Raw genomic sequence first — 72,089 nt, 5'->3', positions numbered from 1 at the left:
TCCACCCAGCCACGTACAACACCAAGGGTCCCCAAAAGGTGAATTGAATTGATTTTTCGAACGGGGAGATGGTTAAAAAAACGCTGGCTCCCTCCCCTTTGTTTGAATCCACGCCACTGTCACTGCGTCTGCGCCGTGCAATTTACTGTCACACCCATGAGTGACACCCTGTAACGGTATGAGTGGAGGCCTAGCCAGTGGCCCCAATACAGTCTGTGTGGGCCTGACACACACTGGCTTGCAACTGTGATTATATCACAGAAAAATATTAAATAGATTTTTTTTTTATCTGCAAGGTATTTGTGAGTGAGTGACACCCTGTAACGGTATGAGTGGAGGCCTAGCCATTAGCCAGTGGCCACAATACAGTCTGTGTGGGCCTGACACACACTGGCTTGCAAATGTGATTATATCACAGAAAAAGATTAAATAGATTTTTTTTTTATCTGCAAGGTATTTTCTGTCACACCCTGTATGAATGGTGTGCACACAGTACTGTCTGTGACTGTGCCTGCAGCCTCTCACACACGGGCAGGCAACTGCAATATATATATATATATATATATATATATAAAAAAAAAAAAAAGCAGACTGATGTACCAGCCCTGAAAAGGGCTTTTTGGGGTGCTGTCAGGACGCTGTCCTTACAGCAGATGAGTCTGTGGACACAGAACACTGCCCTAGCTAACGCTTTCCCTATTGAATCAGCAGCAGCAGCACTGTCCCTCCTGTCACTGAGAATGCAGCTTCCGAATGAATCTAAAATGGATGCTGTCCAGGAGGTGGGAGGGTCTTGGAGGGAGAGTCTGCTGCTGATTGGCTGGAATGTGTCTGATGACTGTGAGGTACAGGATCAAAGTTTACTCAATGATGATGTATAGGGGGCAGACCGAACATCGCATATGTTCGCCCGCTGCGGCGAATGCGAACAAGCTATGTTCGTAGGGAACTATTCTCCGGCGAACTATTTGGGCCACATCTAATCACAACCTCCATAATTGCTGCTATCCATATATTGCTATTGGATTGGAACAACAGTAATTTGGTACTGCTCCTACTACTCCTATCGATACCACCAGGCAGGAGCCCCAACATCAGAGTGTGCTCCGAGGAGAAGAAAAGAGTACACCTTCCTGTCATTGCACAACCTTAGGGGTATAGGTGTGAGTATTGCCACGGTGATCTCTGTGTAGAACTATCGTTGCTACTACCCCTCCAATCCTTACTAATCCTAGTGTCAGAATTTGATGTCATCTTCTAAATTACCACTAGTGGCCGCTGTTTCACCCACTCTGAACTTGTGTTGCAATTTCACTCCTCCACCACTGGAGGCTGCTATGTTATCTGAGGATTGCCCTTAACTAAGTTGGCCGTTGTCATACTGATTGGGAGCCATCTTGTTTCCTGTTTGGACCTACTTATACCCATGAGGCAATGCAAGCATTGCTCGAGTATTGTGACTTGTTCCAGTCTCCTGCTCCTCAGAACCGTCCTTTCCAGACCGTTTCGATTCTTCACTGGATTTCCCTACCTTGCGATCTACTCCTCAAGTCTGCGCCTCGCTTGTTCCTTCTGGATTCCAGCCGCGTCTACCAACAGCGTAACAGGATACTCGAGCCATGCCCATGGAATCCGCCGGGGAACTGGACTTGGAGGTTCGTGTAAATAATATGAACTGTTTACTAACCAACATCTACGCTGAAATGCAAAATTTGAAAACAAAATACTTGGCATTTGAAAAACAAACATCTCATAGTGTGCAAGTATTTGGACGAGCAGCTCAGGATTTACGAAACATGGTGGCTCAACACGCAGAGCAAATACAGGAACTTCATACCCGGGCCATGGTTCCAGCTTCTTCATCCACCTTGCCTCTTCCACCCTTCAGGTTTGGAGGGGACCGTGATAAGTACCGTGGATTCATTAATCAATGCAAGTTATATTTTGGTGCACACACTTCTCACTTCCTCACTGACAGATCTAAGGTGCTGTGTATTATTATGCTTCTAACACATAAGGCTGTAGCCTGGGCTAATCCTCTTATTGAGACCAATGATGCACGCCTAGATGATCTGGAAGCTTTCCTTGCAGCTATGAGACAAGTATTTGATGATCCTAATTGATGTGCCACAGCAGAAGCAACCCTACTGGCCTTACGTCAGGGCAGGCGCTCGGTTGACGAATATGCCACAGAATTTAGAAGGTGGGTCATTGATACAGAATGGAATAATGCTGCAAAATAAAAAAAATTCAAGAATGGACTATCTAATGCACTTAAAGATGAATTAGCACGTGCTGATGCTCCCACAAATTTTGATGATTTTGTACATCATTGTGTTCGTATTGATACTCGACTATCAGAGCGTAGGCAAGAAAAGTGGCTTTGTAATAATCGATACTTATCTGTTCCACCCTCCATCTCTAGAGACTTTGAAACCAAGAAATACACTGAATCTGATGCCGAACCTATGCAGATTGACAGCATACAAAAACGTGAAAGTGCCGATAGAAGGGAACGCAGACTTCGGGAGAATCAATGCTTTTACTGTGGTAAACCTGATCACTTTCTCATTAATTGTCCAAGTCGTCGACAGAAGTCAGTGGCGGTTATAGCGGATCCTGACCTATCTGAGGATGAATCAGTTTCTTCTGAACCAGTGCCACCAGTGAATGCAGTCATCCATTCAATCTCTTCAATAGCACCTAATATTAAGAAGGAAAACAAGAACTCTCATTGCTTCATTTCTATCAAGTTTCGCACCAGCTCACTGTGGGTATCTACCTCTGCCATGGTGGACTCTGGAGCAAATGGGAACTTTGGACATTGATTTTGCTAATAAGCATGGAGTGAAAAGCCAGGGGAGACTTTCACCAATTCTGATGGAAACTGTTGATGGGTCCCCACTGAACTCGGGCCCAATTGATCAAGAGACTGAACCTTTGGAGATAATTATGGAACCCAATCACCAAGAGGTTTTATCTTTTTTACTAATATCATCGCCCCATTTTCCAATCATCTTGGGACTACCATGGCTGCAAGCTCAGAACCCTCAGATCAACTGGGAAACTAAAGTAGTATCCTTCCCACCAGAGGTTCACTCAGAACAGACTTTATCTAATCAACCTCAAGTAGATGGTACTGAGGACCTCGAAACATTACCTAAACTGCCATCTATGTATAAAGAATTTGTGGATGTTTGTGATAAAAAGAATGCTAACAAGTTGCCCCCACATCGACTTTATGACTGTCCCATTGAACTGTTGCCTGGAGCAGCTATACCCTTTGGAAGCATATATCCATTGACAGAGCCTGAACTGAAGGCTCTCAAAGAATACATAGACGAAAATTCAGGTAAAGGATTTATTCGTCCATCCACTTCACCAGCAGGTGCACCAATATTTTTTGTTAAAAAGAAAGACGGTACCTTAAGGCCTTGTGTTGATTATAGAGAACTAAATAAAATAACAATAAAGAATCGTTACCCTCTGCCTCTTATACCTGAGTTGCTGGATAGAGTCCGTTATGCAAAAATCTTCACCAAACTAGACCTACGAGGAGCCTATAATTTAGTGCGTGTTAGACCTGGTGATGAATGGAAAACAGCATTCAGATCACGTTACGGACATTTTGAGTACTTAGTCATGTCTTTTGGACTGTGTAATGCACCTGCCACCTTTCAGCATTTCATTAATGATATTTTCAAAGATCTTCTAGATCAGTTTGTAGTCATCTATCTGGATGACATATTAATTTTCTCTAATTCTGAGGAAGAACACCAAAATCATGTAAAAATTGTGCTACAGCGTCTACAAACTCATCAACTCTATATTAAGTTTGAGAAATGTGAATTTCATCAAACAGAAATTCAGTTCCTGGGTTATGTAATTTCTACGGTAGGATTGCATATGGACTCCAGCAAGATTCAAGCAATAATTGACTGGCCAACCCCAAGGTATGTGAAAGAAGTTCAACGTTTTGTAGGATTTGCTAATTTCTACAGACGATTTATAAAAAAAATGTCTGCTATAATTACACCAATTACTCAATTAACAAAGAAGGGAATACCATTTATTTGGTCTCCCCAAGCACAGGATGCATTCCTCTGTCTAATGACAAAATTCACCACAGCCCCTATACTGATTCATCCTGACCCTGAACATGCCTTTATCGTTGAAGTTGATGCTTCGAACTGTGCATAAGGGCAGCATATGAGACTGATCCAGTTCTCCTAAATCCATCAGATAATATATCCCTTATGTTTCAAAATAAAGTTTGGACTCATAAGTATTGCATTTATGTGCCAGAGAGTGTACGACTGAGACTATTAAAATTAATTCATGACTCCAAGCTAGCAGGTCACAAGGGAATTCAGAAGACAAAAGAACTTCTGTCACGCTTCTTTTGGTGGCCTAATTATCAAGAAGATGTGAAGAAATATGTTTCTTCTTGTAACACCTGTACCATGAATAAAACTCCTCGTACTTCACCAGTGGGACTTTTGCAGCCTATGTCAATCCCGTCCCATCCTTGGGGGTCTATATCCATGGACTTTATTGTCGATTTGCCTGCTTCTAAAGGGAAAAGTGCCATCCTAGTTGTGGTTGATCGATTGACAAAAGCAGCCCACTTTATTCCATGTGCTGGTCTCCCTTCTGCCAAAGAAACTGCTGAACTTATCATCCAAGATGTCTTTCGTCTCCATGGAGTACCAGATGAAGTTGTCTCTGATCGCGGAGTACAATTTACGTTCAAATTTTGGAAGAATTTTTGTAAAACACTGGACATTGATGTTAATTTGTCATCCGCTTTTCACCCCCAATCAAATGGTCAGGCTGAACGCACAAACCAAACTTTGGAGCAGTATCTCCGATGCTACATTTGCCATTTGCAAGATGACTGGGTTGATTTGCTTCCAATGGCAGAATTTTCATACAATAATACTCAGAATGCTTTCACCAAACAAACACCATTTTTTGCTAATTTGTGTTACCATCTAAGTATCCTCCCTAATTTCCCCAGAGACACTTCTATTCCTGCTGTCAATGACAGAGTTCAATCTCTCCAACGGAATCTGGAGATGCTAAAGGACACATTAAAGATTGCCCAGGAGAGATATAAGCAAACAGCAGATAAATCCTGCAGGCCTTCTCCAACTTTCAAGGTGGGAGATGAGGTATGGCTTTCTACGAAGAATTTAAAACTTCATGTACCTTCAGCAAAACTAGGTAAAAAATGTATTGGGCCTTTCAAGATTATTGGACAAATAAATGCAGTAGCTTTTCGGTTAAAACTTCCCAGGACAATGAGAGTACATCCTGTGTTCCATGTATCACTTCTGAAACCTGTTATTCCAGATCCATTTCCAGGACGTAATCTGTCTCCGCCCGATCCGGTTGAAGTAGATGGACAAGAACATTACACTGTTGAAAAAATACTGGACTCTAGAATTTTCCGAAATCATCTACAATACCTAATTAAATGGCAGGGGTATGGTCCCGAGGACAATTCATCTGAACCTGTAAACAATATTAGTGCTCCCCGACTGCTTAAAGAATTTCACTAAAGATATCCAGAAAAACCGAGCCAAGCATCGTCCGGAGGTCGATACTGAAGGAGGGAATAATGTCAGAATTTGATGTAATCTTCTAAATTACCACTAGTGGCCGCTGTTTCACCCACTCTGAACTAAGATGGCTGTTGTGATACTGATTGGGAGCCATCTTGTTTCCTGTTTAGGCCTACTTATACTTATACCCATGAGGCAATGCAAGCATTGCTCAAGTATTGCGACTTGTTCCAGTCTCCTGCTCCTCAGAACCGTCTTTTCCAGACCGTTCCAATTTTTCGCTGGATTACCTACCTTGCGATCTACTCCTCAAGTCTGCGCCTCGCTTCTTCCTTCTGGCCACTGGATTCCAGTCGCGTCTACCAGCAGCGTAACACCTAGTATGAAGCTAAACTTAGACACTGGCTCCCTTGCAGCAGTTTCTTAAACTCACCAGCCTCTGCAACTTCAGCTTCCAGACTCATCTCACTCTCTAGCTCACACTGTCATCGTAAAGCAGTTTAACAGAATCCCCTCCTCCTCAGGCTTTAAGTCACACCATTGGATCTTCTTTTTCTCAAAGCCCACATTGGTGGCTGTCTAAATCTCTGCCCAGTCTTGCAGCTAACGGTCTGATGGTCACTCATGAGCTTACTGCACATATACTCACTTCACTCTAGAAGAGCCAAACACAAGATGAATGGATTTACTTCAACCCCATCTGAAGATATGCAGGGCTTCTGGTGCCACAATGTCCACCATCAAGTCACATGCGGGGCATCACATAATGGCTTATTATAATTTGTATTCCTCCTCCTGCAAGTCATAATACATTTGTGGGGAAACTATGTGAAGACCAAGGGGGTGACTTATCATGCTGAAATAGGCGGAGAAGTTATGAAGAGGTTGGTGCCTCTTCATAACTCCGGCGATCCACCGCCAGCTATAGGGCTTAAGACCGGAATCTAAAACACTGGTCTTAATAAATGACCCCCAAGAGTATATTCTCCTAAAGGGTTCTCAATTCCTTTCATCATCTGACCTGAATCCACAAACCACCAGAGAAGAGGCACTCTAGAAAATCCCAAAAATGTGTCAAGGTTTTATCTACTGTGGGGATTCGCTCTGGTAGTTGGGATAAGCGGGTGCAGTACAGAGGCAAAGTACAAGTTCGTAATTCAAATGTCCGTGTTTATTCACACATAAGGTCAAACAAAAACACTCTTTGCAGGGTTGGTGTTTGTTCACACCGAGTAGAAAAGTTCATGCATAACAAAAAAAGTCACCTTGTCGGCGGTTCTGCCTCCAGCAGCCCAAATGCAGGCTTTAGGTGGCCTGCTCTCCCAACACACAGTTCTCAACTTTTCAGTCCAGCACAGGGCTCAGTTCCCACACCAGAGATTGCCAGAGCTCCTTTGTCAGAGAAAGGTAATCACTTCCAGCTGACACTGCCGGCTAGGTTTTTATAGGCCAGTCAAGATCCGGCCTGGAACGTGGGGAGTAGTCACCCACCCAGCACTTTGACTACTTCCAGTAAGATCCATCCCGGTTCAGCTATACAGCTATATTAAAATAGCAAAGTGTCAATCAGCATTAGCTGCCGCTGACACCAGAAAATACCGGCTCTTACTTCACCGAAGCCAGGAACCTCGGTGACACATACTTTCCATCAACGACGGACCCTTGCGCCTTCCTACACCACCCATGGTACATAGCAACACTTCAACTTCACAAAATTTTCATTGGATTGGAGTTCAATCAATGCTGTTTACCATGAGTGAATAAAGTCCTGGCATTTTTGGATTTGCTGGAGTGCCACTTCTCTTTCTCTCCTCCTATATGATAGCACCCATTATCATAATTCCTTGTGTCATTAAAGGTTTTTTCCAAGTTCCACCTATTAATGACCTTAATCCAAGATAGGTCATCATTTTCAGATCGATGGAAGTCCAACACCCAGCACACCCATGGATCAGCTGCTCCCTGCAGCATCTGGCGCCTGAACTGGCACTTTTAATGGTTCTAGAAGCATAACTCCTTGTGTCTGGATGTAGTGGTCAAATGAGTTGGAGCTGAGCTGCAGTAATCCAGCACAATCAGTACAGTTTAAAAGGATCTGTGCTTCTGGCTCCATTTAATGTATCAGGGGCGTTGCTAGGTTAAAACATTCGGGGCCTGTGCCCCTGATGTTTTGTCCTGGGCCCGAATGTCCTGCCTGCCAGCTACAACTGTATTGCCGAGGACGGCAATACAATTGAATCTAATGCAGTGGAAGAGCTGAAGGACCTGTGGTGACATCACAGGTCATGTGACCAGTAAAACAGGCAGTGGTTGAGAAGGACCTGCGATGATGTCACTATCATGTGACCAGTGCAGGAGAGGATGGCAGTGAAGAAGAGAAGTCCTGGGGGAAGAAGCTGTGGTGATGTTTGTACAGTTGCATAACTACCGGGGAAGCGGCTGCTTCGGGGCCCGGGCTGACAAGGGGCCCGGCAGCGTAACACCAAGTTTCTTGATTATTAATACAGTTTTTTAGGCCAGGCCCCTTCACAAACAGTGCGGTGCCGGCGACATTGGGGGCCCGGCCTGTCCATCATCACCACCCCCCGTCCCCAGCCCCGTGTGTGACAGAATCTGAGCAGCGTAGTCATTTCCACACAATCTCCAGCACAGCCCGGAGCCTGATTCCGCCCACTCATGTGACTGATCACCTGCTCGTGACATCATGAAAGGTATTTTCGCTCACTAGGAACTAGCATCTCCTAAAGTAGGACATGTGAATGTAGCATTTCCAGCACTGATGTAGATACGGGGGTCGCAGAAAAACAGAGCCCCCCTCCTGTCCTGTACTGCTTCTGTGGAACTACAAGTCCCAGAATACTAGTTCTCGCGATAGGACAAAATCCATTAAAACCTGGCTACTTGTAGGCTTCCCTTATGTATGGAGACAGTGAGCTGTGGTTATCAGGGGCTCAGACCATGGGGACAGTCGGTGACAGCCCTGCAGCAATACATAGAATAGGCTCCTATCCTACAGTAGGGATCATACTGTGCAGTACATACAGCGTAGTGTGACGTCATGTTGACCTCTCTGGTTATATTACCCAGGAAAGCACAATTCTGCAGCGCCCCCCCCCCCCCCCCCCTGGCCCTTGTCTGAGTCCCCCCGGCCCTTGTCTGTGCCCCCCCGGCCCCTGCCTGTGCCCCCCTGGCCCCTGCCTGTGCCCCCCTGCTTGCTATTCTGCCAACTACTACTGCTTATTTTATTACTCTTATACACTGCCTGTACAAAAAAAAAAAATTGCCACCAAAAAAAAAAAAGTCACACACTCTAATATTTCGTTGGACCACCTTTAGCTTTGATTACTGCATGCATTCGCTGTGGCATTGTTTCGATAAGCTTCTGCAATGTCAGAAGATTTATTTCCATCCAGTGTTGCATACATTTTTCACCAAGTCTGACTGCTGCACAAAGCCTTCACCAGCACATCCCAAAGATTCTCAATGGGATTAAGGTCTGGACACTGTGGTGGCCAATCCATGTGTGAAAATTATGTCTCATGCTCCCATAACCACTTTTTCACAATTTAAGCCCGATGAATCCTGGAATATGCCATTGATGGAATAACCTGGTCATTCAGTATGTTCAGGTAGTCAGATGACCTCAGACCTGACCAATTGCAGCAACCCCAGATCATAACACTGCCCCCACAGGCTTGTACAGTAGGCACTAGGCATGATGGGTGCATCACTTCATCTGCCTCTCTTCTTACCCTGATGCGCCCATCACTCTGGAAAAGGGTAAATCTTGACTCATCATACCACATGACCTTCTTCCATTGCTCCAGAGTCCAATCTTTATGATCCCGAGCAAATTGAAGCTTTTTTTTCTTGTTTGCCTCCCTGATTAGGCTACACAGCTGTTCAGTCGCAATCCATTGAGTTCCCTTTGCATTGTGCGTGTAGAAATGCTCTTACTTTCACTATTAAACATAGCCCTGAGTTCTACTGTTGTTTTTCTTCTATTTTATTTCACCAAACGTTTAAGTGATCGCCGATCACAATTATTCAGGATTTTTTTCCCGCCACATTTCTTCCTTGAATACAATGGGTCCCCACTATCCTTCTAGTTTTTAATAATGCGTTGGACAGGTCTTAACCCAATTTTAGTAGTTTCTGCAATCTCCTTAGATGTTTTCTCTTCTTGATGCATGCCAAACAGACTAACATCTTTTCCACGACCACGAGATGTGTCTTTCGACATGGTTGTTTAAGAAATGAGAAGCAACTTATTGCACCAGTTGGGGTTAAATAACTTGTTGCCAGCTGAAAGATAATCGTCCATACAGTAATTATCCAATAGGAGGCTCATAACTATTTGCTTAGTTAAATCCAGGTGGCGACTTTTTTTTGGGACAGGCAGTGTATATGCAGAGGGTTTTCACTTATATGTGCCATAATAAGCACTAGTACATGGCGGAACAGTGGGCAGAAAAAGGAGGCTGCCATATACTACAAGCTATAGACAGTATCACCCCCCTTCCCAATGTTTTATATAAAGATAAATATACAAAAAAAAAGTCTTTACTATTAAAATATTTAAATACTAAAAACATGGTTTTGGTGACCCCCCTACAACACACACATGCACCAAACAAAAAAAACCTTGAATACAGGCCCATGCACAAGACCATATGCCCTCTGAGACATTTGGTCCTTAAGCGGACCATATATCCCGGAGCAGCATTGATCGTGTGCACGGGAGCGCACAGCTTCATAGATTACTAAAACGTATGATTATGGGACAGTAGTCTCACGCGCAGCCCAATGCGCACATAACCTATGATGCTGTGCGCTCCTATGCACACAATCAATGCCGCTCCGGAACATATTGCTTGCTTACGGACTGTATGTCTTGGAGAGCATACGGTTTTGTGCATGGGCCCTAACAATGATCAAAAAATTGCACGCACCCCAAAAATGGTACCAATAAAAGCTACAGTTCATCTACAAAAAAGCCCTCATAAATTAGCTCTGTAGACAGAAATATGAAAAAGTTATGGCTGTCAGAAAATGGTGATGCAAAGAAAAAGGCATTTTTTACCTTTTGCATTTTCGTTTTTGTGCTCTCCGCCTTCCCAGAGCCTTAACTTTTTTTTATCATTCCGTTCACATACCTGTATGAGGGCTTGTTTTTAGCAGGACAAGTTGTATTTTCCAACGCAACTATTTAATATTGCATAAAATGTAGTGGGAAGCAGGAAAAAATTCCAAAGGTGGTGGAATTGGGAAAAAAAAAAAGCAACTTTGCCACAGTTTTATATTTTGTTTGTTTTTTCACTTGTAATCTTGATTCTCCAAGTTAGAAATAATCTGGTGGATACCACATATGTATAGTTTTTGATATGTTTTTTAGCCATTTTTGGACCCCTATAAACTTTTTTTTAGTTAACTAGCATTGGAGTCTATAATGATTTTACTAGTTTCCTATCGAGCCCAGCTACAGACAGGGGCTCCGTAGGAAACACTGTGCAGCAGCCTCCTGTCATTCACAACATGCCACCAATGTCAGTTAGGTGCGGGTCCTACCTGTGGGGCCCACATTTATCTCTATAACGAAACACCAAAACTGAAAATAGCCAAGCGCACTGCTCAGATCATGTCTAGGATTCGATGACTTTCTTACCCTCACCTTACATTTTCTACCTCTTGGGCTAATAGTATATTACACCATTTTTTTTTCTACCTTCTAGATTTCATTGCTTGGAGCAGTGCGTGGGCAGAACTTGAAGAGGAGAAGAACACGTCAGTGAAGACTGCAGTCCAGTGAGAAAGATCCCAATAAGGGTGAGTACAGCTGGCTTCAGTGCTGTGGTCCCAAGTGTCTCCTTCTCAGCCTCTACATCTTAGTAAAATCAGACAAGGAGAAGGATGGACTTCCGTGACATCCGGCACTGGCCGCCAAGCTGTACCGAGTGGGACTTGGAATGTGCAGGGTGTTGGAGGAGAGCAGCAGCAGACTACTAAGGGTACTTTCACACTAGCGTTTTTCTTTTTCGTTTTTCTGTATCCCTGTATCCAGGGATACAGAAAAACGAAAAAGAAAAACGCTAGTGTGAAAGTACCCTTAGTAGTCATGGGCTTTTGAACTGCAGTTGCGCGTCTTGATGACGTCAGCGGGCGTATCACATGATCGCGTGCGCCATGATGTGATTAGAACAGCCGATTGGCTGTAGGAACTAGCGCCGTCAGCTACCATGGATACAGGGATACACCCTATTAAGTAAGTGCAGCTGTGCGCATTTGCGCACATCACATGTGACAACGCCGACATAGCTAATACCGCCACACCATGCTTGTGATCAGGTGAAAGGTAATAACCTATTAGAGCTCGTGCACACAATAGAATTTTTCCCCCATGTCCATTAGTTTTTTTTAGGCCTGTATGTATAACCATTAGTGTTGAGCGCGAATATTCAAATTATGAATATTTATTGCGAATATCGCAACTTCGAGAATTCGCGAATATTTTGAATTATAGTGCTGTATATTCGTTTTTTGAATATTCGTTATTTTTATTTTTTACTCGAAGAATCGGTAAGGTAATGATCGCGTAATATGCGAATATTACGCGATCAATACAGGCGTGGGTCGAAAACAAATATATAGCACTATAGAATATAGTGCTATATATTCGTTTTTTAGAATATTCGTCATTTTTTTCCATCTGAAGTAATGATTGCTTGACAAGCAACTTAAGCAGGGAGGAATCATAAATTCAGATGGATAAAAATGACGAATATTCTAAAAAACAAATATATAGCACTATTTTCGATATAGTACTATATATTTGCTTTTTAGAATATAATAGGACAATGGGGCACTAGCACATTGTGAGCCTCGGGTCATCAGTCCACTATGGATAATTGATTCAAGCCATTTTTTGCCATACAGTATCTTGTGATGTAGCTTAAGCATTCATGCCTTGTTGTGTGGACCTGTTACGATATATTTCTGTGCATTTTTGGCATCGGGCCATGGTTCCCGTTTCCACATGGCACTCACACACTGCATGATTGCTAGATATTTGTGTTCATACATGTAACATTGTCCTATTATGCTCAAATCTTGCACTGTATTTGGCTGCATATACATATATTGTTTGCTGGCTTCATTTATCATATTTCCCATGGGCTTTTGACCTGTAGTTGCTCCTGTGTGGTCTCTACTACCAGGGGTTTAGGGGAGAGGGGATCCCTCTCCCCTTGTTTTCACCTATGTTATATATTTTTATATCAATAAAGATATTTTTTTGCTATATTTCATATCCGACTAATTTCATATTTATTAGATGTTATTCACATGGGACTGAATGTTGGAGGGGCTGGGTGATGTTATTTACATGAAACTGTATGTGTAACAGCGTCTTCTGTGCGACGCTGTCCCCCTGCTTACCCCCGCGGTTCCGGTCACCGTGCTCATCTGTGATCGTGTTCTGTGCTTCCCTGTCTGTGCTGCAGCTTTGGGTATTGCCTGTGTGGTTAGTATTACCTTTGAAGATTCCGCTCCACAACTTCCATACAACCTGAACACTGCTTGAACTCGGCTTTGGTTGTGGAAGTATGCATCACTCCCTGGGCGGGGCTGAGTTGTGTCAGGTGATCTAGCCAGATGCCTCAGTGTCAAGGTCCTAATCTTGTGCTAAAGAGCTGGCTTACCACTCGTGTTCCTGATTCCGTGCTTCGTTCCTGGATTTCGTTTATCTCCTATCTCAGCCTCCTGTTGCTGATCCGGATTGACTGACCTTGCTCCTGTGCCGCCTGCCTTTCCCTTTGCTTGTGTAACACCCCAGAGTTGTGTTACTACACGCCTCTACCCCGCTACTATCTTCTAAGAGCTTTTATAAAGTCATCAGATATAATATATAATCTATGTAAATGCAATTTTCCATGTAATTAGCCTGGTTAACAGTAGGTGGCAGCAACTCATTGGCAAGTACAGTTTAGTGCATCTGAGCTGGAATGGATTATTCCAGCTTATATCCCTCTGTGGAGAGGCGGGCTGGTCCCACATCCTGCAGCATGGGTGGAGAAGGAAGTTAGAGGAGTGTAGCCCACCCCCTGCTAGGGGTAGGGTGTGTCTGTGGAGCACCCCTGCATAGGGAAGATAGCAAGGACCTAGTCTCGGCTGAGCACCTTCAGCTCAGCTGGATGAGGAAAGCAGAAACTACAGACAACCTCCAGAGTTCCAGGAAGAAAGCATCCCCTGAGAATCCATCTGTGAGATAAGTCCAGTGCCTAGGAGAAGCCTATTCCTCCTCAGCTAGTCTGTCCCCACAAAGCAGAAGGTACAGATAGGTGCAGAAGATAACCCTGCCACAATTACAGAGCTACCAAACAGACGTTTTTCTCCTGCAAGCTCCACATTTAAAGCAGAAGTACTCATTCCTGCCAATGATTGCCAAAACCTGCTGGGACCAAGAGAAAAAAGTTGTATACTGCTTGGATGAAAGTTATTTCAAGTAAAGCAACGTTTGAACTTCATCTAAAGGTCAGGACATCATTTGTTCTGCGTCATGACAAATACAGGATATATTATCCAACTGACCCGGCCACTGCACTAAAAGTGGCATCAGCGAACCCGTTCTTGGTCACTGCACTTGTCCTGACTACGTCTCTGCATCATCCTCCGGTTCCTGTCTTGTTGCTCCTGGCCACGACCCTGCCTGGTTAACTTCGTCTGTACTGTCGGCACCTTTCTCAGGTACCTCCTGGTCTGCCTGGACCAGCTGTCACTGACTGGTTTACACTCCAGAGTAGCCCTTGGCAATCAGCATAAGACTTGAGAAAAGAACAGTTTCGGATTCAGATGGAGATCCTCTTAAAACTTCTTCTTTATTGATACATTCATTTACAGCAGACACAGCCACTTGGTACACAAGACAGGTTGACGCGTTTCGGGTACTTGACCCTTAGTCGTAACAACATTACATAGTGAAACACAAGAATGTAAATGTATTTTGAGCCCATCCCTCCAAACTCTAGGGGAGGAGAGCACCTACTTCATTGGTTGTTTTACTACGTTTAACACCCATCATCTAGACTGCTAATCACAGAGTAGATGTCCTTCACATTGTGCTGTAGCTTTTGATCCCATTAATCCCTAAAGGGCTATTGCCCCGTCAAGTTAGACTGGAAAATGAAAGGAAGAAAGAAAAACCGCACAATGTGAGTGGTATACTAGATATAAAAACATATATAATGACATTACTATTATGACCTTACTCATGCCATTGGATTCCCAACATAAAGGGTTCCATCTTTTACCCCTAGGAGGATGACATATATAAAGCATTCTCTTCTTTTAGCAATTTACTGGTATATGTACATTAGCTCCCTTTTTAGGTTTAAACCAGCCGGGACTCTACTGTTTAATCTGAATATCCAGAACGCCTCCCGTAGGAGAAGTTTTTTTCGGTGGTCTCCACCTCTCGGGGGTACAGACACCCTCTCTATTGCAAAAGCTTTAAAGCTTTTAACACTACGGGCATGCATTTGCACAAAATGTCTTGCTGCATTGGAGATGTTTAATGCATTAGGATTACTGATATAATTCAAGTGCTCCAAGAGTCGATTTTTAAATTTACATGTAGTACTCCCAATATACATCAAGTCACATTCAGTGCAGCAAATGATGTAAACCACCCCTGTAGTGTTACAATTAATGTAACTTTTGATTGGGAAACTACAGGAGTGGTCCGAATTTTCAAAGGATTGTAAGGGAGTCACATAGTTACAGGTTTTGCATGGATTGCCCCCGCACCTTGTGAACCCCTTATAACTGAGCCAGTTCTGTTTCTTGTTAATACCTGCTCTGTTGGAAGTGAATAGAGACGGAGAAAGAGAGCAGGACAATGTAGCAGCCCTCCTGGGTACTATTCTACAGCCAGATTTTAATGCATTATATAAGATTTCGTCATCATATAAAATCGGCAAGCATCCCCTAATCACAGAACAAATTTTATAAAATTGCTTACTGTACATTAGGGATAAAATCAGAATATTATCCTGCTCTCTGTCTCCATGTGCCATCACACTCCTTCCTGAATTCTTGGATTTTCTCTTTTCTTTCCCAGACCCAAAAAGCATGTCAAATCTGTTTTTCTGCATCGCAATATTTCTACCCCTCATCAACATCCAATTAGGGTAGTTTCTCGCTTTTAACCTCTTATCCACTATACTAAATTCCTCCTCCAAGAACATTGGTGAACTGCAATTTCTCGCAGTCCGTATGTATTCCCCCACAGGGATCGCTTTTATCGTATGTAGGGGATGATGGCTTCTGGCATTTAGGATAGAATTCCCTGCCACTTTTTTCCTATATGTTCGAGTGTGCACAATCTCTCCTGGACAACCATGGAGTGTCAAGTCCAAAAAGTTGATACTGGATTTATTCGCTATGCATGTAAAGCGCAAAATATAGTCGTTGGCATTTAAGTAGGCCTGGAGGTCCGGGACGGCAGACACATCGCCCGCCCAGATCATGAGCAGGTCATCGATGTATCTGCCATACCAGACCAATCCAGACCCAAATGGGTTATTTAAACCATAAATATATTTTTCTTCCCAGTACGCCATGGTTAAATTAGCCAATGAGGGCGAGAATTTGGCCCCCATTGACACTCCACGTGTCTGCAGATAGTGTGCACCATCGAACATAAAATAATTGTGTGTTAACAAAAAGCCTGCAACCTCACATACATAATCTATATAGCTGGAATTAAATCCCGTGTATCTGTGGAGGTGATACTCCATGGCTAACAAAGCGACCCTGTGGGGGATAGAGGGATACAACACTATTACATCAGCCGCAATCCATGTGTAATTAGTTTCCCATTTGAGACTATACATGGCTCTTAACACATCGGCCGTGTCTTTTAGAAAGCCTGGTGTGCGCCTGACCAATGGCTGCAAGATGTTATCCAGCCAATTGCCCAGGCGCTCAGTCAGGGATCCCATACCTGACACTATTGGGCGCAAGGGGGATGTGGACATCCTTGTGGATCTTGGGCAGGGCATGCATTATAGGAGTCACAGGCGCATCAACGCACAAATATCTTATGTATCAATATCATATACCCATTATTATACTCATTTAGTGGGTCTTTGGCTAGTTTCTTGTACGTCGATGCGTCTGATAACATGTCCTGCATTTGATTGTTGTATACCACACTGTCCAAGACGACCACCCCCCCCCCCCCCCCCCCCCCTTGTCAGCCATTTGGATTACAATATCGTTGCACTTTTGCAATTCCGTGAGGGCCTGGATCTGAGAGCGGGTTAAATTGTCAGAACCTCTAACATCATTCCTCTCTAGTTGTAATCTTCCCAGCTCTTTTTCCAGTACCTTTTTGAATATTTTTCATGCTACCGGTGCGTGACATTACCGGATAAAATTGGGGGTTGCGAGTATGCAATTTTCTCCCCTGGCAACTATCGACGGTCAAGCCTATCCTCACTATCTGAGGCTCAAGTGAAAGCCTAGTAGTTGCTTAGTCACGCCCCTCTGTAGTATTGCTAGTCAGTGGCACAGTGGGTCCACATCCGCTGTTCCGTGATAGTATGTTGCAGGAGTCTGAGGGAGGGAGTGATGTTATTTACATGGGACTGAATGTTGAAGGTGGATGGTGGGAGGGAGTGATGTTATTTACATGGGACTGAATGTTGAGGGGGTGATGTTTACAGGGGATTGCATGTTGAAGGCGGCTGGAGAGGGGGTGATATTATTTACTTGGGACTGTATGTTGAAGGCGACTGGGGAGGAGGTGATGTTATTTTCATGGGACTGTATTTTGGAGGGGGCTGTAGATAGAGAGGGATGTTATTTACATAGGACTGTATATTGGAGGGGGCTGGAGAGATGGTGTGATGTTATTTACATGGGACTGTATGGTGAAGGGAGGAATATAACTACAGGGGGCGCTGCAAATCAAGGGGACATTAGGCGTTCATATTACTACTGGGGGCTCTATAGGAGGGACTTATAGATCGCCTTATTTCTATATTTCTACTAAGAGCACTATGGGGGGCCTTATTACTACTAATGGGTCTGTAGATAGCTTTATTACCACTAGGTGAAAAATAGGGGGGGGGGCTTATTTCTACTGGGGGCTCTGTGAGGGCATTATTAATACTGGAGGGCTCTTCTACTAATGGGGGCACTCTTGGGGAGCATTATCACAGTTGGGGACACTGTAGGGGGCAGTATTACTATGGGGGCACAAATTTTTGTTCAGGATAGTATTTGGGGTTATTGGGGAGCACAGCGAGGAGCAGGATAACACTGTGGGAACTCCAGGTATGGAGATGATGATAGAAATGTGAGGAAGCTAAGATGGCTGTGTGTCACAGTCTGCAGAGACGAGGCAGCTGAAAGAAATTGTACGGACCAAATTGAGAAGATGATGACAGAGAAGATCTACATCAGAGGAGACGTCACCTGGGAGGCCCTGGATGTGACAGGTATGTGCTGCTGTATAGCAAGTACAGAAAAAAAATGCGGGGGGTGCGACTTAGAGAACTGGACCATATTCATTGGGGCTTGGGCCTCGAATCTTTTGAGACCCTAGTAACGCCCCTGTAATGTATTATTTCTGCAGTGTGGGCTGATTGTGGGGGTGCTGGGTGTTGAACCTCTACCGATCTGATACTGGTGACTGATCTTGAGTATAAACCAATGGGAATAGTGACATTTAAATAATGGCTCACTAATAACTACTCGAGACTACAGAGGATGCCCACTCTGTGGGTACAGCATTAAACATCATCATTGCAATCACATTAACATTTGTCTCACAGCAAGTATAAGTTTTTAAGGGGGCCATTATAGCATTTACGGTTCCCTCCCTTATCCACCTTACAAATAAAGGGGTATTCTAGTTTTAACAAATAAAGGTTGCTGACTGTATAAAAGTTATACCATTTTCAAATATATTTCCTCATTCTGTTCGAGATCTTAATCGCTGTCTTAAGAACCTTTATGTGTACTTCCAGTGGATAGTGTGTCCTGGTCATGTGATGGACATTCTGTACAGGTCTAAATTATTCTGCACACCTTCATTAATCTGCGCCAATCCCAAGATTTTAATTAACATAGTAATAGCATTCTTGGATGTCTGCCCATAACCACGTTAGTATAAATTGATAAGTAGAAATGACAGTAGTTGGAGAAAGCTCTTAAGAGAAAGAAGTGAGCGTTGGTTTTCAAGGTTGTTTTCAAGATGCCAATTGAACAGATACACAATAAGGTATATTTCTTCACTTTGCATTAGAAATGTAAAGGGGCCTTCTGGTAGTTAAGTTATCCCCAATCCATAGAATAGGGGATAGCTATTAGATTGGTGGGGGTCCTGTGCATAGGGGATAACTATAAGATATAAGATGACTGAGGTCCATGTATCTTGAAGATCTCTGGCTCCAAAGTCATGATACTGGGTTCCAATTTTACCATGCTAAAGTTGTTATAATGCAGTGGAATCTAACATTTATTATATGCACATTTAGAAACAGGTATGGAACTATTGGGGCCATTTATCAAACTGGTGTAAAGTAGACACAAATCAGATTTCACCTTTCATTTTCCAAAAGAGCTGTCAAAAATGAAAGGTGGAATCTAATTGGTTGCTATGGGCAAGTAAGCCAGTTCTACTTTACACCAGTTTTATAAATGACCCCATATATTTTGTATGTATACTTTTTATAGTAATTGGTTTTACTAACTATTTGATATTTTCAGAATAATTCCATATTGCGTTATTGAATGGCAGTGTACGGAGGCCATATGTTCTCTAGTGAAGAGCCACACTGTCTCTGTGCACTGCCGTAGGTCTTTATCAGGCATCATATGCTTTTATAGGAGGATGCTATCATACCTACAGAATCTGATGGGGTGTAGCACAATTTGTTTTTTTTCTGTTGAATTTCTATGGAAACTAACACAGCAATAAAACCCACATGTTAAAGGGATTTTGAGGTAAGATAGATAAAGGGCATCTGTCAGCAGATTTGCACCTATGAAAATGACTAACCTATTGCATGTGTGCATGGCAGCTGAAGACATCTGTGTTGGTCCCATGTTCATAAGTGCCTGCATTGCTGAGAAAAATTATATTTTAATAAATGTAAATGCTGAGCCTCTAGGAGTATCGGCAACGCCCCCATTTCTCCTAGAGCAGGCATCCTCAAACTGCGGCCCTCCAGCTGTTGTAAAACTACAACTCCCACAATGCCCTGCTGTAGGCTGTTCGGGCATGCTGGGAGTTGTAGTTTTGCAACAGCTGGAGGGCCACAGTTTGAGGATGCCTGTCCTAGAGGCTCAGCTTTGTCTGCAACTGCCGCACCCTCTGCATTTTGATTGACAGGCACAGGCAGGTGTGATTACATTTTCTCTGCCTGGTCCTGTCGATCAATGTGGAGAGGGCGCAGCAGTTGAAGACATTGCTGAGCCTCTAGGTGTAACGGCAACACCCTTGTTGCTCCTACAGGTTCTTTTGCATATATTAAAAATTCACTTTTTTCAGCAATGCAAGTACATAGCAACATGGGATGAACACAGATGCCTTCAACTGCCCTGCACACATGCAACAGGTCAGCCAGTTTCATAGATACAAATCTATTGACAGGTGCCATTCTATGCCCAATCCACTTCTATGGTCACGATATTACAACTCGCAGGTCGTAAAGAGCTGTGATAGAGTCAAGTAGGATGACACTCTAATTTAAGATGTTTGTACACAAATCTTTCTAGGGTTCCTCCAGTTGTGAATTCCATTGTCTTCCTGCTCAATCCTGATGAAAGTTATGCGATAGTTTACAATGATGGCTAACCTCCAGCACTCCAGCTGTGGTGAAACCACGACTCCCAGCATGCTCCAATCATTTCTATGGAGTTCTTAAAACAGCTAAGCATCTTGGGAGTTGTAGTCAGGGCCAATTCTAGTTTTTATGCTGCCTAAGGCACAATAGGAAATGGCGCCCCCCACCCCTTCCCCCTCCCTGTGCTTTGTGACCAGGGGCAGGGGAGCACTTAGTCTTTCTGCTGCCTGAGGTAAATCATCACCCACATGCCAAATTCTCAACTTAACCTATTCCCTCCAGATTGGTCGGGGTCCGACACCTGGCACCACCGCTGATCAGCTGTTTGAAGAGAAGGCAGCGATATGAGAGCTGTTTTCTCTGCTGTGTTCAACTGCTCGCCGCAGCATTTGCAGTGATGAGCAGGTAAACAGAGCAGAGAAGGCAGCGCTCATACAAAAAAAAAAAAAAAGCAGACAACCCCTTTAAAGACTCGGAAAACTATACAAACAGTGCTACAGAACATATAGGAGAATACAGCCCCACATATGTACCTCTTATATCCAGCGACTTCTCTTCTGTTGTAGATATTCTCTTTCCTCATCTTCTCCTTTCAGAACAGACCACCATGATGATTTCTTTCAGCCATCTCTTCTCTCTGCAGTGTTTGACAAACAGACATCTTAGGTTCCTACTTTTCCATCATCCTCTCACCTTCTGAACACCCCATCCTGCCATCTCCAATACTGTGTCCGCTGCGCTCCCCAATACTATATTTCAGAAACAGTTCCACTGAAAATACTGGTACCACACAGATAGTGCACCAGTACAGAAAATACCCCCTTACCTTTCAGATCAGACCCCCATATTAAACCTCAGATTTGAACCCCCATCTCAGACCCCCATTAGACCTCCATGTCATAAACCTCCCATCTCAGACCAAACTCCCCCATGTACCAGACCTCAGACCAGACCCCCATTAGACCTCTCCGACCCCTTATATTAGACCTCAGACCAGACCTCCAGACCCCTTTATCAGACCCCTATCAGACTTCCAGACCCTCATATCAGTACTCAGACCAGACCTTCAGACCCCCATTAGACTTCCAGACCCCCATATCAGACCTCCAGACCCCCATTAGACCTCCAAAGCCACATATCAGACCCCCATTAGATCTCTAGACGCCCATATCAGACCCCCATTAGACTTACAAACCCCCATATCAGACGTCAGACCTCCTTTAGACCACCAGGCCCCCCTATCAGACCCCCAATCAGACCCCAATTTTAGACCATAGACCCCCCATATCAGACCTCCAGACCCAGAATAAATAAAAAATAAATAAAAAATAAAACTGCAGCACTCGCCGGTCTTCAATTTATGCTGGTTTATTCAGCAAAAAATTGTGACGTTTCGAACTCTCGGTCTTTTTCAAGCAAACCAGACCCCCCAATATCAGACCTCCAGACCCCCCATATCAGACCTCCAGACCCCCAATCAGACCTCCAGACCCTTAATCAGACCTCAAGAACCCCATATCAGGCCTTAGACCTCTAGACCACCCATATCCGACTTCAGACCCCCCATATCAGCATTTAGATCAGACTTAAAAATAAATAAATTAACTTACCTCTCCTGCTCTGCCGCCACTCTCCAGGTCCGGCGGTCTCCCAGCTCTCTTCTCTTCTCAGGGTCCGCACTGCAGTCACCTGACCTCCTGCAGCGACAGGTCAAAGTGCACTCTGTACGTCCTGATGCTGCAGGCAGCCAGTACAAAGCAGCGTAGGCCCTGAGAAGAGCAAGCGGGAGGAGGCGTAAGTACACCACTGTGAGCGCTTCTCTCCCCGCCTCCTGCATACTAGTGAACGCTTCCATAATGGAAGCACTCACTAGTATTCCCTTTATAAGATGCACTGCATCTTATAAAGGGAAATACACAGCTCCACTTGCAAGTGGGGCATTGGGCACAGGCTGTGCCGATGCCGCCCATTCAAAGCCAGCACAAGATGCCGCCTGAGGCGAAGTTCTCGTCTCGCCTCATGGTAAAAGCGGGCCTGGTTGTAGTTTTACCATAGCTGGAGTGCTGGAGGTTAGCCATCACAGTGATAGCATCATGCCATTGCTATAAATTAGATATTGACATTAGGGTCGCACACAAATCTCAAAGGGTTCATTGCAAAATTTTGTATGGACCTGCCTAATCTACTTTCTCAGCACACATGTAAATATCACTCCTGGGTAACACAGTGTTGAATGCCCTAGATTTCTGATGAATTTATGATTTTAAAGCATCATCATTTAAAAAAGTCACCCTCCATCTCACCCACTTTATCCGACTTCTATGCTGTAAATAGTGGAACAGGTGCTTCATAAATATGGCACTCATTCTGAACACTGTATTTCTCAATATATTTACACCAGATAACGGCAAAAAGGCATTGATACATTTGTTTCCCTTTTATCACAAATCTGACAGGCAGCAGTCACCACTAGAGGGGGCTTAGTGCCTAGGAATTTATACAGTTACCATTTACTGGAATGGAAGCTGAAATAATCTCTTTGCATTGGTGGCTTAGTGGTAGCTGCATGAAAATGCTGTGTTTTCTTGTCAGGGAAAGAAATAGTGCCAGAACTAGAGAGACAACGGGAGCTTAGGGAGTTAAATAAGTGGCTCAGAAGCTGGTGCAGGAAGGAAGGGTTTGGGTTCATGGAGAATTGGGCCGACTTCACGGTCGGTTACAGGCTCTACAGTAGGGACGGGCTGCACCTTAATGGGGAGGGTGCAACTGCCCTGGGGAAAAAAATTGTTAGACGGCTGGAGGAGCTTTTAAACTAGGATCTGGGGGGGAGGGGGAGGTGTCATACTAATAAGGGGATAGATAGTGTAGATAGAGAGTGGGTCATAGAAGGGGACAGTGGGGATTTAGTGGGGGCTGGGGTTAGCGAGGAAAATAGGGAGAAGACTAGGCATAACTATACATTTATAAAAAAAAATAGAACTACTGGTAACAAGAACCTGTTACATACAAAAATTTACCAAGGTAACAAAAAAATCCTGGATAATCACTTTACAAGTAATACTAATTTAAAATGTATTTTCACAAATGCCAGAAGTCTAGCTAGCAAAATAGGGGAGCTGGAGGCTATGGCACTAGAAGAACACATACAGTTGCAAGAAAAAGTATGTGAACCCTTCGGAATCATATGGATTTCTGCACAAATTGGTCATAAAAATTGATCTGATCTTCATCTAAGTCACAACAATAGACAATCATAGTCTGCTTAAACTAATAACACACAAAGAATTAAATGTTACCATGTTTTTATTGAACACACCATGTAAACATTCACAGTGCAGGTGGAAAAAGTATGTGAACCCTTGGATTTAATAACTGGTTGAACCTCCTTTGGCAGCAATAACTTCAACCAAACGTTTCCTGTAGTTGCAGATCAGACGTGCACAACGGTCAGGAGTAATTCTTGACCATTCCTCTTTACAGAACTGTTTCAGTTCAGCAATATTCTTGGGATGTCTGGTGTGAATCGCTTTCTTGAGGTCATGTCACAGCATCTCAATCGGGTTGAGGTCAGGACTCTGACTGGGCCACTCCAGAAGGCATATTTTCTTCTGTTTAAGACATTCTGTCGTTAATTTACTTTTATGCTTTTGATCGTTGTCCTGTTGCAACACCCATCTTCTGTTGAGCTTCAGCTGGTGGACAGATGGCCTTAAGTTCTCCTGCAAAATGTCTTGATAAACTTTGGAATTCATTTTTCCTTCGATGAAAGCAATCTGTCCAGGCCCTGACGCAGCAAAGCAGCCCCAAACTATAATGCCCCCATTACCATACTTCACAGTTGGGATGAGGTTTTGAGGTTGGTGTGCTGAGCCTCTTTTTCTCAACACATAGTGTTGTGTGTTTCTTCCAAACAACTCAACTTTGGTTTCATCTGTCCACAGAATATTTTGCCAATCAAGGTGCTCTTGTGCAAACTGTAAACGTGCAGCAATGTTTTTTTTGGACAGCAGTGGCTTCCCCTGTGGTATCCTCCCATGAAATCCATTCTTGTTTAGTGTTTTACGTATCGTAGATTCACTAACAGGGATGTTAGCATATGCCAGAGACTTTTCTGAGTCTTTAGCTGACACTCTAGGATTCTTCCTCACCTCATTGAGCAGTCTGCGCTGTGCTCTTGCAGTCATCTTTACAGGACAGCCACTCCTAGGGAGAGTAGCAGCAGTGCTGAACTTTCTCCATTTATAGACAATTTGTCTTACCGTGGACTGGTGAACAGCAAGGCTTTTGGAGATACTTTTATAACCCTTTCCAGCTTTATGCAAGTCAACAATTCTTAATCCTAGGTCTTCTGAGAGCTCTTTTGTGCGAGGCATCATTCACATCAGGCAATGCTTCTTGTAAAAAGTAAACCCAGAACTGGTGTGTGTTTTTATAGGGCAGGGCAGCTGTAACCAACACCTCCAATCTCATCTCATTGATTGGACTCCAGTTGGCTGACACCTCACTCCAATTAGCTCTTGGAGATGTCATTAGTCTAGCGGTTCACATAATTTTTCCACCTGCACTGTGAATGTTTACATGGTGTGTTCAATAAAAACATGGTAACATTTAATTTTTTGTGTGTTATTAGTTTAAGCAGCCTGTGATTGTCTATTGTTGTGACTTAGATAAAGATCAGATCACATTTTATGACCAATTTGTGCAGAAATCCATATTATTCCAAAGGGTTCACATACTTTTTCTTGCAACTGTAGATGTAGTTGATATGGCTGAGACATGGTTGGACTCTTCGCATGACTGGGCTGTAAATATTGAGGGTTTTACACTATTTAGGAAAGACCGGGTCAATAGAAAAGGTGGTGGTGTGTGCCTGTATGTGAGGAGTGATCTGAAGACAAGTGTAAAAGAGGCAATTGCAGGTGAACATGGTGAGGATGTGGAAACCTTATGGGTGGAAGTTCAAAGGGATATAAAAACTGAAAAAAACAAAAACTTGGTGTAATCTATAGACCCCCTAACATCACAGAAGAGATAGAAGCGCAACTGTATAACCAAATAGAGCGGGCGGCACAGGCTGGTACAGTGGTCATAATGGGAGATTTTAACTTCCCAGACATTGACTGGGGTCATGGTACTGCCTCAAAGGGGAGGAAATTCCTCAACTTGCTGCAGGACCCCTTTATGGGCAAGTTTGTAGAATCTCCCACTAAGGGCGATGCTCTGTTGGATCTGGTAATTTCTAATGATGCAGAGCTTGTTGGTAATGCTACTGTTCGAGAAACACTAGGCAAAAGTGACCACAATATAATTATATTCCCCCTAAACTATAAAAAGCAAATTCTGTCAGGCAGAGCAAAGACACTGAAATTCAAAAAGGCTAATTTCCCTGGGTTGAGAGCAGCATTTCAGTGCATAGGCTGGGAGCAGCTACTGTCACATAATAATACAGAGGATAAATGGGAGAGCTTCAAATCCACATTGAGTAATTGTACAAAAAAATGTATTCCTTTAGGTAACAAGTATAAATGGCTAAAATTAAACCCCCCATGGCTTACAGCTACTGTAAAAAGAGTAATAAAAGACAAAAAGAGGGCATTTAAAAAACTATAAATCTGAGGGGTCAGCAGTAGCATTTGAAGATTACAAAGGGCTTAATAAAATCTGCAGAAAGGCGATAAAATTAGCAAAGCTACAAAATGAACAGCAGGTAGCAAAAGAAAGCAAAACAAATCCCAATTTTTTTTAAAATATATAAATGCTAAAAAACCTAGGTCTGAGCAGGTAGGTTCTCTAAATAATGGTAAACATGGGGGGGGGGGGTTGTCACTGAAGATAAGGAAAAGGCAGAGTTTCTAAAGAGGTTTTTTAGGTCTGTATATACAAAAGAAAAGAAAGGAGCTGATATCTGTGGCGCCGGTGCTGTTAGTACATCCAGTGATATACTCAATTGGCTAACTGTAGATATGGTGTCACGAGTTGGAAGTCCCAGGAGAGACCACCGCGTCGTCAAGCAATAAACGCAAATCAGGTACAGACACATAAGAGTTTATTGCACAAACAGAAACATGGAAAGCAGCACAGATAAAACATGAGCTCTATGTACCGTCAGCACAGTGGGAGAAAACCCCCACTGCGCCACTGTCTAGTAATACTCCAGAGGGGCATGACTAAGCAACTCCTGGTGTTCACTAGAGCCCTAGATGGTGAGGGTTAGACTTTGCCGCAGGAAGTTGCCAGGGTCCACTCTGGAGCGTGAACAAGACAGTGACAGCAGGAGCGAATGGACAACAGGTACCAGAAGGTACCTACGGCACATAGTCAAACATAACAGACAGGTAAATACAAAACAGGGCAAATAATAACACAAGCAGGAGTTCATGCAAGGGAGCAGGAGTGGCAATGAGCAGAGAAGGACTTGCTCCACCTGTAGTAAACTGCATGGCCTTGTCATGCCACTCTGCTGCAAAGGCTTGCTGAACGCAGACTTGTGAATACAAAACAGGGGAACTAATTATACGAGCAGGAGTTCACGCAAGGGAGCAGGAGTGGCAATGAGCAGAGAAGGACTTGCTCCACCAGTAGTAAACTGCATGGCCTTGTCATGCCACTCTGCTGCAAAGGCTTGCTGAACACAGACATCAGAATAAACACAAAGTAACTAAAACATAACAGGCAGATCAGATATCAGAAAGACAGGAAAGAGGACATCAGAGAACGTAATTGAACAAGTAGGGAAACTCACAGAGCACAGACAGACAGACACAGATCCCATGGGTCAGCAGCATGGGAGAGAGAGTACAAACCAGGAGCAGGACAGACAACACACACCAGGAGAGCTGACCCAGAACTGAGGAAACCTCAGCCTTATATACAGGTTCCATGGGTGCAGCAGAGAGACCACACCCATGGAGCAGACAGAGGATTAACTCCTAAAAGGAATACAGGGGAGTTAACCCATACAGAACCACAAATAATACAGAGGAACGGAGCTGCAGCGAGAGCATAGACAGAAGGTCACAGCCAGTGGTAATGACTGTGACATATGGTCCAAGAGAAGTTAAATAGGGTAAATGTGAACAAAACTCCGGGTCCAGATGGATTACACCCAAGAGTGCTTAAAGAGCTCAGTTCAGTCATTGCTGTGCCCCTGTTTATAATTTTTAAGGATTCTCTAGGGACTGGTACAGTGCCAAGTGATTGGTGCAAGGCAAACGTGGTGCCCATATTCAAAGGATTAAGGTCCTCCACAGGTAATTATAGACCAGTTAGTTTAACTTCTGTTGTGAGAAAAATGTTTGAAGCACTCTTAATGGACTATATACAGGAGTATGTGACTATAAATAATATTGTACGTGATAACCAGCATGGGTTTACCAAGGACAGAAGTTGTCAGACTAACCTGATTTATTTTTATGAGGAGATGAGTAGTAGCCTGGACAGAGGGGTGGCTGTGGATGTAGTGTTTCTGGATTTTGCAAAGGCTTTTGATACTGTCCCTAATAGACGCTTAAGTCTACTTTCACACTCACGTTTTGGCTTTCCGTTTGTGAGATCCGCTCAGGGCTCTCAAAAGCGGTCCAAAACCGATCAGTTTTGCACTAATGCATTCTGAATGGAAAAGGATCTGCTCAGAATGCATCAGTTTGCCTCCAATCAGTCTCCATTCCGCTCTGGAAGCGGACACCAAAACGCTGCTTGCAGCATTTTGCTGTCCGCTTGACGAAACTGAGCCAAACGGATCCATCCTGGCACACAATGCAAGTCAATAGGGACAGTTCCGTTTTCACTGACACAATCTGGCACAATAGAAAACGTATCCGTCTCCCATTGACTTTCAATGGAGTTCATGATGGATCCGTCTTGGCTATGTTACAGATAATACAAATGGATCCGTTCATGACGGATGCATGCGGTTGTATTATTGTAACAGATCCTTTTTTGCAGATCCATGACAGATCTGCCCAAAACGCAAGTGTGAAAGTGGCCTAATAAGTAAAGTAAGGTCTATTGGCTTGGAAAGTATAGTTTGTAATTGGATTGAAAACTGGCTGAAGGACCGTGTCCAGAGAGTTGTGGTCAATGATTCCTATTCAGAATGGTCCCAGGTTATAAGTGGTGAAACCCCAAGGTTCAGTGCTGGGCCCTTTATTATTTAATTTATTTATTAATGATATTGAGGACGGGATTAATAGCACCATATCTATTTTTGCAGATGACACTAAAATGTGTAGAGCTGTACGGTCTATGGAAGATGTCCACAAACTACAAGCTGACTTGAACACTCTGAGTGATTGGCCATCAACTTGGCAAATGAGGTTCAAAGTGGACAAATGTAAACTTCTGCATCTTGGTAGTAATAATCTCTGTGCTTCATATGTCCTAGGTGATGTAGCACTGGGAGAGTCACTTATAGAGAAGGATTTGGGTGTCCTTGTGGATGGTAGATTAAATTACACCATACAATGTCAATCAGCTGCTTCTAAGGCCACCAGGATATTGTCATGCATTAAAGGAGGCATGGACTCGCAGGGCAGGGATGAAATACTACCACTTTACAAACCGCTGGTGCGGCCTCATGGAATATACAGTCCAGTTCTAGGCATTAGTACATAGAAAGGATGCACTGCAGCAGGAAAAAGTACAGAGGAGAGCGACTAAAATGATAAGGGGCGTGGAGAGTCTTAGTTATGAAGAAAGATTAAAAGAATTGAATTTATTTAGTCTTGAGAAGACACGTCTAAGGGGGGGACGGCGAAAAGCTGTTCCATGTAAAATGTGCTCAAAAGACAAGGGGGCACTGCCTCCGACTGGAGAGGAAAAAGTTCAGTCTCCGGAAGCGTCAAAGCTTCGTTACTGTAAGAACTGTGAATCTGTGGAATAGACTTCCTCAGGACGTGGTCACAGCATGAACAGTGGACAGTTTCAAAAAGGGTTTAGACGAATTCTTAAAAGTAAACAACATTAATGTAGAAACCTGAGACTCACTTCCTTCTGGGATTCGCGTCCCCACCTATCCCTTGGTTGAACTTGATGGACATTTGTCTTTTTTCAACCGTATTAACTATGTAAGTATGTAACTATGTAACTGTAACAGGTACACCACTGGTGGACACAGACATAGTGTATACATCATTGCATTATTCCCAAAATGGAAACTTGTCCTACAACAATGAAACCAGACATTAGATTGATATCCAGCATTTGGGCATTATACAGGGTGGGCCATTTATATGGATACACCTTAATAAAATGGGAATGGTTGGTGATATTAACTTCCTGTTTGTAGCACATTAGTATATGTGAGGGGGGAAAAATTTCAAGATGGGTGGTGACCATGGCGGCCATTTTAAAGTCGGCCATTTTGAATCCAACTTTTGTTTTTTCATTTTCAAAACTGACAGAATTTATGACGGGGGCACTGAACAAAACCTCCAATGGAAATATGTGAACACAGCCTTAGGCCACATTTATAGACCTTTTTTGTATTGTATTTGTATATTTTTCATTGATTCCTAGGTCACTTTTTAAAAAAGTTTTAAAGTGCATCTACACATTTCATCATCTACAATATTTAGGGTACATCGAACATATAACTTAGAGCTTGTTTTTCTGACTCTCTGCGTAGACAAATATTTAAAAGATAACATGACTGGCTAAAGAATAAGTAAAAGTCTGCATAGCCAGAGTTCTCACTAATGTCCTAAGCGCTCCAAAACCAATGAAGCCGGCAAAACTTCAATAAGCATCAGTATAAAATATATCAGTGTAAGTATAAAATCATGCTCTGGAAAATCATTTAAATGGGAGATGTGCAAATGGGAGCTTATGTCATACTGTTATTATGTGTGATGTATAGCAGTATGCAGTTAGATCTTAAGCTCCCTCTAGTGGTGTCTGCAAGAAGCAAGAATGTTCTGTTTGGAGCTTTATTTTAAGAAACGATTTCTCCAACTGCTATAGATATATTAAAAAATGAATCAGCAGAAATGTTTGAACTAGAGATGAGCGAAGAGGGGGGAGAGGACTTCCCTGCATAACGGAAACTGGGGGGATCCGTTCTGCAGCCCATCATAGAATTGCATTATGGTCCGTGGTAACCTGAAATTTGCTCATATTCCATTTTAACCACCTCAGCCCCCAGTGCTTAAACACCCTGAAAGACCAGGCCACTTTTTACACTTCTGACCTACACTACTTTCACCGTTTATTGCTCGGTCATGCAACTTACCACCCAAATGAATTTTACCTCCTTTTCTTCTCACTAATAGAGCTTTCATTTAGTGGTATTTCATTGCTGCTGACATTTTTCCTTTTTTTGTTATTAATCGAAATTTAACGATTTTTTTGCAAAAAAATGACATTTTTTACTTTCAGTTGTAAAATTTTGCAAAAAAAAAACGAGATCCATATATAAATTTTGCTCTAAATTTATTGTTCTACATGTCTTTGATAAAAAAAAAATGTTTGGGTAAAAAAAAAATGGTTTGGGTAAAAGTTATAGCGTTTACAAACTATGGTACAAAAATGTGAATTTCCGCTTTTTGAAGCAGCTCTGACTTTCTGAGCACCTGTCATGTTTCCTGAGGTTCTACAATGCCCAGACAGTACAAACACCCCACAAATGACCCCGTTTTGGAAAGTAGACACCCTAAGGTATTCGCTGATGGGTATAGTGAGTTCATAGAACTTTTTATTTTTTGTCACAAGTTAGCGGAAAATGATGATTTTTTATTTTTATTTTTCTTACAAAGTCTCATATTCCACTAACTTGTGACAAAAAATAAAAACTTCCATGAACTCACTATGCCCATCAGCGAATACCTTGGGGTGTCTTCTTTCCAAAATGGGGTCACTTGTGGGGTAGTTATACTGCCCTGGCATTCTAGGGGCCCAAATGTGTGGTAAGGAGTTTGAAATCAAATTCTGTAAAAAATGACCTGTGAAATCCGAAAGGTGCTCTTTGGAATATGGGCCCCTTTGCCCACCTAGGCTGCAAAAAAGTGTCACACATCTGGTATCTCCGTATTCAGGAGAAGTTGAGTAATATGTTTTGGGGTGTCATTTTACATATACCCATGCTGGGTGAGAGAAATATCTTGGCAAAAGACAACTTTTCCCATTTTTTATAAAAAGTTGTCTTTTGCCGAGATATTTCTTTCACCCAGCATGGGTATATGTAAAATGACACCCCAAAACACATTCCCCAACTTCTCCTGAATACGGAGATACCAGATGTGTGACACTATTTTGCAGCCTAGGTGGGCAAAGGGGCCCATATTCCAAAGAGCACCTTTCGGATTTCACTGGTCATTTTTTACAGAATTTGATTTCAAACTCCTTACCACACATTTGGGCCCCTAGAATGCCAGGGCAGTATAACTACCCCACAAGTGACCCCATTTTGGAAAGAAGACACCCCAAGGTATTTCGTGATGGGCATAGTGAGTTCATGAAAGTTTTTATTTTTTGTCAAAAGTTAGTGGAATATGAGACTTTGTAAGGGAAAAAAATAAAAATAAAAAAAATCATCATTTTCCGCTAACTTGTGACAAAAAATATAAAATTCTAGGAACTCGCCATTCCCCTCACGGAATACCTTGGGGTGTCTTCTTTCCAAAATGGGGTCACTTGTGGGGTAGTTATACTGCCCTGGCATTTTCCAGGGGCCTAATGTGTGGTAAGTAGGTAAATGACCTGTGAAATCCTAAAGGTGCTCTTTGGAATATGGGCCCCTTTGCCCACCTAGGCTGCAAAAAAGTGTCACACATGTGGTATAGCCGTATTCAGGAGAAGTTCAGCAATGTGTTTTGGGGTGTCTTTTTACATATACTCATTCTGGGTGAAAGAAATATCTCGGCAAAAGACAACTTTTCCCATTTTTTTATACAAAGTTGGCATTTGACCAAGATATTTATCTCACCCAGCATGGGTATATGTAAAATGACACCCCAAAACACATTTCCCAACTTCTCCTGAATACGGAGATACCAGATGTGTGACACTTTTTTGCAGCCTAGATGCGCAAAGGGGCCCACATTCATTTTATGAGGGCATTTTTAGATATTTGGATCCCAGACTTCTTCTCACGCTTTAGGACCCCTAAAATGCCAGGGCAGTATAAATACCCCACATGTGACCCCATTTTGGAAAGAAGACACCCCAAGGTATTCAATGAGGGGCATGGCGAGTTCATAGAATTTTTTTTTTTTGGCACAAGTTAGCAGAAATTGATATTTATTATTTTTTTCTCACAAAGTCTCCCTTTCCGCTAACTTGGGACATAAATTTCAATCTTTCATGGACTCAATATGCCCCTCAGCGAATACCTTGGGGTGTCTTCTTTCCGAAATGGGGTCACATGTGGGGTATTTATACTGCCCTGGCATTCTAGGGGCCCTAAAGCGTGAGAAGAAGTCTGGAATATAAATGTCTAAAAAAATTTACGCATTTGGATTCCGTGAGGGGTATGGTGAGTTCATGTGAGATTTTATTTTTTGACACAAGTTAGTGGAATATGAGACTTTGTAAGAAAAAAATATATAATTTCCGCTAACTTGGGCCAAAAAAATGTCTGAATGGAGCCTTACAGGGGGGTGATCAATGACAGGGGGGTGATCAGAGAGTCTATATGGGGTGATCACCCCCCTGTCATTGATCACCCCCCTGTAAGGCTCCATTCAGATGTCCGTATGTGTTTTGCGGATCCGATCCATCTATCCGTGGATCCGTAAAAAACATACGGACATCTGAATGCAGCCTGACAGGGGGGTGATCAATGACAGGGGGGGTGATCAATGACAGGGGGGGTGATCAATGACAGGGGGGTGATCAGGGAGTCTATATGGGGTGATTACTCCCCCTGGAAGGCTCCAGGGAGACGCCTGTATGTGTTTTGCGGATCCGATCCATCTATCAGTGGATCCGTAAAAATCATGCAGACGTCTGAATGGAGCTTTACAGGGGTGTGATCAATGACAGGGGGGTAATCAATGACAGGGGGGTGATCAGGGAGTCTACATGGGGTGATCACCACAGTCATTGATCACGCCCCTGTAAGGCTCCATTCAGACGTCCGTATGCGTTTTGCGGATCCGATCCATCTATCAGTGGATCCGTAGAAATCATGCGGACATCTGAATGGAGCTTTACAGGGGTGTGATCAATGACAGGGGGGTAATCAATGACAGGGGGGTGATGAGGGAGTCTATATGGGGTGATCACCACAGTCATTGATCACGCCCCTGTAAGGCTCCATTCAGACGTCCGTATGCGTTTTGCGGATCCGATCCATCTATCAGTGGATCCGTAAAAATCATGCGGACGTCTGAATGGAGCTTTACAGGGGGGTGATCAATGACAGGGGGGTAATCAATGACAGGGGGGTGATCAGGGAGTCTATATGGGGTGATCACCACAGTCATTGATCACACCCCTGTAAGACTCCATTCAGACGTCCGTATGCGTTTTGCGGATCCGATCCATCTATCAGTGGATCCGTAAAAATCATGCGGACATCTGAATGGAGCTTTACAGGGGTGTGATCAATCACAGGGGGGTAATCAATGACAGGGGGGTGATGAGGGAGTCTATATGGGGTGATCACCACAGTCATTGATCACGCCCCTGTAAGGCTCCATTCAGACGTCCGTATGCGTTTTGCGGATTCGATCCATCTATCAGTGGATCCGTAAAAATCATGCGGACGTCTGAATGGAGCTTTACAGGGGTGTGATCAATGACAGGGGGGTAATCAATGACAGGGGGGTGATCAGGGAGTCTATATGGGGTGATCACCACAGTCATTGATCACGCCCCTGTAAGGCTCCATTCAGACGTCCGTATGCGTTTTGCGGATCCGATCCATCTATCAGTGGATCCGTAAAAATCATGCGGACATCTGAATGGAGCTTTACAGGGGTGTGATCAATCACAGGGGGGTAATCAATGACAGGGGGGTGATGAGGGAGTCTATATGGGGTGATCACCACAGTCATTGATCACGCCCCTGTAAGGCTCCATTCAGACGTCCGTATGCGTTTTGCGGATTCGATCCATCTATCAGTGGATCCGTAAAAATCATGCGGACGTCTGAATGGAGCTTTACAGGGGTGTGATCAATGACAGGGGGGTAATCAATGACAGGGGGGTGATCAGGGAGTCTATATGGGGTGATCACCACAGTCATTGATCACGCCCCTGTAAGGCTCCATTCAGACGTCCGTATGCGTTTTGCGGATCCGATCCATCTATCAGTGGATCCGTAAAAATCATGCGGACATCTGAATGGAGCTTTACAGGGGGGTGATCAATGACAAGGGGGTAATCAATGACAGGGGGGTGATCAGGGAGTCTATATGGGGTGATCAGGGGTGATCAAGGGTGATCAAGGGGTTAATAAGTGACAGGGGGGGGGGGTGTAGTGTAGTGGTGCTTGGTGCAACATATTACTGAGCTACCTGTGTCCTCTGGTGGTCGATCCAAACAAAGGGGACCACCAGAGGACCAGGTAGCAGGTATATTAGACGCTGTTATCAAAACAGCGTCTAATATACCTGTTAGGGGTTAAAAAAAATCACATCTCCAGCCTGCCAGCGAACGATCGCCGCTGGCAGGCTGGAGATCCACTCTCTTACCTTCCGTTCCTGTGAACGTGCGCGCCTGTGTGCGCGCGTTCACAGGAAATCTCGCGTCTCGCGAGAGGACGCGCCGGCGCGTCCACCCAGAAGAGCAGGGCCGCCGCAAAGACGCAATCCTGCGTACGGCGGTCCTGAGGAGGTTAATATGGCAGAATGCCATAAATACCAGTCGAAACTTACCCAACTGGGGGTCCTAGAATTTTCATCTGCAGGCAGCTCAGCATTCGCAGAACCCTTCTCCAGCTGTAGCAAGCATTTTCTTTAGAGATGAGCGAAGTGACTTCGGCTGCTACATCCAAAGCCGCTTTGCTAATAAATTTGTTATAATACTGTACGGGGATTCGTCTCCGTACAGTATTACAATGTATGGGGTCTGATAAGCCGAAGTAAGTTATTCATGAAGTTGCGCAAGACTTTGTTGAATAACTTCAGTAATTGATTATTACGGTGTAAAACCTTGGAAATGAACTTGGCTTCAGTTCAAAGGTACCACTCGGAACCGAAGCCGAGTTCGGTTCCAAGTTTGGAAGTGTTTTTTCACATTTGAGGCTGTTATAGTGTAATAGTGCTACTGGTGAGCTTAAACGTATAATAACTTTCCTTTTTTTAAGTTGTGAACTCATTTATTAGTCCTTGTACAGAAGTATGTTATTTCATGCTTTATTTTTTCATTTTTCTATAGCGATTATTGGAAGGAGTTTTGAGAGGTGCTGGAGAAAAACCTGTACCAATTTCCTTCATATCTCCTAAATGTGGGCATTGCAAAAGACTAATGACCTTTCTTGAAGTAAGTAGTGTCCTATTACACTAATTAAGTAACAATACATTTCAAATATACCTTGAACTATAAGAATATATTCATAAACGTTTATATAACTCGGTTGAAAAATGACATATCCAACAAGTTGATGGGAGGTGACATGGATGAAGGGAAGTGGTATATTTGGGAAAAATATTTCTCCTTATTGATCCAGAGAAAAGTAGGAAACACATGAGGAATGAAGTAATCTTACCTCAAAAAGAAAGAGGTAACTGGACTGTATCAGCATTCAATCAATTGAAATTTGTTTTGACAACAATTTTATTTGTGGCCGTATTGATTCTACACGAATTAAGTCCTCTAATTGGTATGACATTTTGAGGTCTTCTAGGATTTTTTATATCTTGTTCTGTTTTTTTTTATGTTTTTAAGTCAAATTTTTACTCTTTCTCTCTCATCCTTTAGGCTCTTTGACGTAATGATAGTAAAAGCAAATACTGTCAGAGTGACGCTGACATTATTTGTGTGAACAAACAGCACATTTAAAAAATACAATTTGTTTTGTCACATTTGTTATTGTATTTAATATTAAAAATGTTCCAAAAATTATCCCCTATTGGAGGCAGATGGCGTTTAAAGACACACAATATTATCGATAAAAACTGTGGCTTGTTGAAAGCATGCATCCAAAAATTATACCTTAACGGAGGCAGATCCCTGCCCCTGTTTATACACAAACATATTAATGTCAGAAGAAACAATGGCTTTTTCTGCACAAGCATACAAAAATAATGCATTAATGGGGGCAGAATGCCGGCCGGTATTTATACACGCACAAGTGTTAATTGTCAGAAGAAACAGTGGCTTGCTCTGAAATTGAACAAGCCTGGAAATTTTCTCCCTTTAATTTGGCAGCAGCAGTAGTACAGTGTGGATGTGGAAAGGGTGTCAAGTCAGCAGTCCACCCATGCCACTCTTCTTCTATTTACTATGACACCCAGTGACCTCTGCAAGCTGCTGCTTCCATTGCTCCAGTCTCCATTCCCTTAGGGCACAAGCACGTTCATCTGTGGCCTCTTAAAGGGCCAGTGCGTGCATCTGTAAACCCTTCCCTAGCCAATGGCTGAGGTTCCCTTGGTTTTTAAGGCAGCCTCCCCAAGTCGTAGGAGCATGATCTTAGGGTTTTCTAGTGGTGTGATCTTTCTGTCTAACAATTCTGCTCCTTGCCATCTGCCACAACCTTGAATTTGCGATCTGGAATATGTACATACTCAGCCTGCCCAGACTTTGGATTGTTCAGGCCATGCCTTGCTTGATCCCTTGGTGCTTTAGCTATTTTCTTGCATCTTGCCTGCGTAATCTCTGCATTTTCCCACTTGTGTGTTCTTCAGTGTTTACCTGTATCTCTAGTGTATTCCTTTACCTCTAGTTTTCAGTGTCAAGTTCTGTTCAACTAGATTGTCTGTAATGTCCATGCTCCTGCCCAGTATCCAGCCTGTTAACCCTGCTTGAGTCTGATCACCACCCAGCCTGCAACCGATTGGTGTCTTCATGTTTCTGTGCAGCTAAGACTCCAAGTTACCAAAAACCTGTCTAACTGCCCATATATATATATATATATATATATATATATATATGTGTATATGTAGTTTTTGTGTGTTTTCTGCATCTAGGAGCTTACCTAGTGCTTGCACCAGATTCCTGACCCCAGTGGGTCAGCTGCCAACTACACTGGGACTATCCCAGCAGTGAATGGCCTGGTTGTTACCTTGGAGCGAAGTCCAGATCCCTATACAGGGACTAAAGGGTGAATACTGAGGAAGAACTAGGATGACACCCAAAGGGTCCATTCACACGTCCGTAAAATGGATGCGCATCCGTTCCGCAATTTTACAGAACGGGTGTGGACCCATTCATTTTCAATGGGGACGCAAGAGATGCAGACAGCAATACAGAAACGGAACACATACGTTCGTGTGAACAAACCCTTAGGTAAATGTTCAGTAAATTTGTTATTGCCAGTGATTAAAAGATCAATCCTCAAGATCTTGACATTCCATTAGTGATGAGCGAGCACCAAAGTATTCGGGTGTTCAGCCCGAACACATTGCTATATTCATGTGCTCGGCCGAGCACCCGAGTATAAGGGAAGTCAATGGAAGAAAACCAGCCACCTCCAGTTCGGAAGAGAAGAGGGTGTTTGGTTCCTAATTTGTTTTTAGAAATTGATGGAAACCCCATCAAAATGGTTTGGAAACAGCATTAAGAGGATAGCTGGATAGACATAAAGGCTATATGCCAAAAGCCAGGTATGTGCAAGCCATCAATCTATCCATAAGACAGAGAACAGGCTTAGTCAGCATACCTTACAATAGCAGCCTTGTGCACCATGAGATATTCCAAACCAGCTCTCATCTGACTGAGAACCAGTAAACCTCAAAGTTAATTTGCATCTGTTGGATGGCTTGGGTGGACCTGCACACCTAGATCAATATCATTAGGGCGACAAAAAGTTTTCTGATTGTCCTAACATAGTATTCAATAACCTTTCTATACAGTTTTTTCATGTAAAAACTAATTTACATAAACATGGGAATATGGAAAAGACATGCAAATGAGCAGAATCTGCCTTGTTTTTCAGCTGTCATAAGACTATGAAAACCAATAGATGGTGCTATTGAGTTATGAATAGCGCCCTCTATTGGTTTCACAGTCTTATGACAAGTCTAATATTCTTGTCAGAAGACTATGAAACCAATAGAGTGCGCTGTTCATAACTCAATAGCACCATCTATTGGTTTCATAGTCTTCTGACGAGAATATTAGACTGAGTCTTATGACAAGCTTATTAGTGTAGTCCTGTGCATGGAAGATTCGCGATAAAAATTTGCGATTAGAATATTTGCGAACTACAGTAGGATGATATCTGACACTGAGAATGCTGGGTAATAACTTAGTGATAAAATCTGACACTGGGAAAGCTGGGTAATAACTCAGTGATAAAATCTGACAATGGGAAAGCTGGGCAATAACTCCCGATCTACACTGAGTTATTACCCAGCTTTTCCAGTGTCAGATATTATCATTGCAATAAAAATAGTAAATGAGGCGCACAGGAACACACCAAGACCAACCAGAGGTGCACTCAGTAAAGTGGGCTCACCCAGTCCACTAAAATGACATAAAACTTGGGATAAAAGAACTGGGCACTCTCAGGATATAGGGATCATACAGATATTTATTATGTATAAGACAATAAGAAAGGACAATAAAAAGAGAGGATATGGCCCTCCTATGGTACTAAACAGCACTTCCTCACTATAACTAGCACTATAAATCTAGATAAGTACTAATAGCTAGTATGGCATATTCCTAAAATAAAACGGCAATAAAAATGGTACAATCGATCGCTAAATCACAAATAATTCACACAATAAAAATTTCCACACAATAAAAAACGCATAAATAGCGTGGACGCTGAATGTTCACTGGGAAAACTCCAAATGTCACTGTTGGGAGTTATTCCCAAACTCACTGATAGAATTCTGAAGCTCCAAAGTAATAATTATTAAAGGCACCGTGGCGTGATAGTCCCACAACAAACAGGTATAGTGGCGTCCCGCTCTAGATTCCACCAGTAGCGTCCCACTGGGCGAATAACATTCAAGTCTTGTTAAATCTCCTGCCAGCAAATATTCAATGAAAAAGATAGTCTTACCGGAAAAAAAATTTCCTCACCACTTCGCTGCACACCGTCGCTCTGCTGGGTCGCGTTTTATAAATTACCTCCAGACTTTTTGAGCGGTCAGGTTGTTGAAATCCCACGTAGGTAAAAGTTTGGCATGTTGCAGCCTGGTCTCTGCTGTAGGCCTTCACAAATTTCTTATACTTTAACCTTATCGTGGTGTTGAGCGGTGTGGTATGTAGTTCCGGCACTATCTGTTGGTCCTCACTCTTTCAAAGTTCGGGGTCCTGTTAGAGCTAGACGCGTTTCGGGGCTTAAGGTTGCCCCTTCCTCTGTAGCTACGACGGTGTGCAGCGAAGTGGTAAGGAAAAAAATTTTTTTCCGGTAAGACTATCTTTTTCATCTAATATTTGCTGGCAGGAGATTTAACAAGACTTGAATGTTATTCACCCAGTGGGACGCTACTGGTGGAATCTAGAGCGGGACGCCGCTATACCTGTTTGTTGTGGGACTATCACGCCACGGTGCCTTTAATAATTATTACTTTGGAGCTTCAGAATTTTATCAGTGAGTTTGGGAATAACTCCCAACAGTGACATTTGGAGTTTTCCCAGTGAACATTCAGCGTCCACGCTATTTATGCGTTTTTTATTGTGTGGAAATTTTTATTGTGTGAATTATTTGTGATTTAGCGATCGATTGTACCATTTTTATTGCCGTTTTATTTTAGGAATATGCCATACTAGCTATTAGTACTTATCTAGATTTATAGTGCTAGTTATAGTGAGGAAGTGCTGTTTAGTACAATAGGAGGGCCATATCCTCTCTTTTTATTGTCCTTTCTTATTGTCTTATACATAATAAATATCTGTATGATCCCTATATAATGAGAGTGCCCAGTTCTTTTATCCCAGATATTATCATTGACTTACTACATAATTATTACATAATATCTCAGCGAATAGTCTTGTCATAACACTATGCAACTAATAGACGGCGCTGTAATCAAGGCTTATGAATCATGACTCATGAACAGCACCATCTATTAGTTAAATAGGGGTTTGACAAGACTATTTGCTGTTGTGAGTGAATAGTCTTGTCATAACACTATGCAACTAACTGTTCATGAGAGATTCTGCTCATTTGCATGTCTTTCCCATATGCCCATGTTTATGCAAATTAGTTTTACATGCCAAAACTGTATAGAAAGGTTATTGAATATTATATTTGGACAATTGGAAAACTTTTTGTCGCCCCAATGATATTGATGTAGGTGTGCAGGTCCACCCAAGCCATCCAACAGATACAAATTAACTTTGAGGTTTACTGGTTCTCAGTCATATGAGAGCTGTTTTGGAATATCTCATAGTGCACAAGACTGCCATTGTAAGGTATGTTGGCTGTTATCTGTCTCATGGATAGATTGATGGCTTGTACATACCTGGCTTTTGGCATATAGCCTTTGTGTGGTTGTCTATTGTATGTTGTACATTATAGGAGTCTAAGACGCATCCAGCTATCCTCTTAATGCTGTTGCCAAACCATTTTGATGGGGTTTCCATCAATTTCTAACATTTTTTTTATGAACCAGACACCCTCTTCTCTTCCAAGTAGGGGGTGCCTGTGGTTCTCCCATTGACTTCTATTGTATTAAATTATATTCGAGCACCTGAATTATTCGGCCGAGCACTCGGATCTGCCGAACATAGCGATGCTCGAGCCGAACAGCAGTTCAGCCGAGCATGTTCGTTCATCACTACATTCCATGCATAGCATGTGTATTGCTCTCGGTCAGTTTTAAACCGACAATATGCAGGCCCTTTTACTGGTTTAACCCTTTGGCGTCGAGTCCTATTTTAATTTTTGCATTTTGGATTTTTTCTCCCCACGCCCCAGTAACTATAGCTTTATATTTGTCCTTTCACATAGCTATATGAAGGTTGTTTTTTTTGCGGGACAAGATGCATTTTTTATTGCCACCATTTAATTTACCATATCTCATATTGGAAAACGGGAATTTAGTTGGCAAAAAAAAAAAAAAGAATTACGCCAAGGTTTTTGGGGTTTTGACATCATAGCATTCACTGTGCATTAAAAATGACCTGACATCCTTATTCTGCTGCTCAATACGAATGAAGTGATACCAAACTTTTTTTACTTTACTACCTTTCAAAAATTAAGAACTTTAGAATTTTTTTTTTCTTTGCATTGCTAAATTCTACCAGCCACATTATTTTTTTTAGATTTCAGGCGTTCACCGTACAGTAATGTTTAAAAATATTTTAATAGTTCCGACATTTTGGGACGTGGCGATATCTAATTTTTTTTTATTTATTGTTTATATATGTTTATATGTAAAAGTGGGAAAGGGGGGTGATTTAAACTTTTAATATATTGGTGTTTTTTTATTTTATTTTATTTTTACTTTTTTAACTTCTTTTATAACTATTAGCCCCCTTAGGGGCCTAGTATATGAGATCTTTTGATCCCCTCTCCTGTTGGGGATCTCTATTAGGGTCAATTCACACGTCTGCAAAATGGGTCCGCATCCGTTCCGCAATTTTGCGGAACAGATGCGGACCCATTCATTTTCAATGGGGCCGGAATGTGCTATCCGCACTTCCGTTCCGCCAAAAAATAGAACACATCCTATTCTTGCCCGCAATTGCGGACAAGAAAAGGCATTTTCTATGAGAGTGCCGGCGATGTGCGGTCCGCAAAATGCGGAACGCACATTGCCGGTGTCCGTGTTTTGCAGATCCGCAATTTGTGGATTCACAAAACACATACGGACGTGTGAATGGACCCTTAGGGTGAATAGGATTTCTACACTCTCCATTGTGAGCTATGCCTCGTGCATAGCTCAGTATGGAGAAAGCCACAGCAGGCCTGGAGAGCTTCAGCAGTATCCAGGCTGCTCCCTGTCAGCGTGGGAGGGTGCCGGCTGTATGATACCCGCTCCATACATCCCCTGAGTCATTATGACGTAACTGTCGTCATAATGTGCGAAGGGGTTAAAGGCATGAAAACGACCTAAGCTCCCATTAGTCTCCAGGCAGAGCACTCAAGCCACACAGTTTTCTCTGCCCCTGCCTGCACTGATGAAGATTTATGGTTATTATTTATTATTAAAGCACCATTCACGCAATAGCACTGTACTTATGATAAGGGATATACATACATAATACAGACAATTGCACTAAGCATGAACAAGACGAGTAGCAGACTGGTACAGAAGGAGAGAGTGCCCTGCCCGTGAGGGCTTACATTCTACAATCTACGAATCTATGATCCGTGCAGGGCACGAAGCTGAAGGTGAACACTATCTAATTTAAGCTTACTCTAAAATGTATAGTTGTTGTATAGAGTTTTACAGAGAACATTGTCAAACAGGTTAAAGAGCTAAATTAACAAGTAATTGTGTTTTCTATTTTCTGCAGTCACAACAACAAAAGATGCCTAATGTTATCTTCAGGATCGTGGATGTTGACGTTTCAAAAGTAACTATTCTTTCAACATAAGGTCTAAGGGTACATTCACACTAGCATCATTCTTTTCCGGTATTGAATGCCGGTAAAGGGTCTCAATACAGGAAAAAAAAATGCATCCGTTTTGTCCTAATGCATTCTGAATGGAAAGCAATCTGTACAGTATGCATCAGGATGTCTTCTGTTCTGTCCTTTTTACGGTGTTTGACCTTAGAAAATACCACACCGTGCTGCAGTATTTTTTCCGGCCAAAATCCCGGAACAATACCGCACTTGCCGGATCCGGCATCAATTTCCAGAGAGATGTTGTGGCGAAACCAACCTCGCCACTGGGTGCTGGAGAAGCCTGTTTGCCAGCCTGTTGCCCCAAGATTATGGGCCCTCTCAGCAGCCCATGCTAAACTTAAACCCCATGGCGATTTGACTGTGTTTGTGGCATCTGAGCGCTGTTTGGATATATTGAGCACCATCTGGGGATATGTTAAATGTCTATGTTACTGTAATGGTTGGGACATTGTATATTTGAATAGTGATGTCTGTCCTATTGTCCCCACGTGTGTATTGGCGATTTCCCTTTGTCCTGAGAGATAATTGAATTACTCCTCGGTTGTCTCCAGGACAGAAGACATTGTTTAAAACTATGTATTCTCCTGCCTGTGATAATTACATCAACCCATTGTGTAAGGTAATTGTATCACAGGCAGAGGGGAGGATTTTGTATGGGAGTGTTTAAACTGTAGAGCTGTAAAGGATTGGCTGCTAGGTCATGTCCTCAGTTCCCAACCAGGTCCAGGTGGGTGGTAACCTTGTTGGAAAATGTGTATAAGTCAATGCTTGTGTGTTCAATAAAGAGTTCCTGTTTAACATTCAACATAGAGCCTCGTCTCATGTGTATGGGGATTGCTATACGCTGTATACTCCCCTGGCTAATACTACTAGCTCTTGTAAGAGCTGTTTCTGTTCCAGGTTCCTGTGGTGATTTTGGTGTAGAGCGGAGTGCTTGGAGTCCTCGGGAAGCACTAGAAGCATCTATCAACGGAGGTACCCGGTCGGGGTGCTAGGAGATCCGTTACAGATGTATTAATGCCGGATCAGTTACCAAGTGTTCTTGAAGTTGCTGGATCCGGTTTTCCGGTCTGCGCATGCGCCGGGACATAGGAGGAGCTAGTTTCGCCTTTGATCTTTGAAAAAAATTTAAATACCGATCCGTTATTCCAGATAATATCGGATGAGATGGATCCAGTATTTCACTAACGGATCCAGAAAACAAGAGTATCTGTTTGTGTACTGTTTGCTGGATCCGGCAGGCAGTTCCGTTGCTGCAACTGCCTGCCGGATTCTAATAACGCTGAAAGTGTGAAAGTACCCTAATATTATATATACAGTAAAGCCTTTTCAAAGCAATCACTTACAATTACATTGAAAAGTGGTCTTCAAGAGTGGTGGTCTTCTCAAAGAACATGAACAATATGCTTAAAGGGTCTGACAGCAGATTTTGCATATCAAACCAATCATACTGGTTGATAGGACTTGAAGAAACTATTAAGACAGTTATTGTAATCCATTGCTGTGTTCAGTAAAAAAGCATAATGTTCTAATACGGTACTGAGCTGTTTGTTGGACCGAGGGCAGGCACTAGCCCCTCAATGCCCCCTTTTGTCTCTTCTGATGTCCATGGAATCCTCCTTTCCATGGTGATAGATAGAACAAGACGTCTGAATCCTTCACTCAACTGAGCCACAATTTTGTTCCATGCAATGGAGCCAGGCGAGTGCAGGATTCAGACCCTGGCCCTGTAAACCACCTAAGGAAAGGAGGAGCTTCATTGACATGAAGAGGAATAAAGGGTACACTGAGGGGCTGGGGTCTGCTTGCATGTTGGAACAAACTGCAATTCATTATAATTATCATAAAGGTACTGCTATTAAGGGGTTGTCTCACTTCAGCAAATGACATTTGTCATGTAGACAAAGTTACCACAAGGCACTTACTAATGTAATGTGATTGTCCATATTGCCTCCTTTGCTGGCTGGATTCATTTTTCCATTATACACTGCTCATATCCAGAGTTTATGAAGGCTTGGAACTTAAACTGCAAGGAGAGGGCAGGGAGAGTTTATCGATGTTCTAGTGTACCCACATTCATAGTTAATCCGTTCTGTAGGTACTGTGCCATCAGTATTACAGGCAGGTGTAATTAATCGCTGTCCACATCACTGTGCAGGGCACCAAGATTTATAGATAATCCCTTCTGTTAGCTGTGGAATTACTGTGCGTCAGTATAACAAGTCAATGATAGCGTCAGGTCTTATTTATCACCATGGACTTAACCGTGTAGTGCCCCAAGATTCAAAGTAGTGTCCCCATAAATGAGCAGCGACAGTGGCAGCAGCAGCATTTGTGGCCCCATGACAGAGCGGTACCGGTGGTAGCAGCAACAGCGGCAGTAATGGTCCCATGACAGAGTGGGGACGGTGGCAGCAGCAGTAGTGGCAGCAACCGTGACAAAGGTGGCCCCGTGACAGAGTGGGGGGGGGCAGATAATTTTATCGATAGATGAATAATTTTATCACTTGAAGAATAAATTTTATTGCTATAAGAATGGTTTTATCGCTAGAAGATATTTTTTTCACTATTCTGGAGGACCACTCTGAACTGTGCCTACAAGGCAGACTGAGGTCACAGAGGAGGATGAGGAGGCAGAAGAGGACATTGGCCCAGAAATACCATGATTACAATGCAGAGACATTGTTGCCTTAACCTGGTCAAGTTGCTGGTGTGCCTGGACCCGAACCACATTTACCACCACATTTAGCATTATATCGCTTTTTCACCCCAATTTGAGATTCCTAGTGGAATTAACTTATCTGGAAACCGAAATAACTAAAAATAGACTGCTTTTTCACCCCAATTAGAGAATGAAGGCTTTAGGCCTCTTTCACACGGGCGTTGCGGGTGAGGGCCGGATAAGATGCAGTTGCGTCACGGGAAAATACACGATTTTTCCGCTCGAGTGCAAAGCGTTTTAATGCGTTTCGCATGCGCGTGAGAAAAATCGGCATGTTTGGTACCCGGACTTCTTCACAGAAGTTCGGGTTTGGGTTAGGTGTTGTGTAGATTTTATTATTTTCCCTTATAACATGGTTATAAGGGAAAATAATAGCATTCTTAATACAGAATGCACAGTACAATAGGGCTGGAGGGGTTAAAAAAAAATTTTAATCAAAATTTAACTCACCTTAATCCACTTGTTCGCGCAGCCGACATCTCTTCTGTCTTCTTCAGAAACAGAAGCCGGGCTGCGCAAACAAGTGGATTAAGGCTACTTTCACACTTGCGTTGTTCTTTTCCGGCATAGAGTTCCGTCACAGGGGCTCTATACCGGAAAAGAACTGATCAGGTATGTCCCCATGCATTCTGAATGGAGAGAAATCCGTTCAGTTTGCATCAGGATGTCTTCAGTTCAGTCGTTTTGACTGATCAGGCAAAACAGAAAACCGTAGCATGCTACGGTTTTATCTCCGGCTAAGGCTACTTTCACACTTGCGTTGTTCTTTTCCGGCATAGAGTTCCGTCACAGGGGCTCTATACCGGAAAAGAACTGATCAGGTATGTCCCCATGCATTCTGAATGGAGAGTAATCCGTTCAGTTTGCATCAGTATGTCTTCAGTTCAGTCGTTTTGACTGATCAGGCAAAAGAGAAAACCGTAGCATGCTACGGTTTTATCTCCGGCTAAAAAAACTGAAGACTTGCCTGAATGCCGGATCAGGCATTTTTTCCCATAGGAATGTATTAGTGCCGGATCCGGCATTCAGAATACCGGAATGCCGGATCCGTCCTTCCGGTATGCGCATGCGCAGACTGAAAAAAAGGTGAAAAAATAAATGCCGGATCCGTTTTTGCCGGATGACACCGGAAAGACGGATCCGGCATTTCAATGCATTTTTTCGACTGATCAGGCATTTTTAAGACTGATCAGGATCCTGATCAGTCTTACTAATGCCATCAGTTAGCATACATTTTGCCTGATCCGGCAGGCAGTTCCGGCGACGGAACTGCTTGCCGGATCTCTCTGCCGCAAGTGTGAAAGTAGCCTAAGATGAGTTAAATTATTTTGAATTTTTTTTTAAACCCCTCCATCCCTATTGTACTATGCATTCTGTATTGAGAATGCTATTATTTTCCCTTATAACATGAAAATAATAATAATCGGGTCCGCATCCCGATTCTGTCTTAGCAACCATGCGTGAAAATTGCAACGCACCCGCACCCGCACTTTTCACGCAGCCCTATTCACTTCTATGGGGCCTGCGTTGCGTCAAAAACGCACAATACAGAGCATGCTGCAATTTTCACGCTACGCACAAGCGATGCGTGAAAATCACCGCTCATGTGCACAGCCCCATAGAAATGAATGGGTCCGGATTCAGTGCGGGTGCAATGCGTTCACCTCACGCATTGCACCCGCGCGGAAATATCGCCCGTGTGAAAGAGGCCTTATAGAATGACTTACCTATCAAACAATGTGGACACCCCGCTAGCAGTAGTATTAGACTGCTTTTTACCCCAATTTGAGATTCAAGGCCTAAGGGAATAACTTATCTATAAAACAAGGTAAAAACCCAAATAAGCACTTTTAGGCCTCATGCACACGACCGTTGTGTGCATCCGCGTCCGTTCCGTCATTTTTAACAGTTTAGCGGAGGTCCCATTCATTTCTATGGAGCTGTGAAAAAAAAACTGATAGTCCTCCGTTTTTTCTCCGCGTCCGTGATCCGTGATTCCAGTCCGTCAAAAAAATATAATATGTCCTATTCTTGTCAGTGGAAAACGGATGACGGACCCATTCAAGTCAATGGGTCCGTCAAAAAAAACGGATGCACAATTGGTATGTCATCCGTGTCCGCGTCCGCTTTTTTCTACAAAACCTTGGTGCAATAAAATTACACTTTTCATTAACCTTCCTTTTTTTTCCCCTGTCAGACAAAAAAAAAGCAAGACACAAGGAAACACAACTGAAGCAAAATCGGACACGGACCACTGAAGCCAAATCACTGACAGTGAAAAAACACTGTCGTGTGCATGAGGCCTTAATCCCAATTAGAGAATCAAGGCGTTATAGAATGACTTATATATAAAACAATGTGGGCACCCCAATAGCAGCAGTCTTAGGCTACATGTACACGAACATATGTGTTTTGCGGATCCATTGTAACAATGCCTAAAACGGACAAGAATAGGAGATGTTCTATTTTTTTTTTGCGATGCTATGGAACGGACATACTGATGCGGACAGCACATAGTATGCTGTCCACATTTTTTGCAGACCCATTGAAATGAATGGGTCTGCATCCTATCCGCAAAAAAAATGGAACGGACACGGAAACAAAATACGTTCATGTGCATGAGGCCTTAGACTGCTTTTTCACCCCAATTAGAAAATCGTTGCGTTATAGAATTACTTATCTATAAAACAACGTGGACACCCAAATAACTGTAAAAATGTACCAATTTTTTTTACCCCAATTAGAAAATCAAGGCGTTATAGAACTTCTTATCCATAAAGCAATTTGGAAATCAAAATAACTGTAACAATAGACAGCAAAAACAAACTCCACAGCACTTCCAAATATAGTAAATTACTTATTTATAAAACAATGTGGACAGCCCAATAGCAGTAGTATTAGGCCGCTTTTTACCCCAATAAGAGAATCAAGGCATTTTAGAATGACTTATCTATAAAACAATGTGGACAACCCAATAGCAGCAGTCTTAGACTGCTTTTTCATCCCAATTAGTGAATCTGGGTGTAATAGAATTGATTATCTATTCTACAGGTAGCACTTGCCACATCTCTTCCTATGCTCAGCTCAGTGAAATGGCACACGGGATGAGGCTTTTAAAGGGCTGTGACATCACAGGAGCTGGATAGCTGCTGAGTGGTTGTCTGCATGGCGTTATGGGTGATCTCACTTTCCTGGGCTTCTTAATTTCACCTTGTAACACGTGTAGCCGCCATTTTAGGAGAAAATCGATTCATTATCACGAAGAGCGAGGAAATTCAGATTAGGTGAGAATCCAATTTTTCCTACATTTCAGATCAAATTCCAGTTTGGATGCTTCGATTTACTCAACACTACATGTAATCCAGCAGCGGTTGCTGTGCTTGCACACTATTGGAAAAAGTGCTGGTCTCTCCAGTGGCCGGGAGCATGAATAGGCACGAATGTGCGGCATCTCCCATCCCAGCCACCTCATATCTTCTCTGCAGCGGTGGCTGCAACCTCTGGACACAAGCAGCGTACAGTATAATGTGATGAAAAGTAAATCAAGGCAGCAATGGAGACAAAATGGATAATTGAGCGAAGCATCCGAAGTGGAATTTGGTAAAAAAAAAATAGGAAAATGTCAATTCTAAACTAATCCGAATTTCCTTGTGCTTTGTGGTAGTGAATCAGTTTTCCTAAAATGTCGGCTGCATGTGTTAGAAAGTGAAAGTAAATGTAGAGGAGACAAGCCCAGGAAACGCAAGATCACCCATAATGCCAAGCAGGTAGTCATCCCCCTGTGAGGTCACAGATAGGCAGAGCTCTATAAAACCCTGATCCTGCATGGTCTCCGCCATTTTCTGTGAGCTGAGCATAGGGAGAGATGTGACAAGATGCTCATGCACTAGGGACAGTGTTGCTAAAAACTGTGAACAGATAGTGTAGAACAATATTGAAGAGAGAGTGCAGGGAGACTGCAGGGGAAGCACAGGAGACTACTGAACTACAGACTCTGCTACAATTTATTGCAGTGTACATAACTGTGCAGTGCACCAATATCCATTCTGTTAGGTTACATTCACATATGCATTTTCCTGCATTTTCCGATATGGATCCGGCGCCCATTGACTTACAATGGTTTTAGTGCTGGATTCGGTTTCTTCATTTTCGATATATGATACAACCGGATCCGTTCTGAAGAGATTCAGCCGTTTGTATTGGATGCTTTTTGCTGTGATTTTGAGATCCCCTGCCGGATCTGAAAACTGGACGGCATAAACACATATGTGAAAGTAGCCTTAGCTGTAGAGTTACAGCACTGCGCATCATTAGGCAGATTGACCTGAGTATACCTGATTTATAACGATCCATGCCAAATTAATTTGTAACAAATCTAATTTCTTGTCGAACTTCGGTGAAGCTGCCACATTAGTCAGTGGCTTGTACTAACTTTCTCTACATGATAAATGTCATTTGCTGAAGTGACACAAACCCTTTACTAGTCTCTTTAAGCCCTACCAGTCAATAACATTGGTTTGATAGGCAAGTTCCTGCTGATAGACTCCCTTTAATGGTGGAACTGAAAATCAGTCATGGAAACTCTGGCCTGAATAAGGGCTCATGTACACGACGGCATGCCCTCCGAGACTTGCGGTCCGTGAGCGGGCCATATGTCCCGGAGCGGCATACATCGTGCACACGGGAAGCACAGCATCATAGGTTACTATGATACCGTGTGCATCGGGCCACCCGCGGTACTACTGTCCTGCACTCATATGATCATATGGATATGCTGGAAATAAACTGGAGGCTTTTCTCTTAAACTGTGTTTTATTTTATCATCTTTAGGATCTGATGAATGAATTTGGGATTGACAGTGTACCAGTAACTTTCATATTCAAAAATGGTGTATTGGTATGTGAATTTATAAACTAGCACATTAACATTATATCTGAAAAATATGGAACATTTCATATTTTATTTAATTGGTAGCTGGTATGTTAACTAGATAATTCTTGGTCAGTTTGAGTTCAACAGAGGAATTTATTCCGGGTGCTCATTCTTCAGCCATTCGAAAATAGTACATTTCAGTTCTCTATGGTCCTGGCATTTTCTGAGACTTGATGAGCTGAAAGGATATATTATCAATCATGATGTACAGTAGATTTCCTATAAACTATTTTTATTTTTTTTATCAAATCTGCACATTTGGTGCATATATTTTGCCCATGGCTGTTATCTGTATTTTTCAGATCTGTGATTTCCGGACAAAAACGGATATGGTCGTGTGCATATGGTCGAGGCCTAAGTCTCATTTATGATGTGTGAATTTTTAAAAAGCTCCATCGTATATGCGTACATTACATTGGACTTGCTGCAAATATATTATTACTGTGTGCAATTTGATAAATTTGGCTCTACCTTACAAAGCAAAACAGACTTAAAACTGACACCAAAACTACCACAAGTGATACATTTCCCCTATATGTATCAATGTCCCCTTTAGTAAAAGATAGGTGTTGATACTTACAGAAGACCTGATCTGTTTTAGTAAATAATTGCAATTCTTTGTTATTCCTTCTACAGTGGGATGCGAAAGTTTGGGCAACCTTGTTAATCGTCATGAAATCGTTGGTTATTACGATAAAAAATGTCAGTTAAATATATCATATAGGAGACACACACAGTGATATTTGAGAAGTGAAATGAAGTTTATTGGATTTACAGAAAGTGTGCTATAATTGTTTAAACCAAATTAGGCAGGTGCATAAATTTGGGCACTGTTGTCATTTTATTGATTCCAAAACCTTTAGAACTAATTATTGGAACTCAAAATGGCTTGGTAAGCTCAGTGACCCCTAACCTACATACACAGGTGAATCCAATTATGAGAAAGAGTATTTAAGGGGGTCACTTGTAAGTTTCCCTCCTCTTTTAATTTTCTCTGAAGAGTAGCAACATGGGGGTCTCAAAACAACTCTTAAATGACCTGAAGACAAAGATTGTTCACCATCATGGTTTAGGGGAAGGATACAGAAAGCTGTCTCAGAGATTTCAGCTGTCTGTTTCCACAGTTAGGAACATATTGAGGAAATAGAAGACCACAGGCTCAGTTCAAGTTAAGGCTCGAAGTGGCAGACCAAGAAAAATCTCGGATAGACAGAAGCGACGAATGGTGAGAACAGTCAGAGTCAACCCACAGACCAGCACCAAAGACCTACAACATCATCTTGCTGTAGATGGAGTCACTGTGCATCGTTCAACCATTCGGCGCACTTTACACAAGGAGATGCTGTATGCGAGAGTGATGCAGAGGAAGCCTTTTCTCCGCCCACAGCACAAAAAGTGCCGCTTGAGGTGGGCTAAAGCACATTTGGACAAGCCAGCTTCATTTTGGAATAAGGTGCTGTGGACTGATGAAACTAAAATTGAGTTATTTGGCCATAACAAGGAGCGTTATGCATGGAGGAAAAAGAACACAGCATTCCAAGAAAAACACCTGCTACCTACAGTAAAATATGGTGGTGGTTCCATCATGCTGTGGGGCTGTGTGGCCGGTGCAGGGACTGGGAATCTTGTCAAAGTTGAGGGACGCATGGATTCCACTCAGTATCAGCAGATTCTGGAGACCAATGTCCAGGAATCAGTGACAAAGCTGAAGCTGCGCCGGGGCTGGATCTTTCAACAAGACAACGACCCTAAACACTGCTCAAAATCCACTAAGGCATTTATGCAGAGGAACAAGTACAACGTCCTGGAATGGCCATCTCAGTCCCCAGACCTGAATATAATTGAAAATCTGTGGTGTGACATAAAGAGAGCTGTCCATGCTCGGAAGCCATCAAACCTGAATGAATTAAAGATGTTTTGTAAAGAGGAATGGTCCAAAATACCTTCAACCAGAATCCAGACTCTCATTGGAACCTACAGGAAGCGTTTAGAGGCTGTAATTTCTGCAAAAGGAGGATCTACTAATTATTGATTTCTTTTTGTGGTGCCCAAATTTATGCACCTGCCTAATTTTGTTTAAACAATTATAACACACTTTCTGTAAATCCAATAAACTTCATTTCACTTCTCAAATATCACTGTGTGTGTCTCCTATATGATATATTTAACTGACATTTTTTATCGTAACAACCAACGATTTATACAGGAAAATCATGACGATTAACAAGGTTGCCCAAACTTTCGCATCCCACTGTAGATGCTTATGAATAAACTGACAGCTGGGTATTACCATTTATTTAGTGGTGTGTCCCTTCACACTCTGACACTGTCCAATCAGTGGTGACTGTGCAGGGATCCAATTTTTTGACAAGTGGAATAATAACACCCATTTTTCAACCTATTCAAAAAGTTTCAGGAAGAATAAGAGAGGAATGGCATAGCAAAGATCTTAAAAATAAGATGCTCCAGAACTGTTATCTCATGTGGAATAAATCAATCTATATGAAAAGAGACAGGTCAGGAAAGATTATCTTTGAAAGGGGTTTCCAATTGTAATGATATTTAAGCATATTTAAGTCTTCTTTCTGCAACAGACGATTCATACTTACCTGCTCCACGCCGCTACTACTGTCCTCCACACTGCCTCAGCTGCATGGAGCAGGTAAGTATGAATCTTCTGTCTTAGCAGGCTGGGCATTTCCTTAAAATCATTATAACCAGAGAACCTGTTTAAATAAGTTACTTAAGTTAGAACAATGGTGAAGTTCCCAGGATACATCATATTAGTCACATCTCAGATACCCATAATAGAGTGCCATAGTTCTTTAGTCACTGAGCAGTAATTGTCTCAACAGAATGCCTATACAGTTGCATAAACCAGATAGAATTGATCACAGGCCAAAAGCAATATAGTAGTGCCCCTAGGACATGAATGCACTGATATCTAGTAGTACCCCTAGGACAGTGATGGCAAACTGCAACCCAAAACCCACTTATTTATCACAAAGTGCCAACAAGGCAATTTAACCTGAATAATGAAAAATATTGGCCAAGTTAAGCTGTGGGGGTGCAACTTAACACAGGCCACAGTAAAAGGAATGCCCCCGTTGGCACCACTTAGTATTAAAAATGTCACATTAGTGGCCCCCACTATTAACCGTCCCCCAGTATTGACCAACAGTATTAATAGGGCCTCCTAGTATTAATAATAACCTATTAGTGGCTCCAGTATTAATAAGGCTCCCATTAGTGGCTCACAGTATTAATATTGCCCAATTAGTGGCTCACAGTATTAATATTGCCCAATTAGTGGCCCCCAGTTTTATTAATGTCGCCATTAGTGGCCTCCAGTATTAATAATGTCCCATTAGTGGCCCCCAGTATTAATAATGTCCCCATTAGTGGCCCCCCAGTATTAATAATGCCCAATTAGTGGCCCCCAGTTTTAATAAGGCCCTCATTAGTGGCCCCCAGTATTAACTGTCCCCCAGTATTGACCACCAGTTTTAATAAGGCCTCCTAGTATTAATAATACCCTATTAGTGGCTCCAGTATTAATAAGGCTCCCATTAGTGGCTCACATTATTAATAATGCCCAATTAGTGGCCCCCAGTTTTAATAATGTCCCCATTAGTGGCCTCCAGTATTAATAATGTCCCATTAGTGGCCCCCAGTATTAATAATGCCCCCATTAGTGGCCCCCCAGTATTAATAATGCCCCCATTAGTGGCCCCCCAGTATTAATAATGCCCTCATTAATGTTCCCCAGTAAAATGAATACCCTCATTAATATTTTTCCTCCATTAGTGGCCTCCAGTATTAATAATGCCCCCATTAGTGGCCCCAGTAATAATAGGACCCTCATTAGTGGACCCCAGTATTAATAATACCCAATTAGTGGCCCCCAGTATTATTAAGGTCCCCATTAATGACCACCAGTAAAATGAATACCCTCAGTAATATTTTTCCTCCATTAGTGGCCCCAGTAATAATAGGACCCCCATTAGTGGACCCCAGTATTAATAATACTCAATTAGTGGCCCCCAGTATTATTAAGGTCCCCATTAATGACCCGCAGTAAAATGAATACCCTCAGTAATATTTTTCCTCCATTAGTGGCTCCCAGTATTAATAATGCCCCCATTAGAGGCCACAGTAGTATTAATGCCCTCTTCCCTACTCCTCTGGTGCAAAAAAATAAATAAATAAAACTCACCTCACTTATCCATTTGATCATGCTGTGGTGAACACTCACTGCTCACTTGATACGCAGGACAAGACCTACGCTACAGTGTGATGGTGTTTTGCAGGTCCTGCTCTTTTCAGTCATCACGCTGGAGCGCAGGTTCTGCCCGCGGTGCTCCCCGCGGTGCGATCAAATGGATGAGGTGAGTTTTTTTTATTTCTTTTTTTAACACAAGCAGAAGAGGGGGACAAAGGCTGTACTAGTGAGCACTTCACAATGGAAGGGCTCGTTACTAATAGTGCACAGGTGGCAACCTTACGCACAGCCCACACAGAGCCACGTGCCCACAGAGAGGGCTCTCAGTGCCCCCCTCTGGTTTACCACCTCTGCCCTAGGACATGAACGCACATTGTGGCTATTTTCCACTCGAGAGATGTCCTCAAATACTTTGCATTTAAAATGCACGCACTGTACTTTATAGTTGTTGCAGATTTTTTAGGGCAGATTTTGCAGAGAAAATCAGCAGCTTATCTGCACCTTATATTAGTGTGTATACCAATATGCTAGCCGTGCATAAATGTCAGTTTAACGGTTATTGTTTCGTTGTGTTACATAAAACTATACTGCTGTAAAGTGAAACCCACAATCTATTTCTAATGAATGTTATTAATAAATTCAAATTTTTGTATTACAGAGATGTAAAGTAATTGGGGCCAACATGGAGCTATTGCTAAACAATCTGATGGAAATGAACTGATCTTTCATCAGCTGCCATTCAGTTTAAATGGTCTAAAAGGGTTGTCCCATGAAAAATATTTTACATTTTCAAGCCTGAATTTGAATAAGTTTGTAATGGCATGTAATAAAAATCGAGTATTCAGTATATTGGGCAGACTAGATGGGCCAAATGGTTCTTATCTGCCGACACATTCTATGCTTCTATGTTTCTATGAGTATAGCAATTGAGATATTCAATAAAGTGTATCTGTATAGCACCATCTACAGTTTGTTCTTTTCCTTATTTCTCTGTACATTTCGGTAACATCTCTGTGGTGAATGCACATGATCAGATCCATCCTTTAAATCCCAGCAGCCTTCTGCTGCTAGGGAGCTACAGCAGAAAGGACACAACCCCTGAGCTGTGATAGGGAGAGAACTGCAGCAAAAAGGGCATGTCCCTGAGCTGTGATAAGGAAAGAGGTGCAGCAGAATGGACACCCCCCTGAAATGTGGTCGCTGTGAGAGCTGCAGCAGAAAGGTCATGCCCCTGAGCAGTCAGCTTGAAATAAATCTAGCAGAACAATGATGGAAACTCTGGATCCATATGTGGTACAGCACAGGTTTTAGCTTTGTTGGCAAGAGATTGCCATCCACTATATGCAGCCTGAACTTTATTTTTTTACATTAATCATGAGATAACCCCTTTTACCATGTGCTAAGTTACCTGGCTTTGATATGTTTACATTGGCCATAAAAGGCAGTGTACAATTAAAAAAATGTCCATAAATTTACATTTTATGTCCAATTAAAAATGACATGACCTAATTGTCCACAGGAAAAAAAACTGTGAATTGATAGGAGAGCTCATAATAACACATATGAAAGAACATATTACCAGTGTATAAACAGGTTGTCCACCTTGGATTATCCTGAACGATAAATGAATAGAATAACGAGGGCATAACACTTGATTAGACTGTATTCACACAGTTATATTTTTTGTCACATGTGCTATTCCAATTTTTTGGCTTCATTCTCATGGGAAACAATTACGCTTTAGGCGGTATGAGTACAGCCTACATCCATATAGCATACAGATGATTTTTCTTATCATATATGCAATGGCTGAATACCTTCCAAAGGGCAGAGAGGAGCAGGCAACGCAACTGCATCTGCTTTTCCATGCTGTCATGGTGTTTACCTGCAGCTACCACTAGGAGGAGTTCACCACCTATATACTGTATGTTTACAGCTCCCATTGAATTCAGTCTTTACTGTTCAAATCAGTGTTCACTAAGCACTGGTAACTTTAAGAAATACAAATCTGAGGGGTCAGCTGTAGCCTTTATAAAGTATAAAGAACTAAATAAATTACGTAAGGGGATAAACCTTCTATCCTCCAGACGCAGAGAATGTTCCCTTGTCACTAGATGATGGGAGAGATCTCTGTAGTGACCCCTGATATATTTATAGATAGTAATTAGATCTCCCTTCATCTTTTTTCTAAAGTGAAAAACCCTAATTTTGATCATCTTTCAGAATACTGTAGTCCACCCATTCCAGTTATTACTTTAGTTGCCCTCCTCTGGACCTTCTCCAGCTCTGCTATGTCTGCCTTGTTCACAGGAGCCCAGAGACAGTTGACAGTTCTCCATGTGTGATCTGACTAGTGATTAGTTACCTTTACTTTCATTGAGAAGGCTTGTCATTACAAAGCCCTATGAATACATATATATAGACACTCATGTTTGCAAACCCCAAACATTGGTTTGGGATTATAGATAAAAAAAAATCCATTTGTGTTTTCACATTCAATCCAGGAGCATCTGTTTTTTGACTCTGTGTTGTGCCATTCTTCCATTATTTTTGCTAGAAGTTTATGGATAAAGGCGTTATTAACACAGATGTGTCAGGAGAAGTCACAGGTCCCCTTTAATATCTCCCACAGGCTTTGCTATTTGGAGCAGTAGCAGAGGTGGCAGACCGTCAGGGCTGGCATAGATGATCAGTCATAAGAATCAAGCGAACTGAGAAACATCCATGGCTTTTGGAAAACCTAGTTGCAGGTTCACGGCTGTCATGAGGCAAACAGATTGTTATCAACCCTTTCTCGAAATGTGATATAATAGTACGTCACATGTCGGGTCTTCAAAGATGCCGGCTCCGGAGCAGAGTGGTCACCATAGAAATCGGGTGCCTACTGTTTCACACAGCAGACACTTGGGCCAAATGTCCACAACTGGCAGTAATGCTGATCGTGGATTTTTAACACCTTACATGCCATAGTCAAATATGACCATGGCATCTGGAGACACAAAACCTGGAAGTGCGCTTCTGGGTGTGTTCCAGCTCCCCCCAGTAAGGATCAGTGGAGTTGTAGTGTGTGTGCGGCAGCCTCTGTATTCCCCAATGATACATGGCTGCCACCAGTTAGTTCCTACTAATACAGTGTATTTCTCATACACTACAATGCTAATGCTATGGGAACTATAAAAAAAATGTGTACAAAAAATAATAATGTTTTTAAAATATTACAAAAATATCAAAATTCAAATCACCCCCTTTCCCGACAATTAATATACATAAACAATACAATAATGCAACTTGTCCCACACAAAAAAAACAAGGCATAATACAGCTACGTGAACAGAAAAACTAAAAAAAGTTATGGCCCATGGAAAGTCAGGGAGTGAAAACCCAAAAAAAACTCTGGGGCTCAAAGGGTTCACATTTTCCTTTCTCAGATTTTTGTAAACATTTTTGTGTGCAAAGATTTTTTTACATTTCATAAAAATGTAAAAATTGTTAGTTTTCTTCATCATACTGTTTGGCCCGACTTTAAAAAGGTTTATTACAACGCAGTATTGGAAGGTATTTTCCAATTTCTAAATATTGCCTTTTTATATTGTAATTTATACAATATTTGATGTGTTTAAAACAATTACACTTCTAAAGAAATTGAAATTTGGACATGAAAATACACTAGCTCGCAAGCCCATTTACAGGGTACTCATTCTCTTGTGAGTCTCTACACTAACTAACCAACAACAGGGAAATTAATTCATATACTAACTCGAAAAAATCAAATCTGCCATGATTAGCATCCATCTGCCACAAAATTGCTCCCTCAAGGCGTCTGAAGTAGTCCACATAGAGTTTCCAAACAACTAGTCTAGACATTACGGGTTGTCCATGCAGGGTCTGGTTCAAGTTCATTGGTCCAGCTCAGCATCCAAGGAAGCTGATGAAGTTGTGTAGGACAACACAGGCTTGAATTATCAGGGTGGCATTGCCTGGATCCATCTGTAGGGACGACATGAACACCCTCCACTTGTTGAAAAGTATTCCAAAAGCACACCCACAGGGTCTTGGTCATGGTAACTTGTTTACTGTGCTGCTCTCCTATTTACTTCCATTATATTGCGATGCTTCAGAGCTACACAGAAATCTTTGGTCATGCAACATTTGTCTTTGCCAAAGTTATCGTGCAGCTTCAGCCATACAATAAATTCTAATAAACCATCACCAAAGAGTTAAATAGTTGGATCTCATAACTTGAGTTGCTGATTGTCCAGGGGTCTAATGGGTGGTGCACTCACACATCTGAAGCATCGACAGGGCTGCCCTAACCTTTCTGCTGCATGAGTTGAAAACTGAAATGGCATCCACCCCCTCCCCCTGGTGCCAAATTCTCAATCCAAACCAGGGGCGTCATATTTAACTCTAAAAAACTGTATGTGTAATCCTAATCCGCCTGCCCTGCCTGCAGACTTAACTTTTAACTTGAAAAATCATCCGCAGCCGCTCATCTCACTAGATTCTTACAGCTCCGGTAACAGCAGGCAGTGCGGGCAGTGCTCGCTCACTGATGTCAGGCGCCTGCGCCTCCCTTTAGGCGGCGCAGGCGCGTGACGTCAGTGAGTGAGCGCTGCCCGCACTGCCTGGAGAGACAGACTCTGAGTAAGACTAGGATGAGCAAAAGTTACAGTTTCACTTGCAGGATACGGATTACTAGGATTACAGTTTAAAATGTTAATAATGTACAGTTGTACACTCCTGTGAGCGGGGGGGGGGGGGGGGGAGAGGGGGATCTGTGGATGGCACAGTTATGGGGAGGGGGATCTGTGGATGGCACAGTTATGGGGAGGGGGATCTGTGGATGGCACAGTTATGTGGAGGGGGATCTCTGGATGGCACAGTTATGGGGAGGGGGATCTGTGGATGGAACAGTTATGTGGAGGGGGATCTCTGGATTGCACAGTTATGGGGAGGGGGATCTGTGGATGGAACAGTTATGGGAGGGGGATCTGTGGATGGCACAGTTATGGGAGGGGGATCTGTGGATGGCACAGTTATGGGGAGGGGGATCTGTGGATGGCACAGTTATGGGATGGCACTGTTATGGGGAGGGGGATCTGTGGATGGCACTGTTATTGGGAGGGGGATCTGTGGATGGCACTGTTATGGGGAGGGGGATCTGTGGATGGCACTGTTATGGATGATCTGTGGGGTTGCCCAGACGGCTAGACCCTTCACTGTAGTTATTAACCCCATTCAGCAGTTCCCCATTCACTGAAGGGGGGACTGCTGAAAGGGGTTAATAACTACTGTGAAGGCCACCCCAGGTGGTGATGAGGGCGTGGCTTCATGAAATGGGGGCGTGACTTCACTTGGGCCCTGGATGTCTTCAGACCCTAGCAACGCCCCTGATCCAACCTCTCCTCCCAGCCCTAGTGTTATACATTAGTGTTGATCGAGCATGCTCGGCCGAACACTAGTTTGGCTCGAGCAACTCGATGCTCGGCACATGGCTACGCAGCCAATAAACGTGCAGGAAGGTACTGGCACGCACTCTAATACCATAGCCATGTTGGCTACTTGCACTACAAAGATTGGCTGGCAGTAACACGTCATTGGGTGCTATAAAGCACCCGATGACACGTGTTCGGCTCTGTCTTAGTCAGGGAGAGCTGAGCATAGGAAGGGAAAGACAGTGTAGGGAGTGTTATTGGAAGATTTTTATTACAAAAACTTTTCAGAGACCCAAAAGTACTTTTAAGGACTTTTGTGTGTGTGACAGCAGCAATATATATTTTTAGCGCATCCTGCGCTAAATAGCGTCTAATAGGCCGCTGCGGACAGTTATATTATCTGTGCCACATCTACTGTGTAAAGTGTGCGCATCCCTAAAATATCTGTGACATCCAGTGTACTTTTTCCATAGACTGTGTCCGCTGCGGACAGTGAGATTAGCTGCGCCACATCTCCTGTGTAAAGTGTGCGCATCCCAAAAATATCTGACATCCAGTGTACTTTTTCAATAGACGGTGTCCTCTGCGGACAGTAAGATGAGCTGCGCCACATCTCCTGTGTAAAGTGTGCGCATCCCTAAAATATCAGTGACATCCAGTGTACGTTTCACGTAGACGGTGTCCGCTGCGGACAGTGAGATTAGCTGCGCCACATCTCGAGTGTAACGTGTGCGCCTAAATTTTTTATCTATGACATACAGTGTACTTTTTACGTAGACGCTTTGGACAGTGACAATACCGGTGGTATCGCTCCAGTATAACGTTTCCTCTGAGGGATATCTCCTGTGTGACGTTTCCACATCCCAAATACCTTTTTACATTTTTTTGCGCGTACACTTCCAAATCCTACGCTACTGTACGTGTGACATACTTTCAAGAATATATCACATTTAAAATGAAGGCAAGCAGTAAGGGACGGGGAAGTGGCCGTGATGCTGATGGTGCACGCAGAGGCCGTGGCCCTGGGCGCGTTGAAACTGTGCCTGCTGCCAGAGCACAAGAAAAACAATTATCCACAATACCTACAGTAGCTTCATGTCCCAGTTTGCAGGGCGGCGCAGGACACCACTCTTGAAGTCAGACCAGTGCAACTAGGTGGTCAGTTAGATTGCAGCAGATAATGCTTCCAGTCTTCCACCAAGTCCAGTCTTGATACTCCTTCCTCCCACCATGGAGAATCTGGCCAAACAATTGATCCCACACTCGGATATTCCGATGACCTCTTTCTCTCGCAATTCCTTGATTTGGCCCTCTCGTCAAGCACGCTTGAATAGGGACAGATCTTGTGCCCTGATTCTCAAACTCTTGAGCATCCACAGTCACAAGAATATGACGGTAGGGAATGGCAATTACTGTTTAATGAGGTGGATAATGATGACACACAGTTGCCAATAACTCAACAGCAATTACTGTCTCAAGAGGTTGAGGAAAAGGATGAGACACAGTTGTCAATCACTGAGGTTGTGGTTAGGTCAACAAATCAGGAGGATGATCAGAGTGAGCAAGTGGAAGAGGAGGTGGTGGATGATGAGGTAACTGACCCAACCTGGGAAGGTGGATGGCCGAGCGAGGCCAGTAGTACAGAGGGGGAAGGGATCTGCAGCATCGCAACAGACTGGAAGAGACAGTGGGGAAGAGACAGTGGGGTGGCAAAAGGGAGAAGGTGGGCCACACCAAACAGGCCCGCAACTGTTCCATGGAGCACCCCATTGCAGAAATTTCCCTTGCTAAGGGGTAGGTGTTCCGCAGTATGCCGCCTTTTTGAGGAAAGTGCGGACGACAAAAGAATTGTAATTTGCAACCTGTGCCATACAAAAATTAGCAGGGGCTTAAACACTAGCAACCTCACCATGATCCGCCACATGTCATCAAAGCACCGTAATAGGTGAGCCGAACGCCTGGGTCCACACTCTGTGTCTGCGGGTCACACCACTGCCTCCTCTTCCCCTGTGTTACGTGCTGGCTAATCCCCTGTCCTAGACGCAGGCCCGGATTTCCTCCCGCCCTGCACCTGGACCTTCCAAGCACAATCAGCGACCACATCCACTTCCATGTCCCAGCGCAGCGTACAAATGTCCTTACCCCAGGCATTTGAACGCAAGCGCAAATACCCAGCCACCCACCCACAGTTCATAGCACTAAATGCGCAGCTTTCCTAATTACTGGCCTTGGAAATGTTGCCATTTAGGTTTGTGGACACTGAGGCCTTCCGCAGCCTGATGTCGGCGGCCGTCCCGCATTACGCAGTCCCCAGCCGCCACTGTGTTTCAAGGTGTGCCGTGCTCGCCTTACACCAACATGTTCCCCGTAACATCACACGTGCCCTGACCAATGCAGTTAGTGGGAAGGTCTACTTAACCACGGACACATGGACAAGTGCATTCGGCCAGGGATGCTACATTTCCCTGACGGGACACTGGGTGAATGTTGTGGAGGCCGGGAGCGAGTCATACCCTGGGATGGCACAGGTGCTACCGACGCCAAGGATTGCGGGCCCTACGTCGATCATGGTTTCCGCCAGCACCTATGTTAGTGGCTCCAACCCCCACTTCTCCTCCTCCTACACTTCCACCTCCGAATTATCCGCGTGTAGCACCAGTCAGTCATTAGGTAGCTGGAAGCAGTGTAGCACTGCAGTGGCGAAGCGGCAACAGACCGCGCTAAAGCTGATATGCTTAGTGGACAAACAGCACACTGCCGCAGAGCTGTGGCAGGGGATAAGAGACTAGTGATGAGCGGCAGGGGCTATATTCAAATTTGCGATATTTCACGAATATTTTGTAGAATATTCGTCAAATATTTGCGAATCCAAGAATTTAAGATTATTTTATTGAATGCGAAAAATCGGCAATGTAAAAATTGCGTAATGCGCATTCGTAACGCGAAATACAGTCGTGGGTCACTTTGCGAGAAGTTTCATGAGTTTCTCCTGAGACTGGAGAAAATGGTTGGCACGGCAGAACATTACAATAGTTTTATATGCAGATAGAGTCAAGTGCTCCAATATATTCGCGATTGCGCTAATCGGCAGTGATTAGAATATTTTTTCGCACTATGTGCAGTTTCACATTTTAGCAGGTCTGACTACAGATTACTGATTGGCACACTAAGGCTGGGTTCAGACCTGAGCGTATTTGATATGCGCGTTTAACGCGCGTTTTTATGTGCGTTTTTTGCAATAGTAAACGCGCGTTTGACGCGCGTTTGTGTGATTGACTGCAGTGTCCTATGGCCACAAACGCGCGTCAAAACGCCCCAAAGAAACTCAAGAACTTGTTTGAGCGTAGGGCGTTTTTCAGCGCGTTCAAACGCGCTGTAAAACGCTCAAGTGAGAACCAGGGCCATAGGGAAGCATTGGTTTTCATGTGTTGAGCGTTTTACAGCGCGTTTGAACGCGCTGTAAAACGCTCAAGTGTGAACCCAGCCTAAGTATTGTTGTGAACTGGACATTGCTTCCTTCTCATTGGCCCACAAGCAAGAAGCAGAGAGGAATCATGTGTTCAGATGGAAAAAAATGCTGAATATTTGATATAACGAATATATAGCACTATATTCTAAATATTCTCAAATTCTCGAAGTGGCGATATTCGCAATAAAATTTACTATTCGAATATTCGCGCTCAGCACTATAAGAGACCAGACTGAGCTGTGGCTCTCGCCAGTCAACCTAGAAGAACCAGGCATGGTTGTGTCTGATAATGGACGTAACTTGGTGGCGGCTTTGGAGCTCGGCAAGCTCACACACATACCATGCCTAGCCCACGTGTTCAACCTAGTGGTTCAGCGGTTTCTCAAAACCTACCCCAATATGCCTGAGCTACTGGTGAAGGTGCGTCGCATGTGTAGAAGGGGGTCACAATGACATCTCCTCGACCTGTGCCAGATCTCAGGCGGCACAATAAGACATGAATGCCTGCGCCAGGACACAGGCTTTCCTGACCATGTGATATCAGCGCCACCCAGGACCCAGTGCAGGATGTCGTGATGATGTCATCGCAACATTCTGCACCATTCTACTGCCTCATAGGCTTCAAGCCTAGTGGTATGAGACCTATAAGACTGAACTGCAGGGACGGGAGTCGGAGCCTCCCATGAACAGCTGAAAACTGCTCATTTCGACTGATTGCATGTGCATCAAAGCAATAAAATATCTGATGTTAGCAGCAAATATTGATAATGGCATATACTGTAATAATGGCATACCCTTTGACAATTGCGCATACACACATTTTGCTAAAAACATTATTACAAACATACAATTACAATCATATTGTAATTGTGCTAGTTTTTACATTTATGTCAGCATTGATTGTTGCCACTAGGTGTCCTCAGATCCCTGCATTCCATGCAAGGAACTAAATATACACCAGAGAGAGATGTGAAAAACCATATAAACCATTTACATTCCATACAAACAATGACACAGGCATCATGTTCTTAATTCTTTTTATGCTGTTATTTCTTGATGGTAGAATCAAAAATGTGCCCAATGATTTTGTATAAAATTCTAATGGAATTATTTTAAACCAGTTTATGAAGAAACATTCAATATACTGTACATGTGTACTACTGTGAAAGGCACCAGTTTCCTAAATTCAATTTAACGGAGAAATAAAATCATGCAGATATATATTTCTTTGTCATTGTAATTGGCCAAAAACATATGGGGTCATTTATTATCCAGAACTAGGGCTCATGCACACGACCGTGTGCTGGCTGGGCCCATGCTGCGGACAGCAAATTGCTGTCCGAAATGCACGGGAACCAACTGTGGGGCAGCTGCATGCGGATCGCCAACCCATTCACTTGAATGGGATCCGCAATCCGCATCCGATGATCCACACCGCAAAAAAGTAGTGCATGCACTACTTTTTTGCAGTGCGGAGGCACGTACAGTAAACCCATGGAAGCACTCTGTAGTGCTTCCGTGGGCTTCCGATCCGTGCCTCCGTTCCGCATCTCCCAGATTGTGGATTCATTCAAGTAAATAGGTCCGCGATCCGTGATGCACATGGCCGGTGCCCTTGTATTGCGGACCCGCCATGTGCATGAGCCCTTACACTTATATTCGGTGTACATATTTCTGGCGCAGATGGTGGCGCAACAGTTAGTTGTTCCGCAATCTGTGACTTTTACCCCCTTACATCCGGTCTAAAAAAAGTGGATGTGGCGTGGGTGGGGACGGGCGGGGAGGCCCATCTCATTCATCAATGTTTATGCCTGTTTTAGGCGTAGAAAATGGTCTAAATGTAAGACAGCTAAGAAGCATTTGTATTATCTGTTACAAGTAGCTAAGTGACGCTGTGGAAAACAAACAGCAACACTCCTTAGGCTACTTTCACACAGACGGATCCGCACCAAACGCGAGTGTGAAAGTAGCCTAAGGAGTGTTGCTGTTTGTTTTCCACAGCGTCACTTAGCTACTTTAACACTGTAACATTAGAACAGCTAGTGAACATTTTGCCCTGTTTGTGTACATATACTTCCTTTGATGCTCGCTGCTTGTTACTGAGTCTAAAAACACACACAACAAACGCACACCCTGCCTCCCGAGTAGTGTAGTGGTCTAATGCACTGACAGGAATGCAAACAAAGAAATCATTTAAGGCTACTTTCACACTTGCGTTCGGGGTTCCGCTTGTGAGTTCCGTTTGAAGGCTCTCACAAGCGGCCCCGAACGGATCCGTACAGCCCCAATGCATTCTGAGTGGACGCGGATCCGCTCAGAATGCATCAGTCTGGCACCGTTTGTCCTCCGCTCAGCAGGCGAACACCCGAACGCAGCTTGCAGCGTTTTGGTGTCCGCCTGGCCGTGCGGAGCCAAACGGATCCGTCCAGACTTACAATGTAAGTCAATGGAGACGGATCCGTTTGACGTTGACACAATATGGTGCAATTTCAAACTGATCCATCCCCCATTGACTTTCAATGCAAAGTCAGGACGGATCCGTCTGACTAACAATTCGATTTTTTTCTGAAATATAATGCAGACGGATCCGTTCTGAACGGATACCATCGTTTGCATTATAGGAGCGGATCCGTCTGTGCAGATACCAGACGGATCCGCTCCGAACGCAAGTGTGAAAGTAGCCTAACTGTGAACCTCTTACTGACCACCCATACGCCCTTTCACGGTGGTCACTAAGGGGCCTTAGGCACCCCAGTCTAATCACTGCATGGGTCCCCCTTGCACCTGACAGCGGGGGCTCAGCTCTGACATGAGAGCCACGTTCTTGCTCTTACAACCTGGCCCGGCCAGAGTGCCAATCTGGGCTGTTTAACCCATTACATGCAGCAGGCAATGATGCCCGCCGCATGTAAGTGGTGTAAGAGGGAGCAGCACCCCGTGATCGCATTTGCACGGTGCTGAAATGTGTATGGGCTGGCTGATGTAGGCCCCATGCCTGCCTTGAGTGTTCCCCAGCAGGCTGCTCCTCTCTGGCTGGCTCTGCTGGTCAATGTCAGTATAGCACCGACATTAAAATGTAAAGCACTATAGGGATAATGCATTGTGATTTAGAAGAAATCAAAAGGTGATTAACCACCTCAGCCCCCAGTGCTTAAACACCCTGAAAGACCAGGCCACTTTTTACACTTCTGACCTACACTACTTTCACCGTTTATTGCTCGGTCATGCAACTTACCACCCAAATGAATTTTACCTCCTTTTCTTCTCACTAATAGAGCTTTCATTTGGTGGTATTTCATTGCTGCTGACATTTTTACTTTTTTTGTTATTAATCGAAATTTAACGATTTTTTTGCAAAAAAATGACATTTTTCACTTTCAGTTGTAAAATTTTGCAAAAAAAATGACATCCATATATACATTTTGCTCTAAATTTATTGTTCTACATGTCTTTGATAAAAAAAAAAATGTTTGGGTAAAAAAAAAAATGGTTTGGGTAAAAGTTATAGCGTTTACAAACTATGGTACAAAAATGTGAATTTCCGCTTTTTGAAGCAGCTCTGACTTTCTGAGCACCTGTCATGTTTCCTGAGGTTCTACAATGCCCAGACAGTACAAACACCCCACAAATGACCCCATTTCGGAAAGTACACACCCTAAGGTATTCGCTGATGGGCATAGTGAGTTCATAGAACTTTTTATTTTTTGTCACAAGTTAGCGGAAAATGATGATTTTTTTTTTTTTTTTTTTTTTTCTTACAAAGTCTCATATTCCACTAACTTGTGACAAAAAATAAAAACTTCCATGAACTCACTATGCCCATCACGAAATACCTTGGGGTCTCTTCTTTCCAAAATGGGGTCACTTGTGGGGTAGTTATACTGTCCTGGCATTCTAGGGGCCCAAATGTGTGGTAAGGAGTTTGAAATCAAATTCTGTAAAAACTGACCAGTGAAATCCGAAAGGTGCTCTTTGGAATGTGGGCCCCTTTGCCCACCTAGGCTGCAAAAAAGTGTCACACATCTGGTATCTCCGTATTCAGTAGAAGTTGGGGAATGTGGTTTGGGGTGTCATTTTACATATACCCATGCTGGGTGAGATAAATATCTTGGTCAAATGCCAACTTTGTATAAAAAAATGGGAAAAGTTGTCTTTTGCCAAGATATTTCTCTCACCCAGCATGGGTATATGTAAAAAGACACCCCAAAACACATTCCCCAACTTCTCCTGAATACGGAGATACCAGATGTGTGACACTTTTTTGCAGCCTAGGTGGGCAAAGGGGCCCATATTCCAAAGAGCACCTTTCGGATTTCACTCGTCATTTTTTACAGAATTTGATTTCAAACTACTTACCACACATTTGGGCCCCTAGAATGCCAGGGCAGTATAACTACCCCACAAGTGACCCCATTTTGGAAAGAAGAGACCCCAAGGTATTCGCTGATGGGCATAGTGAGTTCATGGAAGTTTTTATTTTTTGTCACAAGTTAGTGGAATATGAGACTTTGTATGAAAAAAAAAAATATATAAAAAAAATCATCATTTTCCACTAACTTGTGACAAAAAATAAAAAATTCTAGGAACTCGCCATGCCCCTCACGGAATACCTTGGGGTGTCTTCTTTCCAAAATGGGGTCACTTGTGGGGTAGTTATACTGCCCTGGCATTTTCCAGGGGCCCTAATGTGTGGTAAGTAGGTAAATGACCAGTGAAATCCAAAAGGTGCTCTTTGGAATATGGGCCCCTTTGCCCACCTAGGCTGCAAAAAACTGCCACACATGTGGTATCTCCGTACTCAGGAGAAGTTGGGGAATGTGTTTTGGGGTGTCTTTTTACATATACCCATGCTGGGTGAGAGAAATATCTTGGCAAAAGACAACTTTTCCCATTTTTTTATACAAAGTTGGCATTTGACCAAGATATTTATCTCACCCAGCATGGGTATATGTAAAATGACACCCCAAAACACATTCCCCACCTTCTCCTGAGTACGGAGATACCAGATGTGTGACACTTTTTTGCAGCCTAGGTGGGCAAAGGGGCCCATATTCCAAAGAGCACCTTTCGGATTTCACTCGTCATTTTTTACAGAATTTGATTTCAAACTCCTTACCACACATTTGGGCCCCTAAAATACCAGGGCATTATACCTACCCCACAAGTGACCCCATTTTGGAAAGAATAGACCCCAAGGTATTCGCTGATGGGCATAGTGAGTTCATGGAAGTTTTTATTTTTTGTCACAAGTTAGTGGAATATGAGACTTTGTATGAAAAAAAAAAAAAAAAAAAAAAAAAAAAAATCATCATTTTCCACTAACTTGTGACAAAAAATAAAAAATTCTAGGAACTCGCCATGCCCCTCACGGAATGCCTTGGGGTGTCTTCATTCCAAAATGGTGTCACTTGTGGGGTAGTTATACTGCCCTGGCATTTTCCAGGGGCCCTAATGTGTGGTAAGTAGGTAAATGACCAGTGAAATCCGAAAGGTGCTCTTTGGAATATGGGCCCCTTTGCCCACCTAGGCTGCAAAAAAGTGTCACACATCTGGTATCTCCGTACTCGGGAGAAGTTGGGGAATGTGTTTTGGGGTGTCTTTTTACATATACCCATGCTGGGTGAGAGAAATATCTTGGCAAAAGACAACTTTTCCCATTTTTTTATACAAAGTTGGCATTTGACCAAGATATTTATCTCACCCAGCATGGGTATATGTAAAATGACACCCCAAAACACATTCCCCAACTTCTCCTGAGTACGGCGATACCAGATGTGTGACACTTTTTTGCAGCCTAGATGCGCAAAGGGGCCCAAATTCCTTTTAGGAGGGCATTTTTAGACATTTGGATACCAGACTTCTTCTCACGCTTTGGGGCCCCTAGAATGCCAGGGCAGTATAAATACCCCACATGTGACCCCATTTTGGAAAGAAGACACCCCAAGGTATTCAATGAGGGGCATGGCGAGTTCATAGAAATTTTTTTTTTTTGGCACAAGTTAGCGGAAATTGATATTTTTTATTTTTTTCTCACAAAGTCTCCCGTTCCGCTAACTTGGGACAAAAATTTCAATCTTTCATGGACTCAATATGCCCCTCACGGAATACCTGGGGGTGTCTTCTTTCCGAAATGGGGTCACATGTGGGGTATTTATACTGCCCTGGCATTCTAGGGGCCCTAAAGCGTGAGAAGAAGTCTGGAATATAAATGTCTAAAAAATTTTACGCATTTGGATTCCGTGAGGGGTATGGTGAGTTCATGTGAGATTTAATTTTTTGTCACAAGTTAGTGGAATATGAGACTTTGTAAGAAAAAAAAATAATAATTCCGCTAACTTGGGCCAAAAAAATGTCTGAATGGAGCCTTACAGGGGGGTGATCAATGACAGGGGGGTTGATCAATGACAGGGGGGTTGACAATGACAGGGGGGTTGATCAATGACAGGGGGGTTGATCAATGACAGGGGGGGTGATCAATGACAGGGGGGGTGATCAATGACAGGGGGGGTGATCAATGACAGGGGGGGTGATCAATGACAGGGGGGGTGATCAATGACAGGGGGGGTGATCAATGACAGGGGGGGTGATCAATGACAGGGGGGGTGATCAGGGAGTCTATATGGGGTGATAACCACAGTCATTTATCACGCCCGTGTAAGGCTTCATTCAGACGTCCGGATGCGTTTTGCGGATCCGATCCATCTATCAGTGGATCCGTAAAAATCATGCGGACGTCTGAATGGAGCTTTACAGGGGGGTGATCAATGACAGGGGGGTAATCAATGACAGGGGGGTGATCAGGGAGTCTATATGGGGTGATCACCACAGTCATTGATCATGCCCCTGTAAGGCTTCATTCAGACGTCCGGATGCGTTTTGCGGATCCGATCCATCTATCAGTGGATCCGTAAAAATCATGCGGACGTCTGAATGGAGCTTTACAGGGGGGTAATCAATGACAGGGGGGTGATCAGGGAGTCTATATGGGGTGATAACCACAGTCATTGATCATGCCCCTGTAAGGCTTCATTCAGACGTCCGGATGCGTTTTGCGGATCCGATCCATCTATCAGTGGATCCGTAAAAATCATGCGGACGTCTGAATGGAGCTTTACAGGGGGGTGATCAATGACAGGGGGGTAATCAATGACAGGGGGGTGATCAGGGAGTCTATATGGGGTGATCACCACAGTCATTGATCATGCCCCTGTAAGGCTTCATTCAGACGTCCGGATGCGTTTTGCGGATCCGATCCATCTATCAGTGGATCCGTAAAAATCATGCGGACGTCTGAATGGAGCTTTACAGGGGGGTAATCAATGACAGGGGGGTGATCAATGACAGGGGGGTGATCAGGGAGTCTATATGGGGTGATAACCACAGTCATTGATCATGCCCCTGTAAGGCTTCATTCAGACATCCGGATGCGTTTTGCGGATCCGATCCATCTATCAGTGGATCCGTAAAAATCATGCGGACATCTGAATGGAGCTTTACAGGGGGGTGATCAGGGAGTCTATATGGGGTGATCACCACAGTCATTGATCATGCCCCTGGAAGGCTTCATTCAGACGTCCGGATGCGTTTTGCGGATCCGATCCATCTATCAGTGGATCCGTAAAAATCATGCGGACGTCTGAATGGAGCTTTACAGGGGGGTAATCAATGACAGGGGGGTGATCAATGACAGGGGGGTGATCAGGGAGTCTATATGGGGTGATAACCACAGTCATTGATCATGCCCCTGTAAGGCTTCATTCAGACGTCCGGATGCGTTTTGCGGATCCGATCCATCTATCAGTGGATCCGTAAAAATCATGCGGACATCTGAATGGAGCTTTACAGGGGGTTGATCAATGACAGGGGGGTAATCAATGACAGGGGGGTGATCAGGGAGTCTATATGGGGTGATCAGGGGTGATTAGGGGTGATCAGGGGCTAATAAGGGGTTAATAAGTGACGGGGGGGGGGGTGTAGTGTAGTGTAGTGGTGCTTGGTGGGACTTTACTGAGCTACCTGTGTCCTCTGGTGGTCGATCCAAACAAATGGGACCACCAGAGGACCAGGTAGCAGGTATATTAGACGCTGTTATCAAAACAGCGTCTAATATACCTGTTAGGGGTTAAAAAAAACACATCTCCAGCCTGCCAGCGAACGATCGCCGCTGGCAGGCTGGAGATCAACTCTCTTACCTTCCGTTCCTGTGAGCGCGCGCGCCTGTGTGCGCGCGTTCACAGGAAATCTCGCGTCTCGCG

At 43.3% G+C, this 72,089-nt stretch overlaps 1 protein-coding gene across 1 annotated transcript; it reads left to right on the top strand.

Annotated features, from left to right (window-relative positions):
• Positions 1-18,757: 18,757 nt before the first annotated feature.
• LOC120991553 (thioredoxin-like) lies at positions 18,758-55,870 on the top strand. Its single transcript, XM_040420341.1, has 6 exons — positions 18,758-18,852; positions 35,738-35,842; positions 42,941-43,000; positions 50,607-50,672; positions 55,589-55,771; positions 55,852-55,870. The coding sequence occupies exons 1-5, from the start codon at positions 18,826-18,828 to the stop codon at positions 55,649-55,651; spliced, it is 321 nt and encodes a 106-aa protein (XP_040276275.1). The 5' UTR covers positions 18,758-18,825; the 3' UTR covers positions 55,652-55,771; positions 55,852-55,870.
• Positions 55,871-72,089: the final 16,219 nt, after the last annotated feature.

Source organism: Bufo bufo, chromosome 2, assembly GCF_905171765.1.
Source record: "Bufo bufo chromosome 2, aBufBuf1.1, whole genome shotgun sequence".
In the NCBI taxonomy this organism is placed as follows: domain Eukaryota; kingdom Metazoa; phylum Chordata; class Amphibia; order Anura; family Bufonidae; genus Bufo; species Bufo bufo.
This window is presented reverse-complemented; position numbering and strand designations above follow the sequence as displayed.

Excerpts from the sequence above, each read along its gene's own strand:
- LOC120991553 (XM_040420341.1), top strand. The coding sequence starts at position 18,826 with ATGCCAATTGAACAGATACACAATAAG. Across the intron at positions 35,843-42,940 it reads GACTAATGACCTTTCTTGAA|TCACAACAACAAAAGATGCC; the intron begins GTAAGTAGTGTC and ends TATTTTCTGCAG. Across the intron at positions 50,673-55,588 it reads TATTCAAAAATGGTGTATTG|AGATGTAAAGTAATTGGGGC; the intron begins GTATGTGAATTT and ends TTTGTATTACAG.